The 55517-nt window shown below is 46.5% G+C and overlaps 1 protein-coding gene across 1 annotated transcript; it reads right to left on the bottom strand.

The window, feature by feature from the left end:
* Positions 1-4719: 4719 nt before the first annotated feature.
* Positions 4720-39711, bottom strand: LOC126523311 (uncharacterized). The gene is made up of 5 exons (XM_055066946.2): positions 39442-39711; positions 19685-19836; positions 9124-9191; positions 7260-7340; positions 4720-4947 (listed from the first exon to the last, which is right to left on the bottom strand). The coding sequence occupies exons 1-5, from the start codon at positions 39559-39561 to the stop codon at positions 4811-4813; spliced, it is 558 nt and encodes a 185-aa protein (XP_054922921.1). The 5' UTR covers positions 39562-39711; the 3' UTR covers positions 4720-4810.
* Positions 39712-55517: the final 15806 nt, after the last annotated feature.

The raw sequence follows: 55517 nt of genomic DNA, 5'->3' as shown, positions 1-55517 counted from the left end.
TCCCTCTCGGCGCTAACTATAAGGATTAAGAAACTAGGTGTAGCTTGAAAGCAATTATAGAAGAAGCAACAGCGGCCTCACTATTAAGAAGATTGGTGCCATGCAATATGGATGATGCCGCGCAGTTTTTTATTTCAGTGCATGAGATTACATTTCACACATTCTAATGCAAAAGTCTATCATTGTAGCGCTTCCTTACTGCTTCACTGCCTGCAGTTCCACACCGATGAACACAAGCAGTGAAATTATCTTACCTCGTACTGCCGCTGTCATTCAGAACCATTTCAGAAAGGAGCCTGCACCATAGAAAATCTGATCGAAATCTTGCTACTTAAAACAAACAAACAAACAAACAAACAAACAAACAAACAAACAAACAAACAAACAAACAAACAAACAAACAAACAAACAAGGGGCTTTGGCCGCTTCCGTTGTGGCAATTTTGCACCTGGTTTTTGAGAACCTGAACGGTGCGGATGACTTCAGTTGTCGCTGTACACCTTCACGTGACCTTCAGATTCTATAGCAGTTAAGGGGCACCTTTACGCCTTTTTTTAAAGACCGCTCAGCGCGCAGCATCGCTAGCCTAAACTACATCAAACATATTTGGTTTTCTGTGCTGAAAAGCAACAAGAATATCAAAATTACATCCCGCATGTGTGCACATCTTGTTCTTTAGATTGCTGTTTTCATGTTTAACCGACAGATCCATGATGGCTCGCCATGATGGCATGAAAAAAGACAATTCCGCACAGCTAAAAAGGCTTCACAGGATACTTTGATAAATATTAACGAGTACAGATTGAATGAAATCAAGGAAGGATGTCGCAGAAGGCCTTGAACCAAGATACTTCGATATAGTGTCATTAGAAAGTTCATACGCGGCAACGATGCTCTTCATGAACTCTGTAGAAAACTTCATTAAGAAAAGCTACGATTCAGTGCGCAAGAATTTGACGGGAGAGCAGTGGCTTCGCAGGTTACGTTATCGTATATGTGATCGAAGAAAAAAACAACCTTTTGATGCTTTCACACATGTTGACTGTTAAGAGCAGGTGCCACCTCTTTCGAGCACAGGCGATCGTGATAACTGAGAATAATCAGGTGCAAAGGCCAAACACTGGTTGGTCGAATGCGAGAAACGTAAAGAGAACTTACCCTATACTGGCCACATATGCAATTTCCAGTGAGATTCCCAATGAATTCTAAATAAGTCACCACAGAAATTGATACCTCTGCTTAGAATTTCATTCGAAAAATGTCGCACCAACAACAGCCCTTATTATTACAGCTGAGCTTTGGACACGAAGTTCTGCTAGACTCGGTGGAGTGTTCATAGCAGGAAGCAGTGATGCAAACACGCGTAAGGTGACATTGTCCTGAACTTAGTCATTTCATGACATCTCTTTTCATGGTAGGGGTCGATGGTGATGAATAGGCCGTCTATAAGTACCTGTACTTCAGCCTACTAGCTCCGTACTGGGCGGAGACCGCTACAGGTTGAGCTCGCGGCGAACATACTCACAAGCGACAGGAATGACGTCCCGGCTTCCTTAAAGGCTGCTAACATCGGCAGTGCATACGGATGACATTAGTTATAGATTGATAAGGAGTACTGAAGGCGTCTTCGAGTTTCAAGACTATCAAAAGGAGCTGAGAAACACGAAGCAACACATCGTTTTGCGATATCAGTTCTTGCCTCTCTATATTAAGCGTTTTGTTTTTATAATGAATGTTAGGAAATTATTGCAAAGAGCCTTTTACATTCTTGCCGATTTATACGCACGCTGTTCTGCAAGTGTTACCTGTCACATTTATTACAAGAACGAGACTGCACTTGCTGTTCTAGTTAATCGTTTATGTATCTGCCTGCTCGCATACAGCGAAATCCGAAAGAAGAAATGAAGCTTCAACTGAATGGTCACAACGAACAGTTTTAATTTGCCCCTGCTCCCGCGTCTCTCTACGAAAAAGATGGCGTCGCTTTCTGCGTGTATTGCCCGCCGCCGTGATTGCTGTAGTAGTCCCTCCAAACACCAGGGCATTCGTGTGCCACTGCAAAGACTAATATTGGAAATTATGGGGGTATAGGAAGAATAAGCTAAAGTGAAACGAGGATCACTATTATACCACACGCTCCATACATGGCTTTTCTTTTTCATTGAGCATATGATTGTTTACGAAAGCAGTGGTGTGAAGAACACGTGCACGACTGAAATGTGCTATCTCCGATTCGCAGTCTAATCTACCGTATTAACGCGTTGTAGTGACAAGCAAAGAACACAGTAGCAAACGCTTTCAATAACGAAGCTAACCCTTAATTGGACGAACCCATGCCCACAAAGCGAGTCGCACTGAAGGCACAATGGCCGAGGTGAGCACAGCCGTTTACCGTCGTAATTCGAAAACGTGACTCTTCGAAGATTTGAGGAGCGTGTACGATTTCTGGGGATCGTGCGCCTTCCAGAATGTACAACGTTGTTCGCGTCGCGCTTGCAGTCCAGTTACAGAGGATGCGGCGAAAACATAGACAAGAGATAGAACCAGCGCTAATATTCAAGCAACTTCCGATGCAGAAAGGCGTGTCTTGCGCTGAGCGACAACTTTCATTATCTTGTGGCCAGTGGAATGCAGTAACCCGATGAAGTTAAAGCCTCTCACTATATACTCGTGTAAGAGCCGCACTTCTTTTCGCAGTCTTCACCAGGAGCGAACCGTACACGGGGGTGGGTCATAGCGGTCTAGGTTTTCTGGCCATGCGTAATATCGTTGACTTACCAACACGAAAGGAGTATATGCCCCAGTGAGCGAAAATCTGGCGCAGTCGTCGTGATGGAAGGTGGCACGAAAAATGGTCGATGACGCAAAGAGAATAAGCACGTGAAAAAATGCTCCGATTCACGTCACATTTCTCAGGGAGATTCGCGTAAACGACGTAAATTAAGGCTTTGAAAAGAAGAATTTATAGACGAAGGTCGGCATGACAACCGAACGCGGGGCTTCGGGGACCGAGACGAGCGCGCTTGCCCGATGCCACGGCGGTTCCACGGTTCTGGCTGACTATAAAGGTATGCCTAGTGCGTGCGTCATTGCACACGTCACGTTGCAGACATCTGGCTGACTAAACGTGTCGCCTTGTGCGTGCGTAATTGGGACGTGACGGCGCAGACAATAGGGAGTACGTGGCGCCAAATGATGAGGGTATAAAATGAGCGCGTTCATGACATTCCGAGGTCTGCAAATGGAATAATTCTTTCCCATTCGCACACGTAAGCAGTCGTAAGAGTCTAAGCCTTTTTGTCTTGCTTTCACAATGCACACAGTTCTCCACTCTCTCTCTCTCTCTCTCTCTCTCTCTCTCTATATATATATATATATATATATATATATATATATATATAATTTTAGTTCAATATACGGTAATGTTCAGCATTATCTCACTCTTTCCAGGCACTTTCCGGCCTCGCAGGCCTACTTCTGCCATGCCTACGGCAACTAGATCCTTCTAGAAGACTTGCGTGTCTGTTACCTCGTAGAGCAAAAGTGACAGCGCGTGTGTGCGGCAGTTTATATATGGCTACAGGCTTATCGATGTCTCCCGCACGTGTCAGGAGTAGGTGTGTGCCAGTTTATTTCATTCGTGCCTCGAGCAAGCTACCTCTTTAACGCGATAACCTAATAGGCACCATATATAGCAGAACAATTTGTATCGGTGTCGACTGAGTCATGCGTGAGCAAAACATTTTCGCATATAGTTAGGTACATGTATGTGCCACCCCTTGCTGTATGACATGCGATATATGCTAGTTATATTGCCACACCGTTCTATCACTGAACTTGTTCAGACCTTGTCTTACATTCTTGACAAAGCAATTCCTCAGAATCTTGAGAATGGCAGCCACCAAATTTCATGAAACAAAACGTCGACGTTTTTATATTAAATCTTCTCAGACATAAATATTAAAAGTGCCAACTTATAACACAAATCTGAAAACGACGCTTTTTTGTTGTTGTTTTTTTGGCGTGGCTGTACGCAACCTCCGGTATCGACCCACGATAGATGCCATGTCTCTACCAGAAAGCTCGCCGCCGGGCACAGTGTTCATCACCAGCTTTTCCCGGTAAACGTTACGCTTACGTAAGCTGCAGTTGCCATGAAGCGTTAGAAGCAGTCAAGAATCTTTAAATGCTATCGCCTTCCGCGCTTAAAGGGGAAGCTTAAGCGTCCTACAATTTTTTGAGAATCTGCACGGCCTTCGGGATCAGTTCATGTTCTCCAGGGCTTTCCTCGTAGAAGTTGACCCTAGACGCTGTGCAGCATTGTTTCGGCTTTAGCATTGGGCCAGGTCGTGACTAAACAGGTTGGAACCATTCTCCGCCGGAGTGAAAAATAAAACAAATATAATAAAAGAAGGTGTGATGCGTTGGCAGATGGAGGCATCCTGAACGGCACCACACATTGACGAGACAAGATGCCGTTTTATGGACAATGGTGCCAATGTACTTGTTGCTTACGGTACGCTGTTCCACACAATGTGTCCGACATGCTATGACTACGCCAACGAGAAATGCTCAGTGCCATACAGCATGTCCGATATGGATATGAATTATGCAAGAGGCTGTTCCTTCGGTCGTGAGCGCTTGCGATGGCCGCCGCAAGCATTAGTCGTCAAGTGTGTCGAAGATTACAAAGGTGATCAAGTTATTTCGAAATAATAATCACTCTGTCGAAAAACTTTATTTATGTCGCAAGATTACACTTACATTTTGATGTATATAGCATGGTTAAAAATTAGACGCCGGAGTGCACCTAGTAGTCGCCTTCACCATCTGGGCAGAGGTCTCGGCTGTGCTCGGGAACAATGACGCCACACGTGTCGACAAACTGGTCAATGCAGTCCTGCGGCACCGCGTCTTTTACTTCTTTCTGTGTCCACAGAATGCATTCTGCAACATACAGGTGATAGAAATATCAATTGAAAGTGCTACGAAGACTCGGTTAAAGTGAAATGAACCGAGACATAAAAAAAGGCGGGAGTTTCGCCCGAAGGCATGACACTGACAGAGATAGCATGGCTGAGCGTTGCGCTGCAACTCTTTCATTTGTGGCCTCTACTCTGAGATGCCACCACAGGAATGTTTGCTAGGCATGGCAAGAATATCTATATACGGGATCCAGCCAAACGACCTGTTCACTTTGCATGTTTTCTTTTTGTTTGTGTGTGCTTCTAAAAAATTTCCTTAATAATGCCGCCTTTTTAAGACGTGATTTCATCTTTCAACAGTCGGCAAAGTTTGTGAATATAAGATAGAATAATCAACTCATTTATTGACCAATGCACCATGATGGGCGTGACTCGCAAGTTGGATGAGCAAGAACAGCAACAACAACCACTTCTGGAACGGTGTTTACCCTATACGCTGCTGCAACAACCTGGCGCGATGTAACACGCAAGGCGACTCCTACTGGTTACAAGGAACAGCCGCCTTGCCAGCCACGAAACACATCACCAACGAGGAAAATTCTGAAGGGTGTTCTATTCCACCTGCTCATTGCTGAAGGGTGTTCTATTCCACAATCATTTTGAAGCCAATATGGGAATCAACTGCTTTAAATGTACAATAATCAATGCTAGCACTCTGCGGAGCTTCCAGTAAGGCCTAATGGTTAACGCATCCGGCTTCTTTGCTAGAGGCCCCTTGTTCGAATCCGGTCATCGGGCAATTCTATTTATCACTATTTGTTTATATCTACGTACTTATGCTACGAGTATATATGCGGAAAATCACGACGATGGCGAGAATTTGCCTGGAGTACCTTCATAATTGCTGTCGTAAAAAAAGCTACCAATATTTCAAATGTGCCCGTACACATTGTCTACAGTCGCCATAGAGAGAGAAACGATAAAACCGTGGCATTAGAAAAAAATTTGTAACACATAAATGTTATTGACAGTGTTTATTTTAGGCAAGTGTTCTTTAGTGGGACAAGGAGCTAACACTGTACTGGCTTGTCTAGATTGCTTATGTGTTATCCATGTAATCCTTGACCCTCCGAAACAATCACAGGACGTAGATTCCTGGACGTTTTTCATTTCCTTGCGCAGTGACATCCACCTGCAGGCTAGAAGCCCTTCATCGTAATTTTAACGAGGAAATGTTCGCATTTTTGAGAGCTGCGGGTGAGAACAGATGAAAACGATAAGTGAATGCGAGGAGCGCTTGTGTTGCAGTAAATTCACAATACAAGAGATGATGGCAATGCTATTACACCTGTAGGCGTTCATGCGGCTGCGTGCTGCCTTTATGGACAATTAAGCCGCGCAGTGGCTCCGCAGGTGAGGCCTTCGCACAACGCATTGCACACGTTTTTCCCGAAACCGCCTACTGAACTAACAAGGGAACCAGCTACGATCTTGAGACAAATCCAGATCGATCCTATCCCCAGCTCCCGTCGGCTGTACAAAATCCCCTCGGATGAAATCCGAGCAAGCTGCCAGCACTACAACGGCACAAATGCTACCCAAGATCACATTCTTTTGGGATGCGAGGGGAACCCTCCTCCGCAGCCAATTCTGCCAACTCCCTCCCACGAGACGTCGGAATTACTCCTGTCTACCACTGAGTACCAGATTCAGGCAGAAGTAACTGACTGGGCCGAAACGGTCGTGGAAAGCAACTGGCCAGCACCTTTCGGACCACCGGCAACCTAATTTAAGGACCTCGTTATGCCGTAAATAAAGTTGTTTCTCTCTCTTCGCGACACAACAATGGTCACATTCCAATGTTGGTGACACAATAAAAGCAATTACACACACTTCGTGCACAGATTCAGGGACTTCGGATTTCCAAAATAACGCAGAGTTTACTGCTATGGCGTGTTATGTAGCAGGATAATAAGAGAGGCATAAAATTTCACACAAAATGTGTAATAAAAGGGAGCAATAGATCTTTATGAGAGGCATCGAATATTTTCACTAGTGATTTCAAGAATGCAGCTGCTCATGTTTGCACGGGCATCAGCAGCTTTTAGTAGGCACGAACTGGCAATGATGTCACTATCGGAAATAGTTTTTTTGGTCTTTAGGGTGCTGCGTTATCGGCGGTTTTAAGAAATCGTTCTGAAAGTTACCCGTTATAAGTATGTTGGATGAATGAAAGTGTTGCCGCCATTAGCGCACCTCTTCATGAACGAGCGAAAATAGGCCGTGTTTCCAAGTGCCTCTTCGCACATTCACTAAATGTTTAGAATAGCTTACGATGTCCGTGATATTCCATGTCCAATACGACGCAGGTCTTGTAGTCTGTGTAGTAGTAGCGGCCTTCCCTAACTGTAGGATCTGGAACAAATAAAGTTTTTCAATGCGCAGTTTTGCCGCCACTATCTCAGAGGCTAAATGTGTCCAAACATTTTGAAGCCAATATGGGAATCAACTTTTTTAAATGTACAATAATCAATGCTAGCACTCTGTGGAGCTCCCAATACCATGACTACTGTACAGCACCTACATACGCGCATAACTCTACAAGCTGAGTCTGGGTGCAAGGGCACGCATACAAAAGTTTACTTAAGTTACGAAGTTGCCTACCCTTACGTGACCAGCTTTATAAATGTAAATATTTGGTTATAGTGTTTAAAGTAGGTTGAGTAACCAGTGAAACTTTAACAACAGGATAACAAAAAAAAAAAACGCCGCGTCCCTCTACCGACGCTCAGCACACTGTAATTCTCTGTAAGTCTCTTTAGCGATACAAGATTTCGTTTAATGGTTGGCTACAGCTTTGGTAAATAGCTAAGCTTGTCATGTGTGCGCAAAAATGCGATTTCATTGTGCCCAATGGGTTATTGTAAGGCTTGCTGTAAACAATACACAACAGAATATTTGAACAAATTGCGCCGATGCTTAGGTTTGGCAAAATGCAAGAAAAAACTGCACATGTACGCAAACTCTACATAGGCTTATTTGGAGGAGATTCAGACGAATGTACAAGGAAAGACAACGCAAAGTCGCAGGCTAAAAACCAGTTTATCTTTTTTTTTTTTGGCCCGTCGTTTAGCGCTGCTCCACACAAGTTTCCAACTGTGCCAACAAGCTCGTTTCCAACCCTTCTTCGTAGGCCCACGCCAATGACAACAATACTTGAAAGCGATATTGTGAAGGTTTGCAAGGACGTTGCAGATTCTTCACAAATCACTGCTGGGTCATACAAATCTCGTGATCGGCGCATGATGCATACTCCCATGGCTGATGTTGGATGCGACGTGCATGACATTAGTTATATAAATGACCTCTCATCTAAAGTCCCCACTAAGGAACTTTTGAGGTAATATAAACAAAAATTAGGCACGTCATCGTTCCGCCAACTCGCTTCGTGCCGCGCTCTTCTGCCACCCGTGTTTTGCTTGTTGCATACATGATCTCTGTCATTTATTGTGGTGATATTTTAGGCCAGACAATCGTCGTAATGACCGCTAGAGCTTACAAATATTTTTAAGCCCTGTGGAAACTTGAGTTCCAAATTCCTTCAGTGACTGCTAATGAAGATTGTTTTATAATACAGAACACACTTGACATTTCTGCGTTGATGTCCCCCGGTTCGCAACCGCCTCAGCTGTTGTACACTTTTCAGCATAGCTCGCGAATGGTATGGTGCACAAACATATATAATAAATGAAGATAGCGTTGTGACCTGTCCGGGGCAGAAGTATAGGCACCAAATGAAATTAAACGTTGAGTACGAATAAAGCAAATACAGTTGCACGCATGGAATTCAGCTATATGGCACTTAATTAACTGTTTGACGATCACTTGGCTTCGCATAGGTTTTAAAATGCACACTGGATTTGGCATATTTACTTTCCGCAACAACATTTTGCACAGATATCAACAACAAAGCGCCGATTAGGGTTGGTTCCGACAAGTGCGTTGGATCTGTCGTACATTTTTGTCATACACTTTCACATGCATCAAGAAGTTGAATTTGCTCATACGACATCGTATAATATACACCATAGGCTAGTTCACGGCAGTTATGCCGCAACCGGCTGGATATGTAAGGATGAGTTCACACCAAGCAGGTCTTTTGGCGGTATGCAAACGTTATTGTATATTATTTTATTACCTCTTCCCACGCTGAAGCTGAACGTTCCAGGTTCCTCTTCGGCCTTTACGTAGAAAGGAATGTTTTGCCTGCAAATAAGAAAAAGGACTATTCGTAAAAAATGATTTGGTCACGTTGAACATTTTTGCGCGAGTATAGATCACGTCCTGCGTTCTTGAGCACAGGAGTCCTTTCGCTGCTGGTGCTGCTGCTGATGATTTGTTGGCATCCCCTTTGAAAAGGGACGGTGACAAATCGTCACCTCCATGTATTTTGCTCAGGAACTCTATGGTCTGCGCAACAACTGTGGTTCTGATAAGAATTATTTAGGCGAGTTTCCACTTGCATCAGTGTTTGTTCCTGTAGACTGCAAGAACTATTGTTGTCCCTTATAGTATACCACTTAAACTAAAGGAACTGGCGTTGCGGATGCTATGGAGATGCGGGCGCTGAGGTGCCGAAAACACGACCACCGGCCGCGCACTTTAAAACTGGATGCTTTTTTTTTAGCACGTTGTGTTAATCTTACAGCGAGGCTGTTCAGGGCTACTGCCCCGAGGATCGTATACGTGTAGACACAAAACTCGCCGTACGTGGGCGATCTCAAAGATAGTGCAATGCGGGACCGACCTGTGCCGGAGGTGAATCAAGCGTTAAGCACTCCCCATACGTGGGCCGATCCCGAAGATAGTGCAGTGCCGGGCCGACCTGTGGCGGAGGTGAAGCAGGCGTTAAGTGGCCCACATACACAGCTTCGCTGGTCATCCTTCTTCACAGAATAGAAGAGCGCCGAGTTTTTCCTTTGTTGAAGCGGGCCCCTAGATTCACATGGTATTACATAAAGTAACACTTCAAACTTCTGCTCTGGAGTAACGAAAAAAGCTAGCAATTGACATCTCGCTCTTGCTTTAGTTTTTGTGAAATAAAAGGTGGTGAGTAAATTGCTGCTCGTGGACTATGAACAAGGACAATTTGTGCTAAGCGCCACGACGTTTTTGCTGTACGGGGCGCCATAGGTGGCCACGATAAAGAGAACTCAATACCACTCGCAAGCTATATTTCTTGCTGAGAGCTCACTCGAACTCACGCTTTCCAAAATTGTACATGATCGGCTGTCAATCTAAGTAACACTCAACAATTTTCTACTCAGCCAGGCTCACTGATACTCAGACTAAACTCAGCAGTCTCAGAGACTCAGATAGATATGCTCAGATACTCAGCAGTCCCATCTACTGGCAATAGACGGTTCCGATCGCTTATGCTCACAAGAACTGTACTCAGCCGAATTCCCTCGCAACACTCCCTCATCATCATCATCATCATCATCATCATCATCAGCCTGGTTACGCCCACTGCAGGGCAAAGGCCTCTCCCATACTTCTCCAACTGCCCCGGTCATGTGCTAATTGTGGCCATGTTGACCCTCCAAACTTCCTAATCTCATCTGCCCACCTAACTTTCTGTCGCCCCCTGCTACGCTTCCCTTCCCTCGGAATCCAGTCCGTAACCCTTAATGACCATCGGTTATCTTCCCTCCTCATTACATGTCCTGCCCATGCCCATTTCTTTTTCTTGATTTCAACTAAGATGTCATTAACGCGCGTTTGTTCCCTCACCCAATCTGCTCTTTTCTTATCCCTTAATGTTACACCTATCATTCTTCTTTCCATAGCCCGTTGCGTCGTCCTCAATTTAAGTAGAACCCTTTTCGTAAGCCTCCAGGTTTCTGCCCCGTACGTGAGTACTGGTAAGACACAGCTGTTATAAACTTTTCTCTTGAGGGATAATGGCAACCTGCTGTTCATGATCTCAGAATGCCTGCCAAACGCACCCCACCCCATTCTTATTCTTCTGATTATTTCACTCTCATGATCCGGATCAGCAGTCACTACCTGTCCTAAGTAGATGTATTCCCTTACCACTTCCAGTGCCTCGCTACCTATCGTAAACTGCTGTTCCCTTCCGAGACTGTTAAACATTACCTTAGTTTTCTGCAGATTAATTTTTAGTCCCACCCTTCTGCTCTGCTTCTCCAGGTCAGTGAGCATGCATTGTAGTTGGTCCCCTGAGTTACTAAGCAAGGCAATATCATCAGCGAATCGCAAGTTACTAAGGTATTCTCCATTTACTCTTATCCCCAATTCTTCCCAATCCAGGTCTCTGAATACCTCCTGTAAACATGCTGTGAATAGCATTGGAGAGATCGTATCTCCCTGCCTGACGCCTTTCTTTATAGGGATTTTGTTGCTTTCTTTATGGAGGACTACAGTGGCTGTGGAGCCGCTATAGATATCTTTCAGTATTTTTACGTACGGCTCGTCTACACCCTGATTCCGCAATGCCTCCATGACTGCTGAGGTTTCGACTGAATCAAACGCTTTCTCATAATCAATGAAAGCTACATATAATGGTTGGTTATATTCCGCACATTTCTCTATCACCTGATTGATAGTGTGAATATGATCTATTGTTGAGTAGCCTTTACGGAATCCTGCCTGGTCCTTTGGTTGACGGAAGTCTAAGGTGTTCCTGATTCTATTTGCAATTACCTTAGTAAATACTTTGTAGGCAACGGACAGTAAGCTGATCGGTCTATAATTTTTCAAGTCTTTGGCGTCCCCTTTCTTATGGATTAGGATTATGTTAGCGTTCTTCCAAGATTCCGGTACGCTCGAGGTCATGAGGCATTTTGTATACAGCGTGGCCAGTTTTTCTAGAACGATCTGCCCACCGTCCTTCAACAAATCTGCTGTTACCTGATCCTCCCCAGCTGCCTTCCCCCTTTGCATAGCTCCCAAGGCTTTCCTTACTTCTTCCGGCGTTACTTGTGGGATTTCGAATTCCCCTAGATTATTCTCTCTTCCATTATCATCGTGGGTTCCACTAGTACTGTATAGATCTCTATAGAACTCCTCAGCCACCTGAACTATCTCATCCATATTAGTAATGATATTGCCGGCTTTGTCTCTTAACGCATACATCTGATTCTTGCCAATTCCTAGTTTCTTCTTCTCTGCTTTTAGGCTTCCTCCGTTCCTGAGAGCTTGTTCAATTCTATCCATATTATACTTCCTTATGTCAGCTGTCTTACGCTTGTTGATTAACTTCGAAAGTTCTGCCAGTTCTATTCTGGCTGTAGGGTTAGAGGTTTTCATACATTGGCGTTTCTTGATCAGATCTTTCGTCTCCTGCGACAGCTTACTGGTATCCTGTCTAACAGAGTTACCGCCGACTTCTATTGCACACTCCTTAATGATGCCCACAAGATTGTCGTTCATTGCTTCAACACTAAGGTCCTCTTCCTGAGTTAAAGCCGAATACCTGTTCTGTAGCTTGATCTGGAATTCCTCTATTTTCCCTCTTACCGCTAACTCATTGATCGGCTTCTTATGTACCAGTTTCGTCCGTTCCCTCCTCAAGTCTAGGCTAATTCGAGTTCTTACCATCCTGTGGTCACTGCAGCGCACCTTACCGAGCACGTCCACATCTTGTATGATGCCAGGGTTAGCGCAGAGTATGAAGTCTATTTCATTTCTAGTCTCGCCGTTCGGGCTCCTCCACGTCCACTTTCGGCTATCCCGCTTGCGGAAGAAGGTATTCATTATCCGCATATTATTCTGTTCCGCAAACTCTACTAATAACTCTCCCCTGCTATTCCTAGTGCCTACGCCGTATTCCCCCACTGCCTTGTCTCCAGCCTGCTTCTTGCCTACTTTGGCATTGAAATCGCCCATCAGTATAGTGTATTTTGTTTTCACTCTACCCATCGCCGATTCCACGTCTTCATAGAAGCTTTCGACTTCCTGGTCATCATGAGTGGATGTAGGGGCGTAGACCTGTACAACCTTCATTTTGTACCTCTTATTAAGTTTCAGAACAAGACATGCCACCCTCTCGTTAATGCTATAGAATTCCTGTATGTTACCAGCTATATTCTTATTAATCAGGAATCCGACTCCTAGTTCTCGTCTCTCCGCTAACCCCCGGTAGCACAGGACGTGCCCGCTTCTGAGCACTGTATATGCCTCTTTTGGCCTCCTAACTTCACTGAGCCCTATTATATCCCATTTACTGCCCTCTAATTCTTCCAATAGCACTGCTAGACTCGCCTCACTAGATAACGTTAAACGTTGCCAGGTTCATATTCCAATGGCGGCCTGTCCGGAGCCAGGGATTCTTAGCACCCTCTGCAGCGTCGCAGGTCTGACCGCCGCCGTGGTCAGTTGCTTCGCAGCTGCTGGGGACTGAGGGCCGGGGTTTGATTGTTGTGTTCATATAGGAGGTTGTGGCCAAGTACTGCACCAGGGTGGCCAATCCTGCTCTGGTGAGGGAGTGCGTTACCGGTTCTGGTCACCGGGATCAGGCCACACTCCAGGCCTGTTTATGCAATTTTATCAACACGCGGATTTTTTTTTTTAAACCCGGTGGAAAATTGCGCGGCACCGGGATTCGAACCACGGACCTCTTGCACGCGAGGCGGGTGTTCTACCGCTACGCCACCGCTGCATGCATTCCCTCTCTCATCCCCCATCATTCAAGCCACCAGAACGTACGCGCGAAAGCTCCATCGCCGACATTCAATTGAACTACACTTCACGTGAGCACTGCTGGAAGTCCTGCTCACTTTGTTCTTGAAGGCTGCGTTGAAAAGTGAGCCTTTAGGAAGTACGTCGCTTGGCAGAAACGACTGGTGCACCCTTGCCACTAGCGTATAGCACAGCACGACCATGCAGAAACGAGCAGTACCATGATGTTAGTTGTCAGCCTCGCCGAACGCTAGCCAACATCCTTCGCTCCCGCGCGAAAGCAAGAGTGCCAGAAAAACAGGGGAGTGGTCGAGCAAGAACCTAACGGGGACGATGACGATGAGTCGAATGAGCCTACAACACTCGAGAAACGCGGACAGCGTCCATTTCGCTCACTGCTCGTAACACTGCGGCACATAGTACAGTAGCACCTATCTAGCCTCGTCTGACCTTGGCCGCAAATGTGAAAGCGAAAGCATACACATCATACAGGGTGTCTTGAAGAAGAAAGAGAACTTTAGCTACAACATCTTTGTTCCTTACCATACAAAATTTTCAGCACTGTCCCCCTCAAAGCAGTCCCATCTACTGGCAATAGACTGTTCCAATCGTTTCTTCCATATTTTGGAAAATCTCCTGCAAGAAACCTTTTTTGATGGCGCGCAAGTCTCTTGTCGCATTGTCCTGAATATCATTTATGGTTTGGAAACGATGTCTGTTCAACGTGGTTTGAAATTTGGGAAAGAGAAGGAGTCGGTTGGGGCTAGGTCTGGAGAATACGGTGGATGGGGAACAAAGGGAATGTAATGTGTTGCTAGATAGCTGCGGACAAGGAGCAAATCGTGAGCCGACGCATTGCCACTTTTGAACTAATCCGTCGAGCAGCTTTTGCACATGCTCGCTTCGGCGGCTGTAGCTCGCCAACTAAAGGTCAGAGCGAAACAAAGCAAATGGCCAGTTGGTTGTATAAGCCTGCCGCTACGTGCATTCAGTAGCCGAGGCTCGCTCTCTCTGCTGGTTGGCGCGCTATTTCGAAAGTTGGTTCCTTTATGAGCACACCTCGTACACTATTCGCGTGTCTCCAGACGTCTCGCGCTTCGCAGCGAGCCTTCCCCCGCCTCCCTTCCAAACTGGCCTCCAGCGTTCTACTGAGGCGCGAATAGTAGGAAAACGCGAAGCAGCAAAGATACACAAAGAGAATCAAGGGATTGAAGCAGCCGATACACAAAGGGGATTGAAGCGCGGTGTCCGAAGTCTCCTAGGGCCACCACCTTGCGTTGCCGGAGCTGCGATAAAGACGGGCGTAAAATGGATATAGCGCGCACGGGAGAGTACAAGGAAGGGCCACTGAGGTGCTGGTGCAGCACGGAACAGGACGGCTACACGAACGACGGCCGTGTTTTCCCGTGATTGAAAATTTATTTCTGCACTTGTGGAGGTACGTTGACCCCCACATCGCGCTGCCGCTGTCGTCATGAATTTAGCAATGTTGTTATAGGCTGGCAAATAAACAAAACTCACTCAGTCTAGCTCACAATATACAGTTGAATGCCTTTATACCAAAGTGTTTGGGGCCTCCAAAATCATTCTTTATACAGGTCACTTCGCTGTAATGGTTGCGCACTGCTCCACTCACAATAGAATGGGCACCTACTTATTCCTTGGTTATACAGGTCATTTCGTCAAAAAGGCGTTCCTCGAAGGGGCATTCGAATGTATATTTTTTTTCAAAATGCTCACTCAGACTAAGACAACAAATTTATACTCAGAGGCGCTCAGTCGGACTAAAGCTCATCATATTGTACGCAGCCGGTTCGCGGGAGCCGAGACACACCAAAATTCTACTCATTTAGGCTCACTCGGACTCAGGGTAGTTCTTAGTCGGAGTGAGTCGACTCATGAGTGAGTTTGCCGGCGTACGCATGGTGCAAGTTTGCGCTGTTTAATCGCAGAAATAAACCTCTAAATCCCGCGCATTGTTCCCCGGCAAAGATTTGAAATATCGTAGAGCGCCGTAATCTTCTGGGAAACGCCAAATGTACATTGAAGCATGACGCCCAACAAAAAACACATTTCCCCCGCCTTTACGTGCCGTTATTGCCGCGTGCTGAGATGGGGACTGCTTTGATATTAGTGTCCCCAGTGTTAGTGTTACTAGAAGCCATAATAATGAACTCGTTGGCTTTTTTTCCATTCCAACAACACCGCCATTGTCGTCTTTGCGTATTATGGCGTGTGTCTTTTAATGTTTGTTTGGTAATAGTAGCAAGCGAATCCACGACGACCGAATTGGGAGCCTCAACAGAAACGGTGATTCGTGGACCCCTGAAAAAAAAAAAGTTTCGGCCATGGTACACAACATAGCCGAGTTCGGAAGTACAGGGGTCTCTGCCTAGTTGCGTCCTCATTTTCGCCTAGTGGTGTGTCGCCGACTGAAGAAGTAAATATTGCGAAGAATGGCTTTTCTCGGGAACACCCCATATGGTTGAACCAGTTTGTGCTGAACCTGCACTCTTTATTATTATTTTTATTTCAGTTCACGTTGAGTTCGGCTTCGGACACGTTCTTAGAATATCGCTTCAGGTTCAGGTCAGGCTAAAATTCTAGTTCTCGTTTGGTTTCCGGTTCAGGTCGAGGTTCGGTTCGACATCTTGGTTAGAATAAAGTAAAAGTTCAAGTGTGTACATAACAGCACTAGCGATACGTGAGAGCTAACAGTCCTTCCATAAATAATGCAGGCGGCTGCATATTTCTATAGTGAAATATATTCAAAATAAATGTAGGTGTCGCATATTGAAAAAAAAAAGAAGAATAATCCTATTTTCTCGTCCCAAAAAGGTTAGTCGCTAACTCACGCAAGCACGAACATGAAGCCTGCACAAGACTACATCGATCAACAAGCATATATTGAAACACGCACGGCGTTTCAAGGAAGCATTTGCTCAGATCTAATACCGATGTCACCATTCAAACTCATGTAAAACGCAGACATTCTGTAATGAAATGAGTGCTGGTCTGATTCGAATGAAATTCGTTGCGTTGGATAGAAAAAGCAATGTTTTAGTGACTCGAGGAAACAAAATCTTGGTTTAGAGCTTGCCTGTGCCTACCGAATGTTCTCAATATTGCAAAGTAAGAACACTATTCGATGAACTTTACAACTCTGTAACTCTCCACCAAAAACACAATTCGAAATTTTGTTAGCTGAATCTGTTAGAGCATCGAAAGCGGACAAATTTGATATATTATTTGACAACTTACGTGAGTTGCTTGCAATCTTTAAAAATATTTGCGAAGGACCCACTGACAAGTTACTGGTGTACTTTAAGTGATGTTTACAGCATTAGGTGCGTTCACTTTATCTGCCCCAATAGGAATAACTCACAGAGAATTGATATATTTATTTATTATGGAGTTAGAGAGATAAATCTTCTTACATGGTAGATAACCGATGGTCATTAAGGGTTACGGACTGGATTCCAAGGGAAGGGAAGCGTAGCAGGGGGCGGCAGAAAGTTAGGTTTGTGGATGAATATATAATACGCTCAGTTGTTTCTGCGCGATAGCGCGATGACCACGTGGGCACTGTTGAAAAATGTTGACCGAACTCCAGCGCTACGTTATTATTCCCTTGAATCTCCGTAGTGGCGATGAAAAAGCTCCTCCATGATTTGCGTAAATATGAAACCTATGTACACCAACGAACACAGCGCCTCTTCTCCGATGCGCGTATATGCTGAAAGCATAACATCGGAGAGATACCCGGTCAGCGAGACCTGCGCGGAGCCGCGTTTACTAAGTTTATGATTATATTGCGCTTAGTGTTGCACTGACGAACGTAAGGGGCAGGACGCGGGCCTACGCAGCGCGAACTACCAACGGTTTAACAGTGTTAAAGAAGTATTATCACAGGTCGTGACCTTGTCATATCCTTTTATATGTCCCCCCCGCCTCCCCCCTCCCCGCGCCACATCTCCCTATATACAAGCGCGTTCTTTAACAGTATTAAACTGTTGGTAGTTTGCGCTACGTACGTCCGCGTCCTGTCCCTTACGTTCGTCAGTGTAACACTAAGCGCATTATGATCATGAACGTCCACCAACTAGCCTCGTTCATTGCTTTACTAAAGATTTACTAAGTTCATTATCTGAGACCCACTGAGAGACAGAAATTCGGCCTCACTTTCTTAGCGCGCCACAAGCATTCCTAAGCGAAAAATAAAATGCGTATTGTATTTTGACACAACCGGTTCATTCGCAACGCATATTTGATTCTTTATGCCCTGTCTTGTGTTGGTTATAATCTTCAAGTACTGGCTCTAATTATATGCGTGTGTACAGAATATACAGGATAATTTAGCTATTAAGCCAAGGTTGAAAGGAATACGGAGACAGTGTAAAAGGACATGACTAAAACCTAGCAGTCAGCGACGCTTTGGAATAAACTACCCAATTTCGACATTTTCTTCAGTTTTGCGCCCAGTCAAGGTTATCGGTACTACTTGGATAGTCCTAAATTAGAGAAAAACGTGCAATAAAATACAGTACCATATTCTCGTAAGTAGCACCCATTTTATGGAGAAGCTGACTGGAGAAGCAGGCTCTCTCACCAGTATATATTACAGTAACATTACCGTACGTTACGGCAGTCACTAATTCGACAACTCTTAGTGATACGTTATAGTATTGAGAAGAGGATTAACAATTTTTGCATAATGCGCCTTCTTCGTATGCTTTTGGCACCCTTTCTCCATGTCCTTCATTCTGTTGATTTCAGCTAGCCCTACATAAATTTTTACTTACAGGGAAAAAGTGAAATGCATAATAGTTTTAGAGCTGTTATGACGCAGCACGATTAGGAGCTTCAGGAAAAATAAACGCTATTTACAGCTGTCTGCTATTCATATGTCGTTGAAGTTTATGCGTATGGTTAGTGTATTACAGCTGGCAGAACAGTCAAATTGTCTTTGTCATATTTGACTACATTATAAAATATCATTTTGTATATTGTAACATTAGAAATGTGTACGTTATGTAAGACGCTAATGACGTAAGATTTTAATATTTTTTGCCCTATACAAGTGCCAGCATCTTGAGAAGGAGAGGGCTTGGTTGAAGCGAGTCTTGAATTATGCATCGAATTGCGCAATACCCATTCAACCATTTAAATGAAATCAAATTAAATTATTACCCTCAGAGATTTTCGTTTTGTGGAAACGGTCCGTTGACTTACACCATCAAAATGTATACCTCCCAACCACATCTATCCCTTAATTAAACGATCAAGCTGCCAATAGCCAGAGATGCATCCCTCGCACTAGCATGTGAAAGTGTTAACATCACTGTGTGCTCGAACACTCTACAGCGGCTTCACAATTGTGACGTACATATGACGACAACAATGAGAAAGTTGCGCTGTGTGAGATAATCATTAAGTGAAACAGGTACCAGCAAAATGACCTAATAGATATCACTGGTTGAGTGAAAGGTGCGATAAGTAACCAAAACGAGGAGCTCGTGACGCTTAGGGCATTTCATGATACACGGACGGCGCATAGGAAGGCGGCGCAGGACCCGCTGGAGGATGTGGACAGAACTCAATATCTGACGCTTTGTTCTACGCTGGTGCTTGTCAAAGCAAGCGCCGTCCTGGGGTGTGACAGAGCTGGCCGAGTTCCGTTTCTTTAATCTGAGAATACGTCATCCGCAGGAGATTAAACGCCTGGCTGACGTGCTTTTCCGCCACGGCCAGCTTTGAGCAACGCCACACAGCCGTGTTTGCACTTTCCAGCGCAATAAGGAAGGGGGCGGCAAATCTGTAAATAAAGCGAATGTAACCAAATATATGATGACGACATGTTGTGGTTTCGCATTAAAGTTGTTGCTTTTTATGTCCCTCCATTGTGGTTGTCTTTTATCTTCCTGTTCCTAATAGTACTTTAGTTAGGTTACGTACAAACTTCGAGCAAATATGCAAGTCATACAGAATTGTAAATGTATTTGAGTAAGTTCGCTGATTCTACGTGATGACATTTCGAGATACTTTTTCGAACATACTTTGGACTGTTCTCATTCCCTTGGAAGAGCCAGACGAATGTTGCGGTGTGAGCTTCTGGGTCAATCTCAGTTCGGTTAGCGGCCACGCATTCGAAAACAGTGTCGTTGTCCGAGTCAGAAATGGCGACGGTGTACGGGAAGTTCTCGAACACCTGCAAGAAGAAAGATTTCAATTTCAGACAACAAGAATTCGGTATATGAACTTTACTTATCGCTGGTTAACGAGATGAACAGAGAGATACAAATTGTTTTAAAGGAATGTCGAGAGGCGAGCGTGCGCTAGCTAATTTTAGCCTGCTACTCCGCTTAGGGGGATGGGGAACGGGGACGTGAAGGTGTGATGAGGGATGATGATGGCATAGAAGAGGGATGCACAATAGTGAAGACCGGTTCAGCATTGTTGTGATTATGAGGCAATTGTAAAATGTCTTTAGAAATATCACGTGGGTTGCAAAGCTTGGCTGGGGTCACTAATTGGATCAAAATTGCACAAAAACGTGTGGAGAACCTGGTGTGTGAGCTTCTCCTGCATAAGTAGCACATGTGGCAAGAAAAGTATTTACATATCTTTACACTATGTAAAGAGATGCGATCAGCGGCTCCATTACGGCTAGGACATGCGAGCCGCTTTTAGCGGCCGTAGTCTTAAGACCGCCGACCCACACTGATTCTAGCTGGTGATTCAGAATTTTCTGGATGCTTTCCTTGCCATTATTTTCAGCTCCTTGTTGGCATATAACGTCACCGGCTTGACTAGTTCTAGCATGCAGTTATTGACGTTTCTTTATTAAAAGGTAAAGTAAACTGTGCCTGCCTTTTTGCTGCTCTTTAACGCTCTGTGGGGAAGGGACCGGTGAACCCCCGTCGAAAAGGCTCAAAGGAGGAAACGAAGTATTTGTACACGAGCTGCAAAACAGGTAGCCCCTATACAAGATAACTTGAGGCAACGTGCGAAATAAAAGACGAGGACTCTTCGGTTTTTTTGCGCTTTGCCTCAAGTTATGCAGTAGCAACTAGCCCACCAGTCTGTTCTTTTATACAAGATGTTATAGATAAATGCGTCGCCTACGAGACAAAAAGCAGCAGCCAAAGCCCTGAAGACGACTCATAAGCAAAAATAGAAATTACCTGCCACACTAGACGTAGCGTATACTGGTTTTGTACAGTTCGAATTCCTATGAACAACATGTACAAGGGAGAGCACAAAACACTGCGGTCTTGGACATAGGCTTGCCAAGAAAGATCTTACTGCTTTCTGGCTTTGCATATCAATCTGGCTAACCCTCTTCCACAAAAAGATAGCTTAGCACTTGGCACTCCTAACGCTCTAAATATGCGATAACACACTTAGCGTGTTAGCCAGCTCATAGCATACTTAGAGGCTTGAATGAGAATTGGCTTTCAAACGCTGCCTGTGTTGCTTAATGCTCCCCACTTTCCCGCGCGATCGAAACCACCTTTTGCAGACATAGGCTGAACTCCTCGAAACAGGGTTGGCTAAAATGTCAAGTTCCTTGTGTAATGAAGAAAGGAGGAGAATGGCATACCGATCATCATCAAGAACAGAGGGCACGAGACTGGCGTTCGAACACCACCATCTTGCTCTCCGCGCTCACTGTTCCGAGCTACCGCCCGTTTGTTGGACTCGCTCAATAAACTTCCTTACATTTGGTGGAGGTGCTGGGTACGCACATCGTCGGCACCCTGGAACTCCGATCCCGCACGTTGCACTCGACCATGCAAGCTGACGCAGCCCAACAGCCGCCACCTCTCCCGGCCGCCGTTTGTCCCGGCCCCGTTCGCCAGCGAGACCCCCCGGTATTTTCGGGTACGGAAGACCAGGACGTCGAGGACTGGCTGTCGTCCTACGAAAAAGTTAGTGGACCCAACAAGTGGGATGACGCTGCTAAGTTGAGTACCGCGAACTTTTACTTGGCTGGCGTGGCGAAGCTGTGGTATACGAACCACGAATCGGAATTTGAAAACTGGTCTGCTTTCAAGGAGGCAATATCTGCCGTTTTCGGTCGCCCTGCCGTGCGGAAGTTACGCGCCGAGCAACGGCTGCGCACACGGGCACAGGAACCGAATGAAACATTTACCGCCTATATTGAGGACGTACTCGATCTCTGCAGGCGCGCCGATGCCTCAATGAGCGAAAGTGCCAAAATACAGCACATCATGAAGGGCGTCGACGACGATGTCTTTCAGATGCTTCTTGCGAAGTCTCCTGGCACAGTGTCTGAAGTGGTAACTCTGTGCCACAGCTACGACGAGTTGAGAAGGCAGCGGGCTCTCACCCGACGTTCATCTCAGACGTACAATCAACCGCTCGCTGCACTGGACATCATGCCTGACCAGTCATACCTTATCGCACAAATGAAAGAATTTGTGCGTGAGGAGGTGGCCCGTCAGTTGTCTCTCCTGCCGTTTGCTCAGCGTCAGGAGCTCCCACAACAGCAGCAACTGCAGCGACCAATCCCGTTGGCTCCCGTGCTTCGACACGTCATTCAAGAGCAGATTTCCGAGGCCATGCCGGTGCCCATTCAGCAGCAACCTGTCGCCGCGCCTCTTAGTTACGCTGAGGTAGTAAAGCGGTAGCAGCTTCAACAGCCCTCACCACCCCATGGTGTGTCGTATGCTGCAGCCCCGATTCAGCCGTCCGTGACATGGTCTGCTCCCATCCCTGCAAATCCCTGGCGAACGCGCGACAACCGGCCGATCTGTTTTGCGTGCGGTGGCCCTGGTCATATCGCCCGATTCTGCCGCCGTCGCGCGCCAGGATATTCAGACGCCCGTTCACCGAACTACATAGATCGTCCCCGCTCTCGTTATGAAGATCCGGGTCCCCAACCAAGCACGTCTTCACGTGACTATCCGCAACCCACGTCTCGTCGCTCACCTTCACCCCGTCGCCGCTCCTTGTCGCCCATGCGTCGTCGACCAGCCCCTGAAAATGAGGGAAACTAGCCTCCGCAGTTCGTGAGGCAAGAACTGCGCTGTCGAAATGCTCAAGTCCTCGAACTTTGCCGTCGAATATTGTCGAAGTTTTCGTAGAAGGCATCCGTGCATATGCTCTTGTCGATACCGGTGCTGCCGTTTCTGTTATAGACGCCACACTTTGCCGCAAGCTTCGGAAGGTGACCACGCCTCTTGAGATGATGCCCTTACGTACAGCGAATGGAGACCCTGTTCGGCCTATAGCTGCCTGCACTGCTCGACTTATTATAGCTAAAGAACACTACATTGTCGAGCTTATCGTCCTTTCCTCTTGCTCGCACGACATTATACTTGGCTGGGACTTTCTATCGTATAATCACGCCGTTATTGATTGTGCCAGATCTGAACTTGAGCTCTTCCCCTTGTGTGACGAGTCCTACTACCCCGCTCATCAAGCCGCACACAAAATAGTCGTCACAGAAGACACAGAAATTCCGCCGACAGCAGCTGTTTTGCTCCCCGTATTCTGCAACAGCATATGTGATGAAGCTGCATTCTTTGAACCATCACGCCTTCTTCTAAATCGGAAGCCACTTCTTTTGCTTTATTCGACCCTCTCTATTTCGAATGGAAGAAGCGCTCTCTGCCTCACAAATCCTCTTCCATATCCCATCAGACTGCTTAAAGGTGAATCCCTTGGATGCGTGCAACCCATTGATATCGGCCAAATTTTTTCCGTGCAGCAAGATTCAGCTTGACGCGACCTCGACGTCATCAGTGCTCTTACCCCTTCTGATGTTCCAGCTGCTGACCTATTCGATTCGTCGATCGCAGACGGATTGTCCCCATTTGAACGCTCTGCTCTTCTCCAGCTGCTCTACCAGTTCCGCGACTCCTTCGACGTTACCCAACGTGCCCTTGGCCGAACTTCTACCATTGTTCACAACATCGACACCGGCTCCAACTCGCCAGTGCGACAACGCCCTTACCGCGTCTCCACCGCGGAACGTCAAGTTATTACCGACCAGGTTGACGATATGCTTAAACGCGACGTTATTCGCCCTTCACAAAGCCCGTGGGCATCCCCTGTGGTTCTCGTTAAAAAAAAGGATGGATCGATTCGCTTCTGCGTGGATTACCGGCGCCTAAACAAGGTCACTCGAAAAGACGTGTACCCTTTACCCAGAATTGACGATGCCCTTGATTGCCTACAAGGTGCCGAGTTTTTTTCGTCGTTAGATTTGCGTTCCGGGTATTGGCAGGTACCTTTAGCAGAGGCCGACCGTTCAAAGACAGCCTTCGTCACGCCTGACGGTCTATATGAATTCAATGTCATGCCCTTCGGCCTCTGCAATGCGCCTGCCACCTTCGAACGCATGATGGACTCGGTTCTGCGGGGTTTGAAGTGGCACATGTGTCTCTGCTATCTCGACGACATTGTTGTCTTTGCGCCAGATTTCGCAACCCATCTCGAACGCCTCAACCATGTCCTGACGTGTCTGAAAAGCGCTCAGTTGCAACTAAATCTCAAGAAGTGCCGTTTTGCTGCGCGAAAACTTACAATTCTTGGTCACGTTGTATCAAAGGATGGTGTGCTTCCGGACCCAGCTAAATTACGTGCCGTGACTGACTTCCCCAAACCGACGACTCTAAAGCAGTTACGAAGCTTCATAGGGTTATGTTCCTACTTTCGTCAGTTTGTGCGCAACTTCGCCTCTATAATTGCGCCTTTGACCCAACTACTAAGCAGCGCCTCCAATATCTCGTCATGGTCTTCTGAGTGTGACCAAGCCTTCGCCACCCTTCGCCGTCTCCTGACGTCACCACCTATACTGCGCCACTACGATCCTACGGCCGCAACTGAGGTGCACACAGACGCCAGCGGTGTCGGCCTCGGTGCTGTTCTCGCGCAACGAAAGCCTGGGTTCGCAGAGTATGTCGTCGCATACGCCAGCAGAACGCTCACCAAGGCTGAATCAAACTATAGCGTCACCGAGAAAGAATGCTTGGCAATAGTCTGGGCGCTTGTCAAGTTCCGCCCTTACTTATATGGCCGCACGTTTGATGTAGTTACGGATCATCATGCATTATGTTGGTTGTCTTCGTTGAAGGATCCGTCAGGTCACCTTGCCCGCTGGGCTCTTCGACTTCAAGAGTTTGACATCCGCGTTATATATCGTTCCGGACGCAAGCATGCCGATGCTGATGCACTGTCGCGGTCACCACTATCCACCGAAACTGCGTCCATATCCACTATAGCCCTTCCATTGTCAGCTCTTGACGTCGCCACCGTCTCCTCTGCACAGCGCCACGATCCCTGGATCGCTTCGCTTCTTGACGTTTTATCCGGGGCACCCACTCTTTCGACCACTCGAACTCTGCGACGCCAAGCTTCGCACTTCAGCATCCGTGATGGCCTCTTGTACCGGCGCAACTACTCGCCAGATGGTAGGAAGTGGCTCCTAGTTATCCCTCGAACGCTTCACTCTACAATCTGCGCTTCCTTTCACTCCGACCCGCAGTGTGCTCACGGTGGTGTCTTCAAGACCTATGAACGCTTACGGAAAAGGTACTACTGGCGCGGAATGTTTCGCTTTGTCCGCAAGTTCATTCGCGGCTGCCACGAGTGTCAGCGACGAAAAAAACCACCGCATCCTGCTGCAGGTTCATTGCAGCCCCTTCCATGCCCAGAACGCCCATTCGACCGCGTTGGAATTGACCTTTATGGACCTTTACCTTTGACCACGGCCGGAAACCGATGGGCTATCATTGCTGTCGACCACCTTACACGATACGCCGAAACCGCTGCTCTTCCCACGGCGACAGCACAGGACGTCGCCTCTTTCATCCTCAGGCGTTTTGTGCTTCGGCATGGTCCTCCTCGCGAACTCCTCAGTGACCGTGGCCGCGTATTTCTCTCCGATGCAATTCAAGCACTTCTCCACCAGTGCAAAATTGTACATCGGACGTGTACTGCCTGCCACCCTCAGACGAACGGTCTCACTGAGCGGTTTAATCGGACTCTGGGCGACATGCTTGCGACACATGTTGCATCTGATCAATCAAACTGGGACCTGGTTCTCCCATTTGCGACATACGCGTATAACACCGCTACGCAAGTCACAACCGGGTTTTCCCCCTTCTTCCTTTTGTACGGTCGCCAGCCGACGCACACTATCGACACGTTGCTGCCATACGCACCAGATACCTCAGAGTGCACGCCCGTGTCAGCAGCGGCCCGTTACGCTGAAGATTGCCGACAACTAGCCAAGCGCTTTACTACAGCCGACCAACAACGCCAGAAAAACGCCCGCGATGATGATCACTCTCCGGCCGCAACATTCGCTCCTGGAGCACTTGTGTGGCTGCTTGTACCACCCTGCGCCCCTGGCTTGTCGTCCAAACTGCTCCCAAATTATCATGGTCCCTACCGCATCGTCGAGCGTACTTCCCCCGTAAACTATGTCATTGAGCCTCTTACGCTACAAGGCGACCGTCGTCGACGTGGACGTGATGTTGTTCACGTAGACCGCCTCAAGCCGTACTTCGATCCTCTTGTACCCACCTGTTAGATCGCCAGGATGGCTCCACCTTTCTCGACGGGGGCAATTGTAATGAAGAAAGGAGGAGAATGGCATACCGATCATACCGAACAGAGGGCACGAGACCGGCGTTCGAACACCACCATCTTGCTCTCCGCGGTCACTGTTCCGAGCTACCGCCCGTTTGTTGGACTCGCTCAATAAACTTCCTTACACTTGGTTCGAGCATCATGTCATTAGCCGCAGTTTGCACTTAGGGTACCATTGTATCCTCTTTCTTTTTCTTCTCTATGAAAACCGAAAATGTTGAATAAGGTGGAGTTGAAGTTGATGCAGTAATAGCTTGCAAAAATTCGGCTGGCGTTGTCATATGACCTGTCCGCAGTGCTGGAAGGATGCAGACATGGCAAAATTGGCTTGTTTATTTTGTTACAGCGAAGCCGTACATGGTTTGGGCATTTCTGTTGTCTGCGAACAACCTGTGAACCAGCTCTTTGGCACCCGTCGGCGCAACCGTGTTAACGCGCTCGTGCTACCGCTCAAGCGTTTGTCGTCGTCTTCTTCCACAGCTGGCTCCGTTGCCGCTGATTTCTTAACGGGTATGAGCCACTCATTGGCAAGAGTGAGCTATCGTCGTTGTCGCAATCACCACCACCACCACCCCCACCACCACCACCACCACCACCACCACGACTTGCTTACTTACCAGCACCATTAGAGTTGCTTACTGCCACGTTTCGTGGCACACGCTGCATAATTATTTCATTGTAATGAATAAAACGTTTACATTATAATATTATTGACTTTTCTTAATTAGGAGCAAATAATATGCACGTTTAGCAATTTATAAACGTGTTAAGATTTGTTTTGGAGTGCGCCATTGCGATTTCTAAAGTTCAGTGAGACATGGCGCACGCAAACAGCTGTTCGCAGGTGGTTCAGCGCTGTGTGTTGTCTCGTCTGCCTTCTATGACCATTTCGTTCTGCCTGCGCTACAACAATCTGCAAGATGACCTATTGACAAGTTCATATAGCTACCTTCACCTCATATGCAGTATTCGGAATTCGGCTGCCAGGAAGTCGTCGTATCAGCCCAATAAGATATTCGCGCTACCCGTGCTCGGCGTCAGCTTCTGGAGAAATTATGTGTGTACATTGCTTGTGATTGCTCATATGCGGTGCCTGTTCCTATCCATATTCTTACGTCAAACAGAACAACAAGCACCAACCCGAAAGCCCGCGTGTGCACTTGAATGAAGCCGCAAATGAACTGTGTAATTACTGGACGTGGAGTGAAAATTGTGTTGTGAAATTCAACCTTAGCGCTTGCATGGTTCGTCCAGCGCTCTGCGTGCGCTGTGAATATATATATATATGGGAGTCCTCACTAAATATTTCTAAAGGCGCAAAAGCCGACGCATCAAATGTTTTGAGCAGTTACCGTCACTTTTGTAGAAACGTGTACATTGTAACAGAGCATTCTAAAAGACACGCTTCTCGTCCACTTTTTTGTCCTGTGTCTCGCGCTGGTAGTATACTCGGAACTTCTAACAAGAAGACCAAATCAATACGCGATATTCATAATGCAGGATCGTAGGCCCACGGCAGGCGCTCTTGCCGTAGAATTTTTCAGCTTTCTGCTCAGCCTCGCACGTCGCTCAGAGTTAGCTGTTTTGTGGAAATAAATATTATTATTATATTATTAATGTTAATAAATATTATATTTTCTTCACTGTAATTTAAAGCAATCATCCACATTTCTTGAGCTAGTCATGCATTTACCCTATATCAGATCACAATTGTTACGACATGCTTACGGGAGTCATTTCAAACTAGATCGCTCAGCCAGAGAAAGTACAAATGAAAGTCTCAATGTTATTGTAATTTGGTATTCCTAAACAGATTATTTTGGCAGATTTTTATGCCTGCTTGCAATTAATTGCTGCAATTGAATGTTAAGAGCTGGAAAAACTGATTCCTTTTCTTGCCGCTGAAAGGCTGCTTCAATGTCGATAGCAAGCTATAATTATTCATTTCAAAACTGTTAAGCAATGACTATACCTCTAAGCTTATCAATGCCATATTGCCACAAATAGACAAGCTAAATCTTGGACTGCGAACGTACAACTACGTCCGAAATTTCCTCACGGGAAGAACCGCTCGCATGCGAGTGGGACAACTAGAGTCAGATCAAATCAACATCGGGAGCTCGGGCATCCCGCAGGGCTCGGTGATCTCGCCGATGCTCTTCATCGGTCGGGTAACCCCTGCTGGGGTTAAACGACCGATTGCTTCAAATTGAAGGACTTCATCACACGCTATACGCGGATGATATTACGATCTGGACGACAACGGGCAGTGACGGAGCGATCGAGCAACGTTTACAGCAGGCCATCCACTGCATGTAAATCTACCTCGTGGGCACGGGCCTTGTCTGCTCGGCCGAAAACTCAGAACTGCTGCTATATAGACCGGTGAGAAAGGGGCGCCCACCTAAAGGCTACAACCCTCTGGAAAAGGAACATATATGCAATTAATGGCATCGAACGGCCTGCCCATCCCGATGGTAGAGAAGATCCGGGAAATAGTAATGGTGATCGAACACAAGCGCAGCAATGGCGAAGCACTTCACAAGATAACGGCAAAGGCCATCCGCACGATGCAGCTCATTCGACGCATCACCAACAAACACGCGGGCATGCGCGAAGGTAGCGTCATACGACTCATACAAGCCTTCGTCATTTCTTAAATAAAGTAGACGGCAGCGTTTCACAACTGGACGGTAGCGGAAAGAAATAAGCTCAACGCCCTCATACGCAAGGAGTACAAATGTGCGTTGGGACTTGCGCCCGGAGTCAGTACCACCAAGCTCTTAGAAGTAGTTCTACACAATACGCTCGAGGAACTCGTGGAAGCGCAACAAGTGTCCCTACTCGAGCGCCTACCCAAGACCCGCCCGGGCAGACACGTGCTCGAAAAGCTCGGCATCACGTACCACACGCAGCACGGCATCAACGTAGAAATTCCAAGAACCATACGCGAGCAATTATACGTACCCCCATTGCCTCGCAACATGCACCCCCAACACCACACGGGGACACGTAAAGCCAGAGCGCAACACATGAACCAAAGTTGCTCCAACAACAAGGAGGCGGTCTTCACCGACACAGCCCGTTATCGAGACAGGAAGAGTATAGTGGCGGCAGTTACTAGCCACCGAGGCAACCACCTCATGAGCGTCACCGTGAACACGGCACATGCCGAATCGGCAGAGGAAGCGGCCATAGCACTGGCCCTCACACAAACCAAAGCGACATACGTGATCTGCGATTTGCAAACGGCAATTCGCAATATTGCAAATGGGCGCATCTCGCAAGAGGCGTATCAGAAACTCCAGCGAGATCCCATACCTCAGGGAGAGGCCGACTTCGATACCCGAAGGCACTTGCTATGGATCCCGGCACACATTGGACAGAGTAACCCCAACGAAGCGGCTCACCGCGTTGCTCAAGGCCTCACTCACCGAGCATCATCGGAGGAAGAGCCCTCGCGGGGTACTGAAAACGTCTGGGCGTGGGAGGATCGTTTGACCAGGTTCCACGACATCAGGACACACTACCAGTTACAAAGACGCGTATACCCATTCCCTCACGCTAGGTTAGACAGGATGCTAGCAGTACACTTCAGACAATTACAAACAGATTCTTACAGAAACCCCAGACTCATGCACACCATATATCCAGACATGTACACTACAAACAGATGCACATCGTGTGGCGAGGTTGCCACACTAAATCACATGTTATGGGAGTGTCGGGACTTAACAAACAAGTCGGGCAGTGCCGACCCTTCCGTCTGTTCCACCGCCAGCCTCCGGTCGCGCTGGAAGACCACACTGCTCTGCTCGAACCTGACAGCGCAACTCTGGGCCGTCCAGCGAGCCGAGGAAGCCGCTTCGAGACAAAGTCTCGGAACCGCGTCCGCGGCGGGTGCCCAGACCCACTAAAAGGACGCCGGACTCAAATCTTATTGATTTGAAAATAAAGTTTACGCTCTCTCTCCCTCTCATTGACAGGCATGCAATGAAACTGTTCACTTCCATAAGTATCAGGATGCAAACATTCTGGAGTTTGTTCTGAGCATTTGTCTGCATCCTATAGTGGGTATGTTTGTATCAAGTTCTGGTGTTGTAATCGCAGTGATCTATGCATATTTTTATATTGCAACAAACGAATTTATTGAACTTTGTTTTCAAATCCACAATGTGGCTAAGCCGTAATGACCACATTAATGAGCAAGAAAAAGCTGCAGATTCAGTGCACGTGTTCGAATCTATGCGAAGTGAAGTTTTAGTCAAGGGGTCAATTAAATGCTGTTAAAGAAACTGCGATATATACAATTGGTCTTACTTTCAACAATCCAACATGTCACCTTTTGCAACGTTTGCTTATGCACCGCATAGGTCATAACCTTAATGTCATGTAATGTTTATGCAATACACTGTTCACAAACTTTACCGAAATGCAAACGATAGTTAATGTACATGCACACTGCGAGACATCAACACAGTGACATTTCTTGAGCAAGGAATGGTGCGAGGTGTATGCAGATGAATGAATGACATGTGCTTATGTACTTATTTTATACCTCGCACGCTGCAAGGTTGGAGTATTAGGTGAGGGGGAATAAAAAGTAGTTACAAAAGCAAAAAGGACACAACATTAAGAAAAAAACAGCAAAAAAGCAGCACCAATACAATGCACCAACTAGCCCAACGTGTTTTACTGGCACTACAATATACAATACTTAATAAACAATAACAGAAAAAAAATTACTGCCCATGCACCCTGTACAGATGGTACACCAGCGAAGCTGAAATGTGCGGCTCCGGTGTTTATCACTGGGTTAATTCCAACGGTTTATTCAAGTTTTTCTATATTATTGCTTATGTCTGTGTTTCTTAACGTGGTTACGCTCACGTTTTGCTTGAGTTTATCACATTGTTTATTTGGAATGCCACACATCGCACTTCGCAAGATCACCATCATGGAAAGGGCAATGAGTGGTTCATTGTTTTGATACAGTGGGTCCATCAAAGTCTTTCTGGAGTATGTTATGCATTTGTGTTTTGTAATGCGTTGATCATAGTAGTTATGACTCGGTTATGAACTGCAGTTACCAAGTGCCACACTGGGGCTGCACATTTCCTTTAATTAAATACAGGGACACATTCTTATACCTATTGGCATGTCGGAGAGAGACTGCTGCACACGTTCTGCTGCGAGAGAGAAACGACCTCACTATCGGTGTAGTTAATGGCTCACCCCCTTTTTCTGCGAGATAATTATGACATCATGATCTTCTCTTAACCCCGTCCCCCTCTGTGTCCCTTCCCTGCAATAATACGTAGATAAATGTATATTTTTTAAATGCATAAGCATTTCTATGTCTACCCAACAAGAAATTTCTCCGGCCATCATGTAATACAAATGCAATGCCTCATACCCCTACACGAGGGTTTTTGTGATCGGACCACGAGTGCTTCGCCTAGGCATATACAGCTTCACTGTAAAAAGAATGAACACCTTTCGGCTACAGACTAAGGCGATCATGAGGTGTATTAACAAATAAAAGTTTATTGAACATGCCGAGTAAATGCTGGTCAACAAGCAATAAATCGAATTTGCACAAAAGGCGATCATGAGACTAAGGCGATAATGAGGTGTATTAACAAATAAAAGTTTATTGAACATGCCGAATAAATGCTGGTCAACAAGCAATAAATCGAATTTGCACAAAAAGCAGAAGCAAAATCTGATGTGTGTCCATACCGATCCTAAAAGGAAACACATCCATCTCTGAAAGTGTAACAGAGGCCATGCTGAGACAAGATTCTCCCAGTGTCTTTAGATCTACAGCTTCAATAATTTCTCTAAGCAGCCGATCTCCATAGAATGCTAGCTTCTTCCTCTACAATGCACTCTCGACATCTGAGCGTGCATTGTAGAGGAAGAAGCTAGCATTCTGTGCAGATCGGCTGCCTAGAGAAATTATGGAAGCTGTAGATCTAAAAATGTTGGGAGAATCTTCTCAGCACGGCCTCCGTTAGAAATGGAAGCATTTCCTGTCAGGAAACACACTTTAATTTTTGCTTCTCCTTCTCTGGTGTCGTTTGCAGCCAGCCTATTCTTTATTTTTCTAGACTGCAACAAGTTCCGTTTGTGGCCCTTATGGTGCTTCTGTGTACCTTATAAAATCTTTTATTTGGCCAATGTAGCGAGAATGTATAGTGTGAATCAGTAAGAACAGGGTACGTTAACTTCTAATTAAAAGGTTCATTGTGAAAATGCAGTGATCCATAAAGGTTACCAGAAAGTAGTACAGCAATAAAACCTGATAAAAACTAGTGCTTGATGAAACCAACCATAAAAACGAGAAAGGCAGAATATACATATAGATATACAAGTCCAGGGAAAAAAAACATTGTGATCACCAAGTGTGCTTGTGGCTACCTTCGAAGAAATTCGTTATTTTTTTCAATGGCATGAAACTGGAAGAGTGTGCTTGCATAAGCAAGCTATCAGTCTGTCTATTGGAATAAGAACAGTGTTTCTTGAAAGGTGCGAGCATGCAGGATTGGCAATGGTAATGATTTCGTTCCTGCACTTAGAATTTTTCTGTATTTTGTTTCTGTAGCATTTTTATTTTTGTTTGGCTGCATCAAGCACCAATTTTTATCCAGCCTTCAAAGACGTCTTTCTTTTTCTGGGGAAAACACAGGGAAGGTGGGAGATGGAAATTCTAGACGATGAGCAAAACGAGAACAAGGTGAAAGCAGGAGCCAACGTTACGACAAGTGGACTTTGAAGAAGACTAGTCCACTTGTCGAAACGTTGGCTCCTGCTTTCACTTTTTTCTCGTTTTGCTCATCGTCTTTTTTTTTCTGGTAATTTGTACAACTCGACACATTTTTACAATGAACCTCAGTTGAAAGTTAGTCCTCATCCATCTCTAGTGTCATCCTGTTGATACTGCTTCATGCTATGCACGCTTGCAACATTTGTGTGCGTGCGTGCGTGCGTGCGTGCGTGCGTGCGTGCGTCCATGCGTGCGCGCGCAAGCATGGATTTGGATGTGAAATCGGGCCGTTGGGCAGAAAAGTATCATTCTCCTGTGCAGCCTCATTAATTCATTAACTATAGCGCAACAGAAATACGATGGACAAGAACGAAGTGAACACACAGAGCGCTTCCTTCTTCTCCGTTGTCTATCTGTTGCACTTTAGTTAATAATGAATACACACCAACTCGTCTACTTTTTAGTTATTATGTCGGGCTTATAAGCCTGCTTGTGTCCTGGAATATTTGCATGGCTAAGTATCCTGTGATTTAATTTCTGGCCATGTGCTTGCAAGTCGCGTGTCAATCTCCTGATTTCCCTGACAATCTCGCGTGATGTGCAGGCCTAGACAGTTTCTGGTGAATCCATGCAGGTGCGCAAGGTGTCGTGCAGGGTGTAATCTGCACCACAAATGCTGCTTTGATTGCTTTCAGTTGAGCTTTTCTAGGTGTAGGATGACCTGGAATTGTACTTACTTATATGGGGTTTAGTTTTATGTAGTGTCATAGTACTGTCACACCCCTATTGCCACATCAGTGTAGTATGTGTGCCTGATGTTTGCTTGCATCTTCATGATTAGCAACCTCCTCTGTATGTTTGCACATAGCACATAGTCTCCTGGCCTAATTGTTTGCTACTATATTGCACGGTATGGGACTGTTGTGTTTCAATTTCAGGTGCTCCCGAGGTTGTCTCTGAAGGGAGGGGTAGTCGTCTTTGCATCTCATATGCTAGCTGGCATAGTATCTTGTGACCAGGTTCTGAGTTCTTTAGGCAAAGAATTTGTGCTCCAGGCTGCAACTCTACACTGTCTAGGTGCTTGTTTGTTTGCTCTTTCTCATAGAGGTCTTCAAGCATGGTAAGGTTTGAAATACCTGTTATTACCCGATGGCTGCACTCGACGGGTTGTCTTTTCTGTGTGCTGCTGGCAATTCATACCGTACAATACCTTGGACACAAACACAGCATCGGCGATTTTCCATAGTATCCACTCGTCCACCCCCCATGATTTCAAGATTATTATTTTCACCAGGTGTAGAATTTGCGTTCAGGCATGGCATAATTGTTTCACCCACGTGCTGGCTCTGCCGTCATGGTCTTACACTAGCCGAGGATTTGTGGATGTTGACTTGAGCTATTGGGAGCACAATGTGCAATCTAGAGTAGTTCTTGATACTAGTCTTTTTTCCGACATTGATGTAAGCTGACTTTCAGAAAGCGAGAGGCCAGCCTGGCCAAGAAAGTCTGCAGTGTTGTCGAGGGCTTGTTGCATCATTCTTGATTTCTGTATAAGATAGCTTTCCCATAGGCTGTAGTACATCATAGGCTGTAGCATTTCTTGTAGTATGCCTGTGTTGTTGGTGTGGGTGGGCCAAATGTACCTCCAACTCTCACCTGGATTTTTTTTCTTTCAAATAGTTACCGTTCAACTTAGGTGCTCTACCAGAAATATTTTTGCTCATCGTTCTTCTTCTTAGACTAGCATGAGGTACTGATATTAAAAGCCTCTTCACTCTCTTAATTCTTTCACACAATGCCCTGCAATAAAGTTTCTGCTTCTTATGACCCACTCATATCTGCCAGAAGGGACAACTCTTCAAAAAGCTTTTTCTTTGTGCTATGTGTGCGACGTAGTATGAGCATTCATGTCTTGACATTTATACATCTGTAGAACCAGCTTCCTGACAGAGTACTTGCTATACCTGATTATGCTTATTTGTGCAGTGCTGTTGAACAATACATATTGATGCAATGAAGGTTTACACTCTCGAATTATCACGAAAGATGGTTGTTTTACAATTGTGCCCTTTCCTTTCGATTGGTGTTAGATTTTGCATAAGCATGCCCCCCTATGCAATACTATTTGGATGTTTAAGGGTTCAATAAAAGGTGAAGTAAATCTAACTGTAAGAGGTTTCTTTTACCTATGACTTCCATCGAAATGGGACTTCCATGGCTGGCAAATCAACCCCTCGCCTTGTGTTAGCAGCAGAATGCTATAGCCACAGTGGCAGGTGACTGAATTGAAGAACAATATCTTTGTCTATACATTTTTCCCTTGCCTGTATGCAAGTAAAATTTGGAATAAGTTCGTCATTGCAAAAAGCAGTTTGTGCTCCTTTATTGCATAAACCACATATTGTGTGCAGAGATTTGTTCTAAAATCCTCGGGTGATATGTTCTTGCAAGTAGCATGGTATTTCATTACTTATAAAGATAGTAATCACAGCGGATATCGTTACATGTGTTTACACACTAATATATGTGATCACGAACTAATTAGAAACATGTAAAGCATAAATGTTTCTGCAGACTTGATCAGCTGTGAACGTGCAAGAACTTCTTGTATTTAAAACATTCAGTTTCACAGGAAGGGATGCAACTGGCTGACTTCACTGCACAGTTTTGGTTTACTTTTCTTTAACAGTTTTATCCCCACAAGAACAGGCTGTTTGCCTACGTTTCGCATTCTTGCACGAGTTTTACATTACGGTGCAGGAGGGTGCGTTGTCACTGTGCCACTATAGCGATCGAATAATTTACTTAATTTACTAGCTGTACAGCTAATTATCTTTCAAAGGCAGTGTTAATACAGGTGCAGTAAGGATACATAGTCCGCAACATAGTCAATGTTCATTCGTTTCTGTGCAAGAAAAAAAATTATTGAGAGAAGAGGTGCAACTTAAGTGCATCTAATATTCGAAAACAAATTAACGACGCTGTTTATTCAAGCCACGGACTTAATGCTATCGTGAAAATTCATTACGATAGCCTACACTTTTGCTTTGTCAAATTTAATAAGTGAGGTAAGATAACCTTTCAAGATGCATCGGGAAATTCACGCTTGAAAACCGACAAGAAAATGCAACTGCACGGTACCGCGTTCAACACAACGTTGAGACTTCGGGTGCTTTGCTGTCTTGTCATTTGCCGTTGCTGAGGTTGAAATATTTGAAGCTGCTCCGTAAAAACCCTTTGGGACTTATCTTGTCCTACAACAATAATCGTCATCTGCCTTGCCCGCGTTTTCTTTCTTTAACGCTGCGAGCCCGGTACTTCCCAGTCACGAACGGCTTGCGTGTTATCAGTGTGACACAGCATTTTCGACAGGAAAGCAGCGAGCACCGAGTTGTCAAGAAAGGAAACGTAACCAAGGCAGATTACGATTATCGTTGTGGGACAAACGTACACCCCAAAGGGTGCAACCGTTTTAAGAGTGCGGCTACAATTCGTTTCTGATAGGAAACATCGAATAAAGTGACCTCGAAAGTGCGCATGTTATAAAAGGTTGTGCGAAATAGTAAATCGTTGGCGCGATTTCTACTTGGAAGTGGTCAGCGCAGACGCCGCAGCACTCGTCTATGCGCAGCGCCTCGCGTGACTGGCGTGTTTACTTATCGCTACCAACGGCGTCGGGAAAACGAATCGTATTTTCCCTTAAGAGGAACATAGATGTTCAGACATTGATTGGGCCTTTTATTGCGAACTGCGGACGCATCGTATGGGCGGTCGGCCCCGGAAAAGACGGCCGGCGAGCTAGGCCTATACAGTCTCCCAGCGATCGCAAGCTCGCCTGGCTTGCTCGTTCACTTCCGTGGGCACCGAGTAAATCAAATGTATTGCAGTTTAAGCGCGACGTAATTGTATCCACGTTGTGCCGACTAACACAGGCAATTCGTTATACGAGCTGCATGCCATGTAAATGCGATCGTGTCAAGCGCCACCGGTGTCGGATTCGACGATCGAGCGAGCTATGCGTGCCAGCTCGTAGTCTTCGGCGGCTGTCAATGCAACCGACGCTGCGAACGTGGCCTTGCGGAAAGACGTCTACGATGTTCGCATTGACGTGTTTATATTGTGATTGTTTGTTCAAAACTGAAGGTCTGTGCAAACATGTTTGCTTTCAAATCTGTGCGAAGTTACGCACTATTCCGAGTGTCCATGCAGGGGCGCCGGTTCTGGATGGAGCGACGCGCCGCTCGCTCATTCGTACCATGTGCCTTTATTCGTCGCATGCCGCAAGTCGGACATGACGCGTCGTACGACGCATGACAGGCAAAATCGCCTCATGTGTGTCGTGCTACAGCATGACGTTACATTTCAGCCACTGTAGCCGCGTTTACATGAATGCTACAGTGTCGCATCGCATCGAATTTCTAGCGCATCGTATTCATGTAAACAGCGGTAATGCGCTAGGAAGGCGCGTCGCATTAATGCGCCAGGCGAGGGTAGATTTACGGGCGCGAGTCGACTCTCGCGGAGCATGCAAACGCAGGATCGTCGCATCAGGAATTATGGGAAGGAATTAGCTGCGGGACTGCCGTGCTGTTGAACCTGCGAGACAGCAACGCCCGCAGCAGAAGCAAAATTGCGTCCCCTACGGCAAGTTCGCTCGCCGCAGTGTGCTCTACGCGAAACTATTTGTCGGCACTCAGCCACCAACGTGCACTCAGCCCACTACCGGAAACCACTTACACCGGAAGTCGACTGCACTTCCCTTATACTACACCATGTGGGGCTACGTTCTCGCGAGAGTTAATGCGCTACATGAGAACGGCGTCGCATCGCCTTTCCCAAATGCGCTTGGAAATGCGATGTGCCACTTTCGCATTCATGTAAACGGGGCTTGTAAGGGCTGTTGGCGAAGCAGTGCACGGTCGTTGCCGTGGGTGTTTTTGTTGGGAAGTTGATGCTTTGGGCACAGAATCTCCTTTGGGCGGTGGTCGCCGACATCTTCAGCTAGCGATTTTGCTTGACGTACGACTGTTCAGACGCAGTGCTTCATTAAAAAGGTGCTGGTCTTGACGTGATCAGAGAGCGAGAGCGGCGATGTTGGGGAGAATGAGAAGAGAAAGTCTGAGAGTATTTCCATTACAGCTGCTAGGATTGGGTTCACAAACATTAGAACCATCAGGACCTTGCAGCTGGTGTGTGATAGCTGGATGTGAGCGTCCACCTGAAGCAACCAGGTCACCGGCCTCCATTTACGGTATGATGACAGGGTAGCGATGGTGGAGACACCGAATTGTAGAATGGCATGTTCAATACTGAAGGAGGCACCTGAGCTTTCGTACTTGATGATGCACGTCAGTACTCCCTCTGTCCCTGCAGTCGTGTGACGTCCGGATCACCAGCTCTGGAGCCCAACAATACAACGAAAGAAGCCAGTGAAAGGCGCGAGGCAATTGAGCTGTTTCTTTTTATTCCGTACTCGCTCTAGGTAACCGAAGTCGAATATGTGTCGGAAGCCTGTGTGGTCAGGACAATACGTAGTAAAAAGTAAGGGGCCAGGACAACACCCAACAGGCAGTAAAGTACTTACTCTAAGTAAGTGTGCCAGGCAGGCTCGTGCGCCCCTCGATGGCAGCGTTGGCCGCTCACCGCTCAACGCATCTCACACTGGCCCCTGGACGACTATATATACCGGCAGTGCCAATGAGACTCCATCTACGCATGAATTCGTTACAAGAAACTTCACCTCCTCGAGGTACTAACCATCGGCGCATTCAACTGATACGGCCTTGAGGCGCTCTTGAGTGTCCCACCGTGCGAAGGTAGTCATCTGATGCTATTTCGGACTCTTTCGATGTAGTCGACAAAGCCGTATCCATACACATCCTCATGCCAGGCGACACGCGCAAAAATGATGGTCGCTGTCGAAAGTAGGGCCTTAAAAGCAGCAGGTTCAAATAAATTAGAATTCAGTTCTGGGGCTTTGCATTCCAAGACCATGATCTCGTTATAACGCACGCCATAGTGGTGGAGGAAGGGCTCCGGAATAATTTTGACCACCTAGGAGTCTTAAAGTGCACATAATGTACAGTACACGGACGTTTTTGCATTTCGCTCCTATGTCTGGCCGCCGTGTCTGGGATTTGATCCCGCGACTTCGTGGTTAGCAGCGCAATGCTTAAAATTGAAATTTACAATTAAACTTACGATGAGAGAGCAGTTTTCATGGCTGGAAAACCATATGGGCCTCTCTACTGTATTGGAGGGCTGTGTCATGGCCACATAGAGAATCCTAATTCTTTTTCACATACCACTGCTCTCTGAAATGCACTCGGGTCGCAAGAGGTTGAACAGAAAAAAAAAACGAATAAAGAAATTAATAGAAATAATAAATGAGCACGATAAGAAGTTGAGCCTCAACGCTACCTGGAAACTGTCTGCGATGTCATGTTGTAGCTTTCTGGGGCCACCGGGTGTGCCGAGCTTTCCCAGGACAGCTGCCGAAAACCACAGTGCCGTGAATACGAGAGACGCTATTCCCGCCATCTTAACTCTCCGGGATTGTTCGACGCTCGAGTTGGTCTTGCGTTTAAATCAGAGGGGCGTCCTGTTTGACCCGGCCGAAAACTGTGGAGTGGGCGTCAGTTTTATCGTGTCAAAGGAAGGTGACGGAAAACATTAGCTGTGCTCAATTGGAAATGTGCTATAGGCAGGTGTCAAATAAAAGCGCTTTAGCCTTGCGGTCCCTCTAGGATGACATAGAGAGGCTCAATCAATTACAGTTCCACCTGAAGCTGCACGACATGATGGCAGGGATAAGGCAGGGCATCTCGAATCGAAATTGGCTGTCACATTCATAGCAGCTCCCAATTACCTGCGAAGTTTCCTGTGTGCATGTCCCCTTTGATGTATGGGCTCACGTGTGCGCCCATAGGATTGTATCCCCGCATGCATGTTTGTATTTGGAGAAGTAGCAGAGTATTATGGCATGCTTTCAAAACATCACAGCCAACTTTTTTACACAACTGCCGACAACAAGGCTGAACGATATGTGGACGTAGGAACCTAAGGGAAGCCTTTCAGTCGCAGAAGTCCCATGCTGGTTGGAGCAGAACGAAAGCAAACAAGTGTGCTTAGCTTTAGTTGCTCCTCAAAGAACTACCGATATTCTACTAACGACAAAGGATTCAAAATAATGGGCGGATGACGCCAGACTGACGACAACGCATCAATGACAATGGCATGAAACGGATGTATGACGACAATAGAATGACGGTGATCACCTAGCGAGGGATGCCTGGCAAAGTTGTATTGATGAAAACTGCACTAAGACGATATATAAGACGTGTTTGCTATTGGTGCACTCAGAAAGTTCTACTATTCTCAATTCTTGATTGCATCACTCGTTAGAAACATATGTACCCGTTGCATATTATTATCGACCGACTGAGCTACCAAATATATAAGTGATCCATCCTTATAAAGTGTAAATACTGATTTTTTGCAATACTAAAAGCATTTATCTTCTTCAGCGACGTGCCACTTTCATGCCCACACAAGAATGTCGCAAGAGAAGACGGGCTTATAAGAATAGTGATAGAGACGATGACAGCTCCACGAAAGCCTACGTCAACAAACGCCGAAGGAAGATCCGTCGCCTGCCAGCTTGCCGCGCGCTTGTGGAATAATTTTCCGCAAAACTTGCACCTTTACTGGAGCGCTTAACGTAAAGCTTTTCCAAGCCGTTTATATTCCGCGTCTCCCACTCGTCCGCCTCGATCAGTCGAAAATGTCTCGGGCTACAACCATTTCGACTGTCTGTCACGCGAAGTCATGCAAACTACGAAAATTCTCTATCAGGTATTAAGGGCACGCACTGATTATATATAATTACACGTACAAGAATACTTATTTTTGATTCTGCGCCTTGTTTCGCCGTTAGCACTCTGCTACAGGCCCAAAATGTTTGGGTCGTGCCCAGTTTTATCACGCTATGGGACAAAGTAGCGAAAACTAAACACTTGAAAGTTGCCTGTGCGCACGAAAGACGGACCACTAGGTCGAAAAAAACTGAATATTCTTTCGAAATAGCAGGAGACTGCTCCGTTCGAAAAGCAGTAGAAGATTGCTCCCCACCGATCGCTCTGCCAAGGGCTGCTCGAAGCTGCGTAGGAGAATGGATTTCTTTACGTTTATTAAAAGTGTTTTTTGAGTAGCAGTAAATTGGTTTTCAGCCCTTTTGACACGCATGTGACGTCGCTCTGCCAATTCTTCTGCGCTGAGGATCCATTTAATGGCATTTATAGCCCTCCGTTGCCCGCACGCTTTGAATTTCGTTTCCCCACCGCAGGCACAGCAAAGGGAAACGGAGCAATCGCAGACGCTGCCATCGCCCTAATCACCCTTTATTCCACTTTCAATGATGTATCTCCAGCCTACTGAAAGCATCTTCTTTTCTACATGCTCGTCGCATCCTGTCAGCCTATTCGATAAGAAAAACCCGTCAAGGTAGGTTATATTATTCGTTTTTAAAGGCAACATAAGTGGCCTTTCATAAACGAGGAAATATTTTTATTGGGCTGCTCAAAGAACGCTTTGGGTCAGCGCGTGGTGCTTGCGTCGGAGGTTTCGCAAATATGGAGTAAGGAGTTTAAATTTAGAATAATTTTGGAACAGTCTTGTCGTTATTGGGCCCTTGCACTTACACCAGAAGTACTTGCACGCTGGTGTGCAGGTAAGGGAAGAAGATGTCTTCCGAATAATGCTGCGGAAGAGTTACCACTGATGCAAGCAGGCTGTCCAGCACGCAAAAAAATAAAGTAGCTGAGCCAGGCATCACGCACTTGCTGTGGGAGAGCCCCAGGTACCTAGCCCTCCGATGAAAGCACCACGTTGAAGTGACAAGGTTCAGTGAGTGGATCCATCTCTCAGTAGAGGCTGACAGTCTCCCGCGAGAGCTGTACTCCTTTCATGCGAAAGCGTGCGATTTCGCCATAGCTGGCCTCGCTCAAATCTCCGGAATTCTCATACCTACTATGCCGATGAAGCATACATATTTTACAAAGCTTTATCATCGTCAGAGCAATTGAATAGTGCGCGGAGCCATCGATTTAGCTTCTTGAATAAACAACTGGAGCATAGAGAATATTGCTTAAACCGTGTATGCTAAACTTTGTATTGTAAGCTGCACGCTATGGCTGCAAGTGGAAGAAGGTCCATGGCTACACCTATTTTCCAACAAAGTACCGTACTTCAGCTTGTCGTATTTGGATCTCCAGGCTCCCTGTCGTCTGATGTGTGCTCATAGCAGTCCATAGGCACCAGCTACTGGTCAAGTGTCTCGGGGTGTCAAAGAGGAAATTTGCAGCATGGCACGGATAATGCTTAAGAAATGCACTTCCAACGGCTATTTCTGCTTGAAATAAATGGCAGTGCGATGAAGCCAGGCCGGCCATAACCAAATACTCCTTTATAAATTAGGACAATGGACCACTTCCGAAAGAAAAAAAAACAAACGAGTGATATCTGTTTACTATGGCGCTAACGCCTACGACAGAAACGCTTTATTTCACAAGCGTGTCCTGACGCTCAGCTTATTGTGGGTTTCACATAGTGCAAGAGTCACGTCCCCTTAATAGGACCAGTCGGCGTAAGACATGCTAAGGGCGAGACGGGATAGCTGGTCACTTCATGGCTGTTGCGTTCCCACGTGCCTAATGTTGGGAGTTATGCAATCTTACTTTGCAACCATGGCACAAACTATTGTTCAAGCGAGATGCAGCACGAAGTGTTCGCTCAAAATGTGCTCGCAATCTCCTCCGCCGGCGACGCCATCAGGCCAGCGCTGTCACATCGAGTGCTTTCTGTCGTCGAATCAAATCTATTCATTTTTTTCTATGCGCATTTGGCACCAGCTTGTTTATTTATTAAGCCTGTGTTTACTGCAATTAATATGGAATATAAAAGTGCGACCATTACCTTGCTCTATTGCTTCTGGTATTTCTAATATTTTGCTGCGTCTGTCCACGCCTCATCGTTGCGGTTAAACTGTAATTTGGTTAGCGGTTTAGTGTTTTTTAGAACCCTTACTTGTAGCTTCAGAAAAATAACACCGTCGGATTCTTCAATAAAAGGCCTTGCGCAGTGTGATAGAAGTTCGCCGTGTCCGCATGGCACAGGTTTTGTGTCATGCCTGGTTTCAGTCATGTTTCATGCAAAACGCTGTACCATTACAGGTTTTAAGAGGAAGCTTTAGTTGGACCAGATCTTCAATGCCGCCTTTTCAAGTACATGTTTAAGTCAGAAATACATTTCTGAGATAATCACAAGGTCAAATTTTAATTAAGCTTGTTGCATTTAAGCGAGAAAGTTAAATTATATATTGAGTGTTTGAAGCTGGATTTCAATTTAGGGTATGAATTTTTAATAAGAAACTTTCAAAAATTGTCAAGTTAAAAAAAAATTAGAGGCCGAAGTTTATAAATTCATAGCTGAGTTCCAAGAACAGGTATCGCAAATCTGTCAACTGAATTCGAGAGCGCAACTTAAGCGGAGAAATTTTATATATCACTGAATGTTCTACGTGAATTTGTTACATTCCTTACAAGGATTTTGCAAAAATCCAACTGACATGGTAGGTGTCCATTTAATAGCCATGTGTCATGCATGATTTTTGTCCGTTTTAGATGTACTATTATATGCGGTTCACAGAATTGTGATGTCGTTTTGCTTTCCTGAGTCACAGAGTTGTAAAGTTGAATGTTTGCTTTTCAGAAAATTTCCGATTTTGAAAAAATTTATTAAAAAAATTTGGCCTAGAACATTTGCTACTAAGAGTCGCTAAATACAACAAACCTCGTCAAGTTTAATGCTGTGGTTTCCAAAAAAAGACGATGTCTGCCTTTCTATGCATTTAGATAGAGTACACGAGCTCCTCACCATGTCTGCCCCTTTTTGGGCTGACAACCACAGCGCATACAATGCGCGCTAAACGTTGTATCTGCAAGGTGTTACACCGCTACGCGCGGCCAGAACAGAAAGAAATTACAGATCAAGCACCGTGCGCCCTTCTCCTCGCGAGCGTCACGTTCCTACCCGGACAGCCGACGTCAGTCGTACAAGGGTGCCAACGTAATTATCAGCAATGTTATGTCACCTACGGTGACACGTTATTTTCAGAACTATTCAACGCAACAGCAGTTATTTATTTGATTTGTTGTTTAAATGAACAAGTTCGATTTAGGCGAACAATAAGACACCAGCCCGAATGTCTGCGTATTAGATGCAAGGCAGATGTGGCTTTCTTTCCTTTACTTGTTCCTGCGTCGTGCAGTCGCGTGCTCAGAGAACAAAGCTGTGTCATTCTCTACCGTGTTCCTGCTCGTGTTCATGCTTTTTCATCCGCTCGCGTCTACCTTATTGTCCTTAGTGTTCCTGTGGAACTGACTTATGGTACCACGAGTCTCAACGACGCGCTCCATCGCGGTAACGATTGATGAGCCAGGCGAGCCTTTCCAAAAGTGAGCGCACTGAGGGATCCAGCGCCAAGAATAGGCAAACAACACCGCATGTGCTGTCGCGCACATCCCGCAAGGTCGTGCACAGAGCGAAACGAATCAGGCGCCAGACCTCTCGGGCTCGAGCGGGAGACGCTCACCGGAAGTGCGTCGCACAGCATTAAAACGGGGGAAAAAATTGCAGGCTCTCCCGTCATCGATAGTAGATGTAAGCATGAAATGGCAAACGCCAAAGCAGGCTCGTTGGAGATGAAACTAGCCAGAATCTTAAGATGGATGTAGCGGATGTTCGCGAGTACACATCCCACCACACCAAGCCGCACCACACCGCACCACGCCATACTGTGCACTGGTCCATATGGACGCTAACCCAGCTAGAAGAAGAAAACCGGCTGAAGTGGGTACCACAGGCATCGAAAGACGCCAGGGATACAGTGGACTCTCCAGCTTGAAGGAGAAAATCGCCTGAAGGAGGCGTCACGCAGGGTGGTGCGATCTTTCGAGGCGACGCAAAACCCGCGCTGCAGAACTCGAGGGGAGTATGGTAGCGCATTACCAACAAGCGTTCAAAGAGCACAAACAGCCCTCTCTCAGTGCCGAAAGATGACAGTGAAGTGTATGGTTCCGTGTATCTGCCTTTTTAACGCCGCTTTTGGAAATGACAAATGAAATTTCAGCTTACTAGATGCTACAGCTTGAGTGATATTGTGAAGGAACATTGGGGATAACTGGGAAGCCATATATTTGTAACTTCTTTGGGCAGTAACTAGCGTATGTAATGCCGTCCTATACAAAGGGTTGGGTGCCAGAGATCGCATTTTCTTAAGTTGCGACTGGCTGCACGCATGATCTAATTTAGGTTTAGGAACTTGCCTGGATGTTCTCGTTTGAGTGCCCGGATTGCATCTCTGGCTTTTAGCTCAAGGTCACTTGATGGTCGCCGGCAACAGGAGCTAAAATCATTCCACACGCAACAAAGAGGGCACGGACCGTCACGTGTGCGCGACGAGATCCTCCGGCTTCGGTATGGGAGAACGCAGGGAAGAAATTTGGCTTGCGGGCTTGACCGGCCAATTGGCGAGAGTGTAGATGTCTGCAATAACGCTGGCTCCTTAAATCATCAGTTCGAGACGTTTGCAAAAAGTTCTAAATCTGCCAGTAATTAATCAATATAAAAACCCTTTGCGGTAGAATATTTTCTAGACGGCAGGTGACAATTTCCAGCGTGTAAACGAATTTTGCTATGTGGCCTGGTGCAGTGGTGACCCTTCCGGGAGCTCCTATCTAAATGAATACACAAGGAATAACCGTTTTTCCCGGTAACCACAGCAGTAAATTTCATGACGTTGCTTGCATTTAAAAGCAGGTCAAATCCAGTGACTGTTGGTAAAAAATGGTTTATTTAACCCGTGAATTCTTTATAAAGATTGCTGAAAATCGCAAGCTTTCTGTAAACGAAAGTACCAAGTTTACAACTGTGCAACTTAGCAATAAAAATATATAACAATTCTGGTAATTGCATCTAATAGTACATCTAAAGCGGATAAAGTTGACGTATACGACATGGCTTTCAATAAAAGACAAATATGTGAGTACGAATTTTTCAAAAGCTTTGTAAACAATGTAATAAATTTACGTAAGATGAAGAAATTGTATGTAAAACTTGCCCGATTTGCATGCTCTAACAAATACAGTTTACAGAACTTTGATACGTGTCTTTGGTTCTGAGTTGGGAATTTCCAAATAAAGCATGTGCTTCTATGTTTTTTTTACCAACTTGCCAATTTGTGAAAATTTCTTTTAAAAATTTCAAGTCCTAAAGGAAGATTCCCTTCAGTGGTCAATAATATTTAACGTTTTCTCTAATATGTGACAATATTAATTAAAATCACCCAGTAGTTAACTCAGAAAGGAATTCCTTCCTTCTACAGGCATTCGAATAGGTGGCATTGAAGTTGGGCCAGAGCTTAGCGTTCCTGGTACTTTTTACGCTTTTATTTCACTAAAGAAAGTACGAATGTTCACAAGCCCCAAAAGTTGAGGAAGGTTGACGAGGCTAGAAGGGGAATCCAATACGGGTTTTTCAGAAACAAAGTTTCGCAGCTGAACAAATCTTTGGCCTGGTCGTGGGAATGAACTACCATCTACCATCCAAGCTCAGCAGTAGCCTAGTAGGTCTTAGGCCTAATTATTAGTGAAATGGAAGAGTTTGGTCACTGCGCTGAACATGAGAAATCAGTTCTGCAAAAGCCTGTAAGGTGGTGATTTTCTCATTAACTGCGACATTTTTTATCCATGAGACAGTTGCGTTTGACTCTGTGCGTGTTGCTTTCGTTGTGCATACGTTTTCAGCTCGCGTTGCTATGAGGTCATCTAGCACAACACGAAATGTCGTTTTCTTGCAGGAGCATTCCTCGATACGGCTAAAAGTGGCTTCAGAATCACACGCTTACTCCAGTAAGTTCAAGAAGATGGGGAAACCATGTGGGTGAAATTTTTAACGTCCAGAACGGGCGCAGAAGCATGCGTTCACCGGCACACCTTTTTATATCGGTGAACAGGAGAGGCATTGTTGAGTAGCGCGTCGTAGGTTACCCATCCAGAAACGCACGCGCCATGCTATAGGGAAGGGCTTACAATGTGAACTCTGTTTGTCAATTTGGGTAGTACAATATCAAATCTGTCGAAAACACTTGCTTCCTAAAGGGTACATTATGAAACGCCGCTGATCGTAGCACTCACAATAACCGGAAGCGGATATTTCCACCAACAGGCCGCGGAGGCAGCGCTCAGCATGAGTCAAAGTGACTTGACACGGCTGCAGGGTACACCTTGGAAAAGTGAGTTATCTAGCGAATATAACGTCAACATAAAGTTTGAAAATGTTTCTGCTCATATTTGATTCCGTTGTTTCTTTTTACGGCGACAATACACCTCAGAAGTTATCGGTCTCATCCTACGGCTTAAGTGTAGTTCGAATGCAGGTCAAGAAGGTCATTTTGAGAGCACGTACGCTTCACAGTACTGAATGTCTGTCAGACACGATACCAAAGAAGTGCGTTTATCACAGGATTGCGAAACGGGCGAAAAAGAAACCAATGTTTTCTAATCTACGAAATGTGAGATCGAAACAGGCGTTTACCACGATTCCGAATTTCCCAGACTTCGGAGTGACAGGCAGCTGGGTCACCGTGATTGGCATTTTGTCGAGCGCTTGGAAATGGAGTTGCGGGAAAAGCCAGTGGCAAAAAGTAAACAAAGCTCAGCTTTGATTACTTCCGGGAAATTGCAGCTGTGTCTTATTATGTGAGCTGAACGTTCAGTATGCCCATACTTTATACAATTCGGCGTTTTAGGGTCGACTGACTATAGCCTTCAGGTCAGCCCACCATTTCCGTTGATATCTAATACCTGTAAAAATTGCAGTAAAAACCTTCCGTGTAACTACTGACGACTACTGGTCTCTTTCCTATTAGGATCTCATAAAGACACTGGTTTACACAGTGTAGATCTTATTCTCTTCTTTTATGTCACGTTTTGCAGTCGAACCAATTATTATAAGTTTGAATGTCCCCACGAAATAGACGCTTTCGGAGGATTATGAAAGAGCTTGTACTCCTGACATATGAATGACCGTTTTCTCTAACACTATCCGATTACTATACTGCTCCGAATAATAAGACTACAATGCAGCTAGCCCAATGCAGGTCTTCATAACAAGCGCAATTGTTTTTTTTTTCAATTGATGCTATTTGTACTAACGCTGCATTGGCGAAATATATGATCGAAAGCTTGTGAAGCTGTATTCCTACAGAGAATGATTACAGTAATCTGCAGTGCGTTGCTTTAGATAATAGGCGCCCCTTGAGGAATGTTTCTGATCACAGATTGCCAAGTCACGGAAGTCTACCTTTGAACGCTTCGAACTCAAGCAGCGAAAACGCTTATCAACTCAATAGCACTTGTACACATCTTTTTCGAAGGAGAGCGACGAACCGGATGTACTCGATACCCCCGAGCTCGCATATAAAGTAGGCAAGCTAAAGGTGGCCATCGCTCAACGGGCCCACACCCTCTCCAGGCTCATGAACTCTTGGAGCAGACAACTTGGCTAGTCTTCAACAAATGTTCACTCTCGAGATGGCGAAGATTAATGTCACACTCAATAGCAAGGGTGCTTCCCAAGCGGTGAAGTACACCCCCGCGCCGAACTGTTCAGCACCGCCTCCACCAAGGCATACAGTACCAAGGGCCTTAAGATGACCTCGTCATCCCCAGTAGAGGCAGTACCACGCAGTAAGAAAGACAGATGGCTGCGGCTGTTAAGATTGTCCAGCGGAACTACATGTAGTTCACACGTAAGAGAGCTGCCTTGCAATTCGCATTAGCCAGTTACGACCCAAAAATTGATGTCGTGGCCCTTCAGGAGACAGGCACACAGGTTATATATACAGGATATGCCACCTTTATTGAAATCACCAATCCGGCTATTACGCCGTCCACAGCCATTGCAGTGCAGCGCAATCTCACTGCTATGCAAATAGACCCTGCGGAGAAGCAAATTTCATACACTTTCATACAACTTCTTCCTAAACGGAAACAGAACAGGTATTAAACATTCTTATTGTTTACAGCACTCCATGGGACAAAGGCGTTAAAGGAAGGAAGGCCAGCTGAGGAAGGCCAGCAAGGCCGTTAGCACAGCCCAATTTGTCGTATACCGAAGATTTCAACGTCCCCCCCGCCGCCCCACGCACACACATTGTATAGGGTATTAAATGTGCAGTAAAAAGGGCGATGCCCTACTTTCCGCGGCCAACGAGTTGGAACTCACACTGGTCATTGACCCAAACCTCCCCACCCGCATCGGCAATAGTGTGAGTTGAAACAGTGCACCCGGTCTACGTTTTGTAAGGAGTGTGAACGGTATGAGCTAGTTCAACACGGAAACCTGCCTCAGTAGTATCCATTGCCTCATTACCATCACCGCCCCCTCTAGAGGATATAAGAGCAAAACACAATTGGTTAAGCACAACAAGTGGGATGTCTTCCGACACGTGCGTAACCGCAAGTCGCTCACGGACATCGCAGACTTTTCGCATGGACCGAGAAGCTCATACAAGATGCGGAAAATGAAACGCTAGAAGCACCCCTTGAGGAGGAGGGCCCTATGCCAGACTCAAAATTAGTAACTTTATGGGAGAAACCGCAGGCCATTCAGGAGTAAATGGATGGGCAACAAATTCAACGGCATCTTAGGAAACAAGTTGCAGAATTGGAAAAAGAAATACAGGGCTATTCGAACCAATTAAGCAATACGCAATGACGTGAGCTTTGTGATAACATGACTGGTAATCTGCGCAAGGACCCATGGACTCTCCTTAAGCACATGCCTAACCCGAATCACACGAAAAGCGCATCCCAGAAAATTATCTATAAAATTCTCCACACTTTCCCTGGTGATGACACGGCTCTAATCGACCTTTTAGCAGCACGTTGTCGCAACAGGGATAAAGAGGACAACGTGTACATGGGATAGAACAGGGAGACAAATGAAGCTCTAGAGAAGGACTTCACGGAGGCGGAAGTTAGAGCTGCACTCTGCCAACTACGCACATCAGCCGGCGGGATGGACAAAATTAAAAGATGCTAGAAAATCTGGACGATCAATCCATTACAAACATCACCAAATTATTCACAAAACAGGGGCAGGAAAGCGCTCTCGTACAAGAATGGAAGGGTGCCCAGATAATCTTCCTTCCAAAACCTGGGAATGAACTCAGCCCGCAAAACATTAGGCCACTTTCACTGACCTATATTCTAGGGAAGGAAGTAGAACATGTGGTCCTCAACATACTGGACTGCGCAGAAATTAACCAGCTCTTCCCGGCGACAATGACTGGATTTCGGCCTAAATTATCCACGCAGGATATCCTCTCGCAAACTCAAAAAGACATTCTCAATCCGGCACACATCCGTGCGATGAGAACCATACTCGGCGTTGTTCACAAAGCCTTCGATAACGTTCCGCACAGGGCCGTGCTCGAAAACCTTTCTAGAATTAATGTTGGCAATAGAGCCTATAGTACCTTCCTCAAGGGGCGCGCCGTTACTATATATAGGGGTTTATCAAAAGCGGCACCATCCTTTCTCCGTTTCTTCTCAATGTCACTATGAGAGATCTAGCCGCCCGTCTTCACGCGATCCCCCGCATGAAACATGCAATATAAACTATCGATGTCATGGTCTGGACTTGCATTGCGTCGGTGGTGAAATCGCGGAGCCGCTGCAAGCGGCGGCGGATATTATCCAAGAGCACGCAGTCCAAAACGGCTTAACCCGCTCGCCATAGTCCGAGTTTCTGATTATTCGCAATAAAAGGAAAAACGGGCTCGAACTCTGATATGCCTTCTGAAATTCATCTACAAGTAGGCGGGAACCCGGTCCCGCCAGTAGCCAAAATTCGGACACTCGGACTATGGGCGTAAAAGAACACGCGCGATCACGAAGTCATTAGTCGGCTTCAGACGACAGCCAGGCAGCTAAATCCCCTCTTCAGAAGGGTGTCGAGTAGGCGGCGTGGTGCAAAAGAAAAAGAAGCACATTACCATTAGAGGCATTACAGCATTACAGGCCTTTCTAACTAACAGGATTGCTTAAGTGTGTCCATATCTACATCTTAGGAAAGCTGCCCTGGACAAGATCAACACCCTCATCCAGACAGTCTCTAAACACGCCCTTGAACTGCCAAAATGGTCCAACTGCGATTGGCTGCTTGCTCTTGGCATTCATGATTTGGCAGAGGAAATTATTGAAGCATAGAAATGGTCACAGCTGATTAGACTATCCGAAACTGCCGCAGGACAGGAAATACTCTGCGCCTTAGGGTACAATTACGTTTCATACTTCCCACGTCGCTGCCGGATTTCTAATAACATCCGGGCCAAGATTACTGCTATCCATCTCCCCAAGAACATGAGAAAAGGCAACACGTATCGACGTAAAACCAGGGTGGACGCTCTTTGGCGAGGTCCTAAAAACAAAGCGGCCATCTACGTGGACGCCACTTGCCCGGCCAATGGCCGTTGCAGAATTGATGCCATTGATGGCTGTCGTCAGACCATTAGATCTGCCACGGTCTACTCACCCTCTATTGTGGATGCGGAACAGGCCGCAACTGCAATGGACGCGCCCATACGTGATGTTAAATTTGTTGTGTCAGACTCTAAATCGGCCATAAGAAGGTACTCTCTTGGGGCAGTCGGCCCCATTGATAGCACACTTCTCAAACCTCAGGACGCTATCTGTCTAATGTGGGTGCCAGCTCCTGCCGGCAACGCGGGCAACAAAGCAGGTCACCTGCAGGTCGCCCGAGCAGCAGATAACCAGGAAGTGGGATCGCTCTAGCCGGATGACCGGCTTGACCCCATCTTCCCATATCACGAATTAATTCAATTTTACAATTATTCGCGCAATGCGTATCGGTTCCCGCGCACGATTCTCTCCCGGGAACAGGCCACAACTCCACGGCAGGTGCAGACTCGATCCGTGCTAAGCCCCCAAAGGTTGGCTGAAATATCTAAACAAGAGTTTAAACCTAACTGCAGACACTGCGAGGCACTAACCGCAGACCGTGATCATATATTTTGGGGGTGCCCATCCAACCCCGCACCACGAACGATTCTTGGGCAAGGTCGCACGCTCGAGGCCTGGGAGCGTACGATCAAGTCTGATGACGGAAAATGCAAAGTCATCCTGGAAGAGTGTGTTAACCGAGTCGTGGCCACATGCCTCCACGGCAGCTCCTCTGACAGGGTGTCAATAACAAATACGCATCTAATAAAGTTTGCTTCGCTCTCTCTCTCTTCGACATGTCTAGCTGTGGACGAAATAGGCAGACACTCATATGCAGCCGACTTGTACGGAAGGATTATGTCGATAGTGTGCGATGGATGCCGGCCGTGCAATAAAGAGAGAGTGAAAAACCAGTAGTGCTCTCAGTAGCGGTATTGTAGGCATAGGTTGCGAAAGGCAGGATGCCACCCCAATTTGCGTGGTAGGAGGTTACGTACAACTGGAGCATCTCGCCAAGCGTACGGTTAAACACTTCAGTGACGACAACCAACAAAGTGCATGGTGGTCCGTGACGGCGTCTAATGCACGGCCATACAAATATCGCCGCAACTTAGTAAGAGCCCAGATGATTGCCAAACATTCTTTTTCCGTCACGCTCTAATTGCTTTCGGCTTTCGTAAGCGTGCGATTTGCATATACCACAACGTATTAGGAAAATCTGTTTGCGCTAAGCAATAACTGCGCCGAGGCCAACACTGCTGGCATCTGTGTATACCTCTGTAGAGGCCGTGGAGTCGTAGTCACGCGAATTCGAGCTGACGTCAGCAAACGGCGATGGCTTGCGAACACCTCGTCGCACTCTCGAGGAGAACAAAGACCCGCTGCTTCCAAGAATAGTCGTCAGGAGCGACATGGTGGTGGCGAAGTTTCGAATGAAGACTCTAAAATAGGAACACCGACCTATAACACTGCGCAGGTTTTTGACGATTGTAGGTTTAGGGAATTCCGCAACGGCCAGACGTTGGGCTGGATCAGGAACAATTCCATCCTTGCAGACAACGTAACCTAGTATAGTCAGCTGCCGCGTTGCAAATGGGCACTTTATATTTAATTGCACGCCGGCGTTTCTCAAGCACGCCAATACACACCGGAGGCTTTGAAGGTACCTGGGAAATCCCAGAGCGACAACAATGATGTCGTCAAGGCAGCACAAGCATGGGTGCCATTTCAAGTTACGCAGAACGGTATCCACCGTGCGCTCAAATGTTGCGGGCGCAATTACAAAGTCTAAATGGCGTGATAACTCGTACGCGCCGTCGGGCGTCACAAAAGCTCTTTTGGGTCGATCGTTGTCTGCCGTGAGTACCTGCCAGGACCCTGAGCACAGATCAACAGACGAAAATAATTGTGCTCCTTGTAGGCTATCAATGGCGTCCTCACTTCGCTATAGCGGGTAAACGTGCTTGCAAGTAGCCTAGTTGAGAAGCCGAAAGTTCGCGCAGCAGCGTACAGAACCGTTTTCTTTTCGCAACGAGGACTCCAGGTAACGCCGATGAACTGTTCGAAGGTCGAAACACTTCGCGTCGAAGCATGTCGTCGACTTGCTCGTTCATTACTTGATGTTCTGCGGGAGACACGTGATACGGGCGTTGCCGGGGGGGGGGGGGGGGTGGTTGGGAGCTAGTGTCGATGCGATGAGTAACAGTGGACGTGCGGTCCAGGGAAGGTTGTCCGACGTCGACAGAACAACGAAATTATTCTAACAAGCACAAAAGATGGGAGCGTCGGGCCGACGTCAGGTTATCGGCAATGGAGGAATCAAATGCATCACAGGGGGATGGAGCAGGCGTAGAAAATGCACTGAGCGTGTTTTAAGTGGCGCAGTGCGTGTCATCGGGCATGTCCATAACTTGCGCGGCTGCCATGGCTTCCACGCTGTCAAGAATGTCTTGGCAGCGCAGCGGCATCACAGTGTATCGGGACGAGTCACAGCAAAGATAGTGCTGGATCCCACAGTGATTCCTATGGTCGCAAAAGGAAGCAGGAAACCTTCTCCGGGACAGAAGCACTCAGATGGAGAAACTAGTGCAGCGGCGTGGGAGATTCGGCTGCAATAAGCAGACACATCTGTTGACAAGTTTGGGGGCCCTGGGGTGACGACATCTTTGACGGGTAGCTGGTTCAAAGCCGAAGGACTGTCAGCAAGCGTCAAGTCTGGCAACGGCGAGAGTCCTATTTAGACACGTGCGCAATGAATCACGGCATTGTGGTGGGAGAGAAAATCCCAGCCTAAGTTGAGGTCATGCGAGAATGAGGAAATTATTATAAATTCGACGGCGTATAGAACGTCCACAATGACAACACGAGTGGTCCACGCCGCTATGGAGTTAATACGCTAGGCGCTGGTTGCACGGAGGGATATTCGAGAAAGAGGCATCGTCCCCTTTCGAAGCAAACGACTAAGTTTTGCAGTTATACCGGATACTGCGGCTTCATTGTCCACAAGCACAGATACATAAATACCATCCACAAACACGTCTATCACATTCGGTGGGCTTCATTGAGGGCTTTCAGATTTTGATAGCGTTAGAGCCTGGGCCTCGTGGTCTGTGGTGACGTTTTCCTCTTCTCGAACGACGGGACGAGGCCGCATCGGCGATTAGTGAGCGACAACGAGGGGAAGACGAAAGGCGACGACGGCGACGAGTCAGAAGGCGGGTCATCATATGGGCGGCGAGAACCGACAAAACGAGTTATTGAGTATCATGCGGGGCTAGAAGGCTGAATGCGATTGCGAAACCGTGCCACGTGACAGGCATAGCGATACGCAAATGATATTGGTCGATTCCCATAAGTGGGCCGCCTATTCGCTGTGGCAAATCCCATCCATGGCACAGGATGCGTTGTACGAGGCGACTGAGAGAATGGTTGCGCGGCCCGCTGTCGTCGGAGTCTATACACGACGTTGGCGTAGCGTGGAGGCGCACATTGCGGAAGTAGTTAGAACGAGGCGACGACATAGGCATAGCTGAGTGGTGCAGGCACACGGATCTATGGGGGCCGGGCAACGACGTCTGCGGAGCTGAGAGGGGCAGCAGCAGGAAAATTTTGGCGCAGCTCAAGCAAAGCCACGTTAAGCTCGTGCTCAATGACACGATAGAGCGGAAGCACAAAACGCGAGGAGGACTCCTGCATATTCTGCGGCTTCGCAAAGGTCAGCAAAGACAGTTGGCGGGCAACTTCCTCACTGAGAAATACCTTCATTTCCTCGAGCAACGCATACTGTTCCGAAATTGTAGCCAAACCAGCGAGGGGTTCGTCGTTGCGCGGGGAAGGGCAACGGGTCAACGACAGTTGCCTCCGTAACTCTGCTTAGTTTTTGCACAGTGTGGTGATTTCGGTCACGGAGCG

Source organism: Dermacentor andersoni, chromosome 6, assembly GCF_023375885.2.
Source record: "Dermacentor andersoni chromosome 6, qqDerAnde1_hic_scaffold, whole genome shotgun sequence".
NCBI lineage: Eukaryota > Metazoa > Arthropoda > Arachnida > Ixodida > Ixodidae > Dermacentor > Dermacentor andersoni.
The sequence above is the reverse complement of the archived record's forward strand: the minus strand, read 5'-3'. Positions and strand labels throughout refer to the sequence as shown.

Excerpts from the sequence above, each read along its gene's own strand:
- LOC126523311 (XM_055066946.2), bottom strand. The coding sequence starts at position 39,561 with ATGGCGGGAATAGCGTCTCTCGTATTCACGGCACTGTGGTTTTCGGCA. Across the intron at positions 19,837-39,441 it reads ACATCGCAGACAGTTTCCAG|GTGTTCGAGAACTTCCCGTA; the intron begins GTAGCGTTGAGG and ends TTCTTCTTGCAG. Across the intron at positions 4,948-7,259 it reads CATGGAATATCACGGACATC|AATGCATTCTGTGGACACAG; the intron begins GTAAGCTATTCT and ends TGTATGTTGCAG.